General features: G+C 39.5%; 1 long non-coding RNA gene across 2 annotated transcripts; it reads right to left on the reverse strand.

The window, feature by feature from the left end:
- Positions 1-17270: 17270 nt before the first annotated feature.
- Positions 17271-55595, reverse strand: LOC122559393. 2 transcript variants are annotated; one of them, XR_006314420.1, is made up of 3 exons: positions 55513-55595; positions 55069-55203; positions 17271-19043 (listed from the first exon to the last, which is right to left on the reverse strand). It is a non-coding gene; the product is annotated as an uncharacterized LOC122559393 (long non-coding RNA). The 2 variants fall into 2 exon arrangements; XR_006314419.1 differs by lacking the exon at positions 17271-19043 and adding an exon at positions 51810-53081.
- Between the last annotated feature and the right edge of the window lie 4022 nt (positions 55596-59617).

Raw genomic sequence — 59617 nt, forward strand, 5'->3', positions numbered from 1 at the left:
CCCTCCACCTATCGCATTTCCAACGCCCCTCACCCAAGTCCCTCCTCCCTACCTTTTATCTTAGCCTGCTGGACACACTTTCCTCATTCCTGAAGAAGGGCTTATGCCCGAAACGTCGATTCTCCTGTTCTTTGGATGCTGCCTGACCTGCTGCACTTTTCCAGCAACACATTTTCAGCTCTGATCTCCAGCATCTGCAGCCCTCACTTTCTCTCTACAGAAGGTACTTGTCAATTTAGCAAAAAAAAATTAACATAGCCAGTTTTTAACTCTGGTTTTCAGTTCACTTCTAATGAAGGGGATCACTTCATGTGCCAGCTTAAATTACAGAAAGTATAGACCATTGAAATTTTCATGGCTTTAACGGCTTCTTCTTGCAATAATGGAAACAGGTAAACCTTTGATTCAATATGTTACATTTCCAAAAAGGTAGGTTGTTTTAATCATGAATGGTATGACCCTGAAGACCTTTGCAGTGATTTCTTTGCCTATTAAGAGAGTGGCCATCAGCCTTAAGCATCAAACAAATGAATGACACAAGTCCCACCATTGGCAATGAATGCCTCATCAAACAGGATTGATGAAATTCACGCCTTGACTATTCATCATCCTGCTATCTACAAAAAAGTGTTCCATAGCACTTTGCAAATAGGGACCACCTGCCCAGTTCTGAAACAGACGATGATGGACTGGGAAAAGGTAGTAGCAACTCAGTTTCTCTTCTTACCTGTTGTCCCCACACCACTCACATCCCACACAATGCTCAACATTGTTGGGATTGCAGGGAGTGGACATTGTTGAGGTTTCTGGGGTGAGCAAGCATTATCAAGGGTCCAGCAAGTGAACATTGTTGAGGGTTTTGGGTCAATATACAGTGAACTTTATCAGATGTCTTTGGGTGAGCACTGTCAGGGCATAGGGGAAGGGTACACATTGTTGAGTGGTCGGGCATGGAGGGTGTGCATTATTGTGGAGTGAGGGATGGTGACCATTTTCAGACATTGTGAGCATGAATAAGACAAAGCCAGAGGTTAGTGCCAGCAGTGGGGAGGAGTGCAGGTGAATAGTGTGTTGGTGAACATTGCTAGGAGGTGCAGGGGGATGACAATTGGGTGTCTGAGTGCTGTCAGGGGATACAACAAAGGTAAATATTGTCAGAAATGCAGCAGGATTAGCATTGTCAGATATTTGTGAGGTGCATGGACATTGTCAGGGGAGTATGGTGGAAATGAACATTATCAGGTCCACTACAGATCCGGTTAAAATCCTTGCAGTTCAATGAACAGAAAGCAGATTTTAAGAGGCATGTTTTAAGTTCACGATAAGAAAGGGAAAATTAGAGCTATTAACACATAGGTCAAAGACTGGTGTTGAAAAAATGGGTTGCAGTTCATGGGTTATTGGCAACAATAATGGAGAAAGTGGGGGTCTACATTTGAACTGTGCTGGGGCCAGTGTTCTTGCAAATCACATTACAAGGGAAGTTGAGAGCATTTTAATGTAAATAGAATCCCTATAATGCAGAAGAAGGTCAATTGGCTGATTGAGTTAAAAACAATGACTGCAGATGCTGGAAACCAGATTCTGGATAAGTGGTACTGGAAGAGCACAGCAGTTCAGGCAGCATCCAAGGAGCTTCGAAATCGAAGTTTCGGGCAAAAGCCCTTCATCAGGGCTTTTGCCCGAAACGTCGATTTCGAAGCTCCTTGGATGCTGCCTGAACTGCTGTGCTCTTCCAGCACCACTAATCCAGAATTTGGCTGATTGAGTCCACACCAACCCTCTGAACAGCATCTCACCTAGATCTAGCCCCCTACTGTATCCCTGGGCTTACCGGGACTAATCCACCTAGCCTACACATCCCTGAATACTACAGACAATTTTGTTCTCAAGGACAGCCAATCCACCTAACCTGTATATTTTTGGACTGTGGGAGGACACTGGAGCATCCAGTAGAAACCCGCACAAACACGGGAGAACTCCGCACAGTCACCTGAGGCTGGAATTGTACCCAGGTCCCTGGTACTCTGAGGCAGCAGTGCTAGCCACTGTGTCACTTCATAGTGAGGGAAAGGGAACAAATGTAGAGCTATGTACAATAAAGAATAAAGATGAGGTAAAAGATGAAAACATTATTTGGAAATGACAGTTAGACAATGGTAGGAAGGGGTACAGAGAAAAATGAATATACTGACAACCAAGACTAGATGTCACAAAGATAACTAAAAGACAAAACTAAAGACATTGTACCAGAATGTGTATAGCATTCTTAACATAGTTAACAATTTGATGAAGTACTTTGAAGTAAATAAATACTATTTGATAGCAATTATAGAGACATAGCTTCAGAATGAAAATAATTGAGTCCTGCATATTTAAGGTATATGACATTCAAGAAAAATAGAAAGCCAAGTAAAGGTGGTGGGGTAGCGGCGTTAATCAAGGATGGTATTTATACGATAGAGATTATGGTGGTTTGGGTGGACATAACGAACAGCAAAGGAACAAAGTAACTAATAGGAATGCTCTATAAGTGGTCTAACAGGAATTACATTGTGGGACAAAGTATTCAAGAAGAAATATTAGATTTTTGTGATAAAGTGACAGCAATAACTATGGGTGATTTCAATTGAATATAAACAAGAAAAATCAGATTGGCAGTAGTAGCCTGGATGAGAATTTGACTAAACCCTTTTAAGATAGTTTCTTAGAGCAGCATGTTTTGGAAATGACCTGAGAGAAAGTTTTATTGACCTTGGTATTGCATATTGTGACAGGATTAATTAATGACCTTAGAATTAAAGCACACCAAGGTAGCAGTGACCACAATATGATTAAATTTCATATCCCAATTGAAATGGAGAAGATCAGGTCTAAGGCATGTATTTTAAACTTAAATAAGGGCAACTGTGTGGGCATGAAAGCTGAGCTGAAATGTATTGGCACACTAGGGGATAAATGAAAAGTGACACAGTGGCAGACATTTGAAAAAAAATTCAGAATACTCTGAATAACTATATCCTTACTATAAAGATGAGATTATGAGAGGACCCACCATCCATAGCTATAGGGAGAGGTTGAGTAGGCTAGGGCTGTTTTTCCTGGAGCATTGGAGGTTTAGAGTGACCGTTATAGAGGTTTATGAAATCATGAGGGGCACAGATAGGGTAAATAGACAGTCTTTTCCCTGCCGTGTTGGAGTCCAGAATAGAGGACATAGATTTGGGGTGAGGGGGAAAGATATAAAAGAGGCCTCTGCATGAAAAAGCCTCTATTTAAGAAAGGTGGTAAGGAAACACCAGGGACCTGTGAGCCTGATATCGGTGGTAGACAAGTTGTTGGAGAGAACCCTGAGGGATAGGATTTATATGTATTTGGAAAGGCAAAGACTGATTAGGGATAGTCAGCATGGCTTTGTGTGCGGGAAATCATGTCTTACGAGCTTGACTGAGTTTTCTGAAGAAGTAACAAAGAGAATTGATGAGGGCAGAGCGGTAGACGTGATCTATATGAACTTCAGTAAGGCATTCAACAAGGTTTCTCATGGGGGACTGGATAGCAAGGTTAGATCTCAAAGAATACAAGGAGAACTAGCCATTTGGATACAGAACTAGCTATTGGTAGAAGACAGAGGGTGGTGATGGAGGGCTGTTTTTAAGACTGGAGGCCTGTGATCAGTGATGTGCCATAAGGATTGGTGCTGGGTCCACTGCTTTTCATCATTTATATAAATGATTTTGATGTGAACATAGGTGGTATGGTTAGTAAGTTTGCAAATGACACCAAAATTGGAGGTGTAGTGGATAGCAAAGAAGGTTACTTCAGAGTACAATGGGATCTTGATCAGATGCGCCAATGGGCTGAGGAGTGGCAGATGGAGTTTAATTTACATAAATGTGAAGTGCTGCATTTTGGAAAAGCAAATCAGAGCAGGACTTATGCTCTTTATAGTAATGTCATGGGGAGGTGTTGCTGAACAAAGAGACCTTGGAGTGGCTGACAGAGATAAACATGAGTGTCAGAGGTTCTGTTCACTCTGATAGCTGGCTCTGAAGGAACTGGATTCTCCATATGTAAATAAAGGGTGACTCTGTGACGGGATACTGTGGAGTTAGTTCAGATGGGTGCTGATAGGTACTTAACCTGCACATCTTTGGATTGTGGGTGAAATAATCAAGTATTTTGCTCTGCCTTCATTATAGAGTATACAAAATACATTCCAGTAGTAGCTGTGATGAGGAAGTGGAAGGGAGAGAGAAACTTATTGAAATTATACTCAAGAGTGACCTTGTACCTAGCATCCTCATGGAGCTGTAGGCTGACTAGTCTTTGGGTCCAGATGAGCTTCATTCTAAGATCTTAAAAAAGGTGGCAATGAGGTATCAATGAGTTGGTGTTAATTTTCCAAACTTCCTTTGATTCAGGAAAAGTTCAATTGTAATGGAAATAGTAAAGACAATCTCTCTATTCCAGAAGGGAGGGAGGCAGAAAACAGGCAACTAAGAGGCAGTTAGCTTGACATCTGTCATGGGTAAGGTATTAGAATTGTTCGTTAAAGAGGTTAAAAGCATGCACTCAGAAAAACTTATGGAAATCGGGAAGAGTCAGCATGGTTTTGTCAAATGGTTTAACCAATACAATGGAGTTCTTTGGATAAATAATAGGTGCTGTTGATGAAGACAAGACTGTAAACATACAAAACTTGGATTTCCAGAGGTATTTGATCAGGTGCTACATCAAAGGTTATTAGAAAGTAACAGCTTATGATCTTCACCTGACAAAGGCACTCTGAAAGCTTATGATTTCAAATAAGTCTGTTGAACTATAACCTGGTGTCATGTGACTTCTGACTTTGTCCACCACAATCCAACACTGGCACTTCCACATCATGGGGTAAGACATTCATGTGGACAGCAAGTTGTCTGGCTGACAGAAAATAGCAAGCATGCAAAAGTGGGTCTTGTTTGGATGTGACAAGTAGAGTTCCACAGGGTTCTGTGTTGGGGCCTCAGGTTTTTACAATTTATACACATTACTGAGATGTGGGGGAGTATTGTACCTAAGCATTGTACCTAAATTTATAGATAATACAACGTGAAGTAGACAAGTACATTGTGAAGAAGGCATAAGGAGGTTGCAAACAGAAATAGACAGGTTAAATAAGCAGCCAGACAATCTGGCATGTGGGAAAATGTGGAGTAGTTCACTTTGGTAGGAAGAATAAAAAAAGCACAGGATTACTTAAATGGAGAACAACTGCAGAAATCTGAGGTGAAGAGAGATTTAAGTGTTCTGGTACGTGAGTCACATTAAGTTAGTATACAGGTACATCATGTAACCAAGAAGGCTGTTATTTTTTATTACAAGAGGAATTGAATATAATAGTAGGGATGCTACGCTGCATTTATGCAGGATATTGGCGAGACCACATCTTGAATACTGTGAAAAAGGCTGCAAATGCAATGGAGGTGGTTCAGAGGAGGTTAATTAGAGAGATAATCTGAATGAGCCGGTTGTGTTATGAGAAATGGTTTGGACAGATTGGGCCTGTTTTCACTGGATTTCAAAAGAGTGAGGGGTGACTTGATTAAGTGTATAAGATGCTGAATGGTCTAGACAAGGTGGACATGGAAAGCATGCTTTTTGTATGGTTCAGTCCAGAAATTATTTTAAAATTTGGCGTTGCATTTTCAAGACGAGTTGAGAAGTTTTTTTTCTCTTATAGGATTGTATGTCTTTGGAAGTGTACCTTAGGAGGTGGTGGAGGTGGGTCCACTGAAAATTTGGATAGATACTTGTTAAGCAGGGGATTTAACAGCAGGAGTAGATAGAAAAGTGGAATTTGAATCTCCAACAGATCAGACATGATCTTATTGAATGGTGAAGTAGACTTAAGGAGTTGAATACTCTCCTTCTGATTTCACGTATTTGTATTTTTTAAGTGGGGAACCCCTTGCTTCCAAATAGCCAGCACTAGCTCTACTCAGAGGTGTGAAAGTTCAAGGAGGGTCTTTTGTGGGATGAAAGCAATGTAGCAGCTATGAGGAGATCCTATGTAAATTGCATAAATATCTTATGGTTCAAAGTTAAAAATCACATGCCAGGTTATAATCCAACAGGTTTAATTAGAAGCACTAGCTTTCAGACGCTGCTCCTTCATTAGGTGATTGTGGAGTACACAATTGTAAGACACAGAATTTATAGCAAAGGTTTACAATGTGATGTAACTGAAATTATACATTGAAAAATGCCTTGATTGTTTGTTAAATCTCTCATCTGTTAGAATGACCATTCTTTCATATGTAAATCACAAACTTTTTTTTAAAAGTTATATTCTCAGGTTAACTTTAACAGTTGGTGTCAGCCCAGATAACATCCAAATCATATCTTGTGGTTGTATGTTAGCTGTACAATAAGGGAGTGGACATTCTTGCAATCCTGGGTGATAATTGCCAAATGTGTGTAATTGATGTTGCCATTTATCTGTGAGAAGGGCTTATGCCTGAAACGTCGATTCTCCTGTTCCTTGTATGCTGCCTGACCTGCTGCGCTTTTCCAGCAACACATTTTCAGCATTTATCTGTGAGTAGCTAATCACAGCCAGACCCTTAAACCAATGCATTGTTCTGTCTGATGTTCTCTTGGTGACAAGGCATGTGTAATAGTGCATCAGTTCTTTGTGTAAGACATGTGTAGATGCCGCCTATGAACTGCTTCTGCTACTGATGGTGTTCCACCCATGCCTTTTGCATTGCTTCTTCTCCTCTTGGCTGGGATCTTCAGGACCAAGCTATGCAGCATAAGCAGCACCCATGCTGATCTGATCAACTGTAGCTACAAAGTAGGACTCAAAGAGACTCCACAGTGTTAAAAGTCACCTCCAAGGCAGTGAAAAGTAAAACAGAACAAGTCTGTGACTGAAAGGCTTTCACACAATTAGGAAAGGAATCAGCTGGAGGGTGTCAGCACTTACAGGAATTTTTTTCAGCTCCTTCAATTGCTGCTGTTTTATCACCTTGCTTTCAGTGACAAGCTCCAGGAAGTCTGGGAAATACATGCACCTACAATAAAATCACTCTAAATGAGCTACTGTATTAACATATTGAAATTAAGAGCCCATTTCTCCCAAGAGGGTTACTCACACGCAAGCTAACATGCTGCACATATAGTTACATACTGTATACATTAGTTCTATTATTAACTGAGCTAACAGCCCTATGGACATCCTTCCTGTATGTTCAATCCCTGTACTGGCTCTGGTAGATCCTGAAGGCCATCCTCTGAGCGTCCTCCGTGTGGATCGATGGTTCTCAAGCCATACTGTACAGTATTCCCTTTCTAAAAGTTGTAGCTGCTTCCCTGAAAAGTGTAACTTTAAATAAAACAGTTTTAAGCATGTCAGATTTTCCATTTCAACCAATGTGAAAGGTTTAGTTATGTTCTGTTGGATTGTTCCTGTCAGAAAAAAAATTAAAATATTATATCCTGTAATACTATATATGGTAAGTTATTATAATCATAAGCTAAATAACATATATAGTAAAATAAATTTAAAGCCATAAAATAAATATTCTAACTCTTTCCACTTCCCTCTCCCATTTACCATTGTTCCTGCCTGCTGCCTCTCTGACCCTCCTACTTACAGGCAAAAGTGAGGACTGCAGATGCTGGAGATCAGAGTCAAGATTAGTGTGGTTCTGGAAAAGCACAGCAGGTCAGGCAGCATCTGAGGAGCAGGAAAATCGATGTTTTTGGCAAAATCCCTTCATCAGGAATCTGACCTGCTGTGTTCCTCCTACTTACAGTCCTTCTGACTCTCCTGCTCACTGTTGATCCGGGCTGACTCTCCCATTTGGCACCTCCAGATAAACCGCAAGGTGGAGAGACATTGAGCAGGAGCAAGAGAGGTTACTCTAAAATGGTGCCTATCAGCTCATACAGCCACATGTCACACTCAGCATGAAATAATGTTAAAATGAAACATCCAATGCTAAAGATAAATCTTCATCCCAGTAACTGACAATGTTGAATTGAAATGACTTAAATTGAGGTGACTTAAACTGAGGGTGTGCTATGTAATCATTTGTCTCTGTCTAATGGAGAGTGGTGCTTATGGTTCTTCTTTTGCCGCTGTCTGATTATCTGTCTGCTTCAAGTGATGATCTTGTTATGACTTTCTTTTATTCACCATGTTGGAGTCTGGGACACCCAAGTGGTGGAGCGCAGTCACAAACCATGAATGTGAAAACATTGGAAGTGTAAGAAAAGGGTTTGCAAAGTCATTCTGGCTCTAGTTCCTCTAGGTACTCAGATGCCTCATTTGATTGTGGTCTGGAGATACTCGACAACAGGCAAAATAACTTCACCTTTTTTTCACAAGACTGCTGCCAATTGCCAAACTTCAATACTTGTTACCTGCAGACGGATCTCACTGCAGTTACCAGCTATGAAATTTGAAACAATTAACTGAATTATGTTGTAAAACAACAAGACTTAAGGATAAGCCAATGCTGTACGTTACCCATACGATAAGCATACTTTAATGACTGTTAAACTTTGAACCTTTTGAACTTTTTGCTCTGCTCTGTTCATTCTAACTTTTTTTCATATTTTATATTTTATTTGGAATGATTGATTGTAAAGGTTATCTCAAATCAGCCCCTGGCCATGACGGAAGTTGATTTTTAAATAAATAAACCTTCGAGAAGAAAAGTTGGTGAGTTGGAGCCAGCTTTCTGACATGGTGTCAATTTCAATGCTTTTAACTCCCTACCCACTCTCCAACCCACTCTCTCCTGGTCAAGTCATTCATCCTTTCATGCCAAACAAAGTGGAGAGACAATATTAATATTTAAAATAAATCCTAGTAGTACAAGTATTATTTATTCAGTAAGTGACTAGGTAATTATTCAAACAAATCTTGTTTAAGGGCAAATTATTTTACACAGCAATGTAAGTGAAAATATGGTGTCAAAAATTAGATCAGTAATGAAAGCAAATCTTAGTAGAGCCATTTAAAGCTCTAACTCTCTGACTCTCAAATATCCATTTCAGGCTACATGTTACATGTTAATGTGAAGAAAACAAAGTGAGTAGGAAAATAAGAAACATTCAAAATCATAGGCAATATTTATAAGGGGCTGAATGACATGGGCTATTGTGAGATGTGTTGCAGAATCGGACGAAGAATCCGGTGAGGTTCATCTCAATGTTGGGAAAATCTCATCCCATCTTTTATGCATTTACCAAGTGACAAGGCGAGTTTCTGTGGTGAGGCAGTGATAAGTTGATACTTAAGGAGATTGTAACTGGTTAAACGTCTTGTTGATAGCACAGCCCATTTATTAACATTCAGCTTTCCATCTTATAAAACTTAGACATTGAAACACGGGAGTCAGAACGGGCTTCTGGCAGATTCAGCTTGCCGCTTGCTGCAAAGGATCACTATGTTGAATACCAGGCACCAACATCTCAGGGCACACTCCAGGGCACTGGCCACATACACCTCACATCCAACCTCTAAGAACCCTTATGGCACTTCTGCACTTCAATGTTGCACCATGGCCTACTCTGGCAACTATCATTGTAATGCTGCTGCAAGGACTCTTCTAACTCAGTGACACACATCCAGTTCATGGACTGGACCAGGCTGCATCTCCAAGTTATTTGCTTGCTGTCAAAGTACACATCAACTCTGAGCCAACCTAGATACTTATAGCATTCCTGCCTTGCAATGCTTTCCCTTGCTTCTTTGCACTTTGCCCCCTAGTCAGAGATTTCATGCTCTTATTACTTGCCTTGCCAATTAGTGTAAACACAAAGGAAGGAAACTTGTCCTGGTTGTCAGCAAACCTCAGTCGATTCAAGGGGGATATCCTTCCCTCTGCGAGTCACAGCACAGGCTTATTCAGGGGTTTTGACATCGTAATTTAGCTGTGCAGTGTGGTCAAAGTCAGGATGCTGTCCACATAAAGGGGGAGGAGCTAAATATCAAGCAGCCCACCATCCCGTTTGGCTCTTTCTGCCCTATAGTGATGATTTGGAGGAGTTGGTGTTGGACTATCTGGGGTAGACAAAGTTAAAAATCACACAGCACCAGGTTACAGTCCAACAGGTTTATTTGAAAACACTAGCTTTCAAAGTGCTGCTACCTGAAGAAACAGAGCTCCAAAAGCTAGTGCTTCCAAATAAACCTGTTGGACTATAACCTGGTGTTGTGTGATTTTTAACTTTGTCCTATAGTGGGCTGTTTTTTTCTAAAATGAGAGACTGGCATGTATTAGCTGTAGTAGTTGTAATTTTCCCCAAAATTCCTTGGATTCTGGAGATGTATTGGAGGATTGGAAAACTACTAATTTAACACATCGTTTCAAAAATTATAATCTTTCATTCTTGGTGGCGGTTCTGATGACTCTCAATTGTATCGTTTCCTGCTGTTACAATGAAGTATGAGAACTGCATACAATACTCAAGGAAGATGAATTTCGGGGGGGCTTCTTCTTCTACTCCACCATAAATTTGTTAGAAAAGCCATGGAGTTAATAGAAAATGGTGTAAATTGTGTTTATAATCTAAATACAGGATTTCCATAACTTGTCCTCTGAAGTTATGTTGGCTGACATGGAGGACAGCTAGGAAATCTATCACTTGTCTGTGACCCTACCATAACCAATAATGTAACACGAATTTAACACTATTTCATTGTTTCTGTACACAGGACTCCTAAATAAGACCAGGAATTATCTTACACCGAGTGATTAAAACATTATATTGTTACTTAGTGATAACAAGGTTCCAGGAGCATGTGGGCATAAAGATGGAAGAGAGCAACATTACCCATGGTCACTTTTGTCTTGATGCCAATTTGGATCCTGTATATCACTGTGCATCTGCAGGTGTACAGTTCTGATACTTTCAACTGAACCCTTTCTCATGCCTCCTTTGGACAAACTCATCAGTAACCATCTCCGGAGATGTGCTGATGGTACAGCTCAAAGCCCAGCTAGCTAAAATTTGAAGTGTTCAGGGCCTTCTGATGGGTTCTGTACCATAGACAAGTTCAGTGGTTCTAGGTTCTGCAGGTCTACCTTCAATATCCAAATCATGCAAGTGCTGGACTTTTGAAATACACAGTGATTAGTGGTTGGGAAATTCTGGCAGATCAACTCAGCTACTTTCCTTACATAGAATTCATCCCTCTTAAAAGCTGGGTGATGGTAATCTGGCCCCTGACTTCAGTAGATGTTAGGAAAGGAATGTACTTATCCTCAGTCAATAGGTTCTTTGCTTTTCTTCATCTATCTTTTCCTGCACCCTGCCTACCCATGGCCAGTTCTTCACCACTTATTCTGCCTTCCCCTACTATCTGTCTAAATTCTCCTGGTTGATGTATCTGAGCTGGTGACTTCATAGTGTAAGTGCAATGACCAGGCACAATGTGCACTTCTGAAACAAACAAAATCAGAAATTGCAGGTGAAACTCAGCAGATCTGGCAACATCTATGGAGAGAAAACAGAATTAATCTTTCAAGTCCAGTTACTTTTCTTCATTTGTGCCACTATTTAGTTTTGTCAGCTATGTCCTAGGATGGTCCAGCACTGGAAGCCTGAGAAGAACTTTAAAATGTACAGAAAGAAAAGGGCACTGAAAACAAACTTAGAACAGTCATATGAGGTTTGTGAGGGCAAGCATTTCACTTAGATCCACTTCTCCTGGAGAGACTGTGTGAAAGTCTGTCTGATAGAATGTTGTAGTGCAGTTTCTGGAATGAGCTAAGGAATATAAACCCCTCGTGGGATTTCTCTTTCTTCTTGCCCACTTCCCACAACCTGCTGGATTTGTCTGGATTTTGCTATGCACGTGATCTGCCCATTGAAGTGGTTCCTAAATGGAGGCTTACACCCATCTCCTGTTGCATCCTCTGGTGGGTTGTTTACTTTTGTGAGGAATTATAGAAGGATGAGAAGTGACAGTTAAGAAGTTTCAAGTCGGAAGGCAAGCTGATCAGAGAGAAAATTGATTCCTTTGGATGAGGTAGCTTAGGTGCTTTGGAATTTTTAGTGGTGGATATGTCTCTGTTGTGAGGATGATTGGTAATGAAAGAACATTTTGGAGATTGCGACATTAGGTTTCAGAACTGTTGCAAATTTGTAATGATAGGCTTGCAATGAAATACATACAACAGTCAATCTTTCCTGAATGCGAAACTGAGCGATAAAATGCCTTACCTTGTTACTTCTGATATGGTCAGTGAACTCATTTTGTTGCTGTATCCTTGTGCATTGGATGGTATAGTCAGAGATCTATTGTTCTGCTATTTTCTACACTAAATCCAGTTATTTTGATTTCTTTTCTACATAATACAGAGTGTAATGCATCCCTCCACCTCTTCATAATTTGCTGCACCACCTTTTTACCTGTATTATCAAACAGAAGCTCCTTGCCTTTTCCTTGTTTCTGTAATTATACTTCACAAGAGAGGCATAAAAATACTATCATTTAAACTTGAAATAAAAAATGGATAATATTTTTAGAGCCTGATTCAATCACATTCTCAGAGCAGAAAGCAATCACAGATACATTGAAAATATTTTAGGCTAAATCAGTTTAACTAGTTTTAAATTTTTAAAATATTAGAAGCAGCTAAAAGGATAATTTCAACTCTTGCCCGAACCTAAACCTAGTCATGCTTCTGTGTAGTTATCTCCTTATTCCCTTTCAATTTATTAAACCCCAGTGTCATGCCAATTAGATGGTTTGTGCCAGTTTGTTTACCTCTGTGAGTGCACAAATATTTGTTCTCATTCTTTAAGTGAAGAACATTAGGAATATTGAGTCATTAGAAAATCCCAACAATGCTTCCTTCTGCATGATAAACTTCTTGTGACCTGAACAACATATGCCTAGGGAGAGGAGCATACACACCAGTGGTGAGAAATTTTTGGTTAATGCCGTACATTTAGATAGCACCTCAACTTTGAAAGTAGACCAGTGGCTGTAAAGCATCTTAAGATAATGAAAAGTAATGAAAGATAATGAAAGATGTTTGTCCTCATTCTATCATACGCATAACTTTGCTACATATTGAGAATCTTGAGTGAACACCCATTACTTTTTCTTCCCCTAGCCCAGAAGTGTTTTGGTCAGCTGTAATCCTTACTCCCCTGCAACTATCATTCTCGTCATGTATACGGTCCAGTATGGAAAGATTACTACAGCATCCACAAAGTGAATTTGAATCCTGACATGAAACTCTAAAAATAAACTTTTTCAATAAAGATAAAATCTGAACATGACAAAAGTATGCTGTGATCAGAATACGTTCCTTTCAAAAGCATAATGCAATTTTATAATTGAAAGTAAAATTACTGTGTTGGTTGGAAGGATCGGCAGGGAATACACCTGCATTAAAATAGTGTATGAATATTCAATGGGCAATTATTGTGAATGATAAACTATCCTGAAGGTTAGCACCCATTGATTAATTCAATGAAAACAACTTTTGGTAGTGTTTGCACTCAATCACAGAAGTGTAGGACAATTATGAACTTCTGTGGCACTGATCAGATTTAGAATCAGCTTCACATGTTACAAACTTAGAACTCTTCAGATGTTACTTCAGGTAACAGTTTGGAAATAATTGACACGTTTCTTTCAACATCTATTGCTTTGAGATAAGTTGAGATTAAGGTTACTTTCAAAACAATCCTGAGGCTAATAGTGCTTACTGTTACATATGTGCTAATTGTACATTAACTTGAGGTGAAGGGCAGTTAACGATGAATATCTGAGTTGGGCCATTCTGTTGTTAGCTTTCAAAATCCATCTTGCTGCCTTTTACATCATTGACACATCAAATGGCACAGAACTACTATATTTATGTGATTTGGAGATGCCAGTGTTGGACTGGGGTGTACAAAGTTAAAAATCACACAATACCAGGTTATAGCCCAACAGGTTTAATTGGAAGCACTAGCTTTCGGAGCACTGCTCCTTCATCAGGTGGTTGTCATCTTCATCACAGCACGGTGTAGGGCAGCACGGTGGCTCAGTGGTTGTTAAAAATCACACAATACCAGGTTATAGCCCAACAGGTTTAATTGGAAGCACTAGCTTTCGGAGCACTGCTCCTTCATCAGGTGGTTGTCATCTTCATCACAACCACCTGATGAAGGAGTAGTGCTCTGAAAGCTAGTTCTTCCAATTAAACTGTAGGGCAGCACGGTGGCTCAGTGGTTAGCACTGCTGCCTCACAGCACCAGGGACCCAGGTTCAATTCCAGCCTCGGGCGACTGTCTGTGTGGAGTTTGCACATTCTCCCCGTGTCTGCATGGGTTTCCTCTGGGTGCTCCAGTTTCCTCCCACAGTCCAAAGATGTGCAGGGTCAGGTGAATTGGCCATGCTAAATTGCCCAAAGTGCTAGGTGCATTAGTCAGAGGGTCGGTGTGGATTGGTTGGCTGAAGGGCCTGTTTCCACACTGTAGGGAATCTAAAAAAAACCCAGTGTTGTGTGATTTTTAACTGGTCGGTAAAAAAACTCACCACAGAATCTTAAGCCTTGTTGTTATGTGCACAAGTATTCTTTTAGCATGTAATAAATATTAATTCTTTCCCGAGGTATTCAGGAATGTGGATTTTAAGCCATGGTCAGTTCAGCCATGATCTTATTAGATGGTGGAGCAGACCAGAGGGTGACAGACCTACTCTTACTTGTAATTCATATGTTAATATGTAACCAACCTCTCTGGCACTGGAAATTACCTATTACAAGTGTGAAGTCTCATTCCTTCAAGAGTTAATTGCGGCCGGAGATTTCAAAAAGGTAAAACTTAAACAAAAAAAACACTTTCTTTGGTTTTCTTTTTATTTCTCTCTCATTCTTTTCAGTCATCTTTTTATTGGTGTTCCTGTACCTAATTCAACATTGAATTCTGTTACATTTCATTCTCAATCCTTGCACTGTTTATTTCCTCAAACCTTTAATCTGATTGGCTGATGAGATAAACAGCTACTTTCTCTGTTCACTCAGGTTCCGGATGCCCTGTCACCCTTGCTGTGTATTATCAGCTCACACTTTCAACAACTTGCCATGTTGAAAATGAATTAAAACTTAAACATGCAAGGACAAGTCTAAATAATGGCAGAGACTGTTGGATACCCTGCTACCGCAAGTTATAGCCTAGTAGTTGCAATGGCAAGCATAAAATGTTTTATATCTTGCCCTGCAGCCTACAATGATGAAAAAGGTAGTTTTACTAGAGATGCTTGACATTTCAGCGATTGAATTCCTAGCTTTAGAAGCACAGACATATAACTTACAAGGAAAACACTGGAACTTAATAACAGATGAAGAGGGGGTGGGGGATATGTGAAGATTTTTTAGAGTAACAATGCCCCTTAAATGTTGCACTTAAAAAAAAAACAACCTTTGAAACATTTTAACTGTTCACTTCTGGATTCCAAAGATAATATGGCGTTTTTCACCCATTTTTGAGTTACTTTGAAACTAAGTCAGTGTTGTGCCTAAGTTAGAGAATTCCTTATTATACGGCTACAATACTGTCTTTGTGAGAATAAATGACATCTGTAAGTTGGAAGGAAACACTTGCAATTGGATAAAGCAGTTCAATTTGTAGCGAAATGTTATATTGAAAAAGTCAAAGTCAGTATGGTGGTCACCGATTTGTGTTCAGGATTCATTGTACAGTGAGATTTTGATCTTGAGAGTTTTCTTCTTGAGAGCTCTAAGGAACTGCAGGATACAATGTGAGAACACAGCATTCTTAGCTACATACATGCATCTCTTAGCATGCAACTGAAGAATGGCTTTGGCAAAGGTCTCAGAGTACCAAGTCTCTCAGGTAACCAAGTCAGACGATGCTGCACGTTATGAGGTGCATAGAAGAGAAATTTGCCTTTTGGAAGCCTGAAGATAAAAGAACATCCCAGAACACCATTACCCAATACAAGCTGGGAAACCTCATCTAGGATTGTGGCTGCCGTTTCTATAATTGGCCTCAGTACCTATGCTAGGCAGGGAAATAAACCAGCCACAGTTCCTGTTCTTTCAGTGACCAGTGCTGGAAATTGTAGTGGAAAAAAGTTAGGTCAGAGGAGGAATAGGTTTGACTGTAATGCTCCACTTATCCCCCACTGTTAAATCCCAAAGAGGATTGGAAGAGGTTTGACTATGATACTTTCTGGGGTGGGATATGTTGCTGACGCTTTTGGATAAGTTTACTGAGGAATAATACTAATGCCCCAAACTGAGCCGATCTCTTCAGGAAACAAGTGGCAAAGTAGAAAAAACACTAGAAATACCTTTTTACACTGAGAAATTTAAGTAGTCCATGATTTTGCACCCAAGAAACTGATTTAAATTCCATCAGAAAATCTGAGTGCTTCATTTTGCTTTTCACATAATCCAAATGATAAGGCCAAGATTATCTACTTACCAACAAGTTTCATACATTGTAAGAATCTTGTTACAAATGAGTTCAATAAATCACTAACCTGAACACTAACTCCCTTTTTAAATTCATTTTGTATCTGTGCTGTGGCTAAAATTATTATGATAGATTGGAGAAACCCTTATCTATTGAGATATGGAGCTCAGTGTGGATTAAATTTATAGGTAACCATAAACTTAAGACCTAATTTACTATCCAATTACAGATTTGTGGGTGACAGGGTTTCCACACTAGTATCACTCTTATTAAGATCACAGGCACCATTCAAACAATTTTAACAGAGCTTCCTCTCAGTAGAATTGTGCTGTATAGTATATTTTAATAAACAAGGACATTTGCATTTATTAGAGGAACAGAAATTAAAACCAGCTCACTGTTTCTCTGAAAATCAAATAATTCAAGACCTTCAACTTAATACACTATATTTGCAGTTATTGCAGTGGACTCATTCATTAACATCTCTAGTGAAGCTTCATTTATATCACTGTGAAGTCCAATCCATTTCCTTTTACAATTGTGTGTTTTTATGTGGACATGTGAGACTATGGAATGACTGAAATCAAACCCATGTTGTTCAACAGACTCTGATATCCAAATTATCTCACAATAGATTTTTCTCAAGCTATTTAATTTCCTAAGAGAGTTAAATAACCATACGTAAAACACACAAGGTGAAACTGTGAAATTTCTTCAGACCCCCGAAGGGAAAGAAGCAAAAATTCCAAGTATCAGTCTAGCATTACAATCTAATTAATTCAAACTGGACACCAGGTTCATTTCACAGACGAATACCCAATGGCCCCAAAGCAGGGCTTTCATTCTGTCAGCAGGAATGGAAGGCTTTATTAAGGAAAGACTGGAGAAATTTTTCTCCCTTATCAAAGGAGATCTGACAGTGACATTTGAAATTGTTGAAAGTTTTGATTAAAAAAAAGGTAAAACTATTTTAGCTGTTTGTTCAATTGTTAAATAGGAGATAAGTTTGGTGCTCTAATTTCCTTGAAACAGTTCCCTGTCTACCATTGTAACTGCATAGGTAAAGTGATCAAATCACTGTGATACTCATACACAGAGTTTCTACTGCATTTCCAACGAAACTACAATTTCAGAATAATAGCAACTTTGAGGGAATTGTTAAATTTGTTGAAATAGTAAAGTGAGAGGTTGGTTTTATTTTTTCAAAAGAGAATGCTTAAGAATTTGAACATAAGCATTTAAATGGTACAGCTGATAGACAGGGAAGCTGACTGTGTCGCTCTTGCAGAGAGCTGGTATGGGTTTGATAGGCCGAGTGGCCCTTCTCTGTGCTCCAGAATTCTAACAGTTTACTAGTCTCACTGATGCAGGACAAGTTTACATTGTATCACAAATGAAATCTAACAGCAGCTGAGTGTGTAAAATTAACACAACAGATTAGGATCGCTATAAATGTTTTGGCTGAAGTTAACATATTGTATAGAAGAGTCCTTAACTCAGAATAATATTCACTCACTACAGACCTACAAATGGCCCAAACAAATTGGGCACTGTAACTTTAACTCTGAAACATGTTTTTCTCTTTGTTGTTGCTTAATGTCACTGGCTTCATCTTGAATTTTCTAATTTATGATCTACAGGGTCTGGGTAGTGCACTGAGATACAATGCCTTCCTTTTACTTCTGGGAGTGGAGATCAAGTTCAGCCCAAACAGATGGGACAAAAGGCTTCTCTCTGCGATGGTTGTTATGGGCTCGAAGCAAAATTAACTCGGCAGACTCAAACAGTTCCCAGTAGATATAAGTCAATAGCACAAAACTACCCATAATTTGGCACTAATTGGCACTAATTTGCCAATCTCATTCAGAGAGGCCATAAGCTAGATGGTGTGGGAAATGGAAATGCCTTGCTTGTGCAATAGCTCGGAGTCTAAGAATATTGTCAGGGTAATGTGGATGACATTGTATTTTACCTAGCAATAGATGGAAGTGATTGGTCATTAAATTACAAAGACGATATTAATTCCTAAACCCACAGTACAACCTCTAATAAGCAATATGCAGTTTCAATTTGCAACAAAATGAATATTTTCATAAATGTGATTTTAATTTAACTTGTTCTCAAGATATGATATATAATAAAGCTACAAAGATTGTTTATTGGGTGAACAAGAATGCCTTAATTAGCATAAGCATTGGGCTTGCTGGCAAAGAGAAAACAAGGAGAAATCAGCCTGGAGTTTTGCTCCTCATTGCTGATGGCTTCTGCTGAATAGATTAATATTGGTTAAAGACATGAGGAGGCTAATCACTGATTTTCCCTGTAGCTTAATAGTTTGCTGGGATTTTTGCAGGGAGTTTCTGTAAGATTTTCTCTGATTGGTTTGCTGTAATTAAAGCAAAAGATTTACTGAATTCCTGGAAGTAAGCAGAAATAGAGTATTTGCTGACATTCCACTGAAGATGCTGATTGGCAGAGTCCTGAAGGAATTTCCTGGTGTTCCTGTTGTGACTCACACATGAATAATGCATTTGGGGAGGCACTGAAGGATGCTGAAAATAGAAAGTTCTGGAGAATCCTTGCAGGTCTGGGAGCATCTGTGGAGAGAGAAAGAGAGTTAGCATACTGGACTTAAAATGTTAACTGTGTTTCTTTCTCTATAGATACTCTTAGACCTGCTGAGTTTCTCCAATACTTTCTGTTTTTATTTCAGATTTACTGTATCTGCGGTATTTTTCTATATCTGACACTGAGTGTCATCAATGGGTCTGAGAGGAGAGCAGGAAAAATATGGGTGAAGACAATCATTTTTCTTTACTTCCAATGAAACAGTTTTAAGACATCAAAACCAATAAATTGTGAAAAGAATTTAAACTGTAATTTACCTGTGGGATCATAATAGGCAGATGAGCTTAAAATTTATGAGGTTTCTGATTTTTTATGCATGATTAACAGTTTATTTGTTCATTAAACTTAAAGGGACATCACAAAAAAAGTTTCCATGGAAAATAAATGTATCAGTCTGCATTACATGTTTTGAGTCACTTGGGTGTTTATTCCTATTTTGCATGCTTGCACCTTTTCAATTCTACCTACTTTCTTTGTTCCACTATCTTAGCTGTTCACATTTCACTGTTTTAATATTGTGTGAACATTATGGGATAAGGAGCACAGAATTCAGTTTGGTTGTTCTCCTGAACCCAATCATTTCCCTGCAAGTGCTGTGCTGCCAGTCACTTTTGGTTTGGCTTGCACCTAACACCCCTCACCCTGAGGATATGCTCACATGCATCACCAGAAGTAACTGAATGCATTCTATCCTGATGCCACACGACTGACCAGCCACCATTTGATATTTTTGGACTCCGCAGGTGCATTCTATGAATTTAGAAATCTCCCACAAAAGATCAACTGCTCAGCTGCAAAGTGGGCCCTGCAATAGCATTGTGTAAAAGATCAGGCAACTAACATGCAGTTTTATAAAAAATACTTCTGCCGTTGTAAAGTGAAGGTACTCGAGAGTGATTTGGAAGGTGTGGTGAGTTCTTGGATTTGCCTGAGTGTTGCTGAATCCTCGGATAGGGGAGAGGCGTAAATGACTGTTTCAGTCAAATGTTGCAACTGGTATGGGGTGGGGTGTAGCAATGGGAGAGCCCCTGGTTTTGCAGCATGATCAGGAAGTTCTGTTATGGCTTCCACAGACCAGTCTCTGCACAGTGGACACTGACAAGTTGAAGCCAGCCACCTCTGTTTTTCTTAACAGTGACAAGAGGCTATAAACAGGCCAGCCAATGTGGATATACATGTCCAATGGTGCTTTCCTGCATGCCACTTCAAGTGAAAGTGAAATCCCTGTATCCAAGTTCATCAGCCATCTTGCTCTCCATTGAGTTGAGTCATGAACCATACATTGGGCCACTTCAAACTGATGCAGGAAGCCTGGTGATGGGAGAGAAGGAAATAGCAGGAGAACTTAACAAGTACTTTGCGTCAGTTTTCACAGTGGAAGACATGAGTAATATCCCAAAAATTAAAGGGTGTCACGGGGCTGAGTTGAGTATGGTTGCCATTACGAAAGAGATAGTGCTAGAAAAGTTAAAAAGTCTTAAAATTGATAAATCTCCTAGCCCCGATGGGATACACCCTAGAGTTCTGAGAGAGGTGGCTGAGGAAATAGCAGAGGCATTGGTTGAGATCTTTCAAGAGTCACTGGAGTCAGGAAAGGTCCCGGATGATTGGAAGATGGCTGTTGTAACCCCCTTGTTCAAGAAAGGATCAAGGCAAAAGATGGAAAATTATAGGCCAATCAGCTTAACCTCGGTTGTTGGTAAAATTCTAGAATCCATCATTAAGGATGAGGTTTCTAAATTCTTGGAAGAGCAGAGTCTGATTAGAACAAATCAACATGGATTTAGTAAAGGGAGGTCATGCCTGACAAACCTGTTGGAATTCTTTGAAGAGGTAACAAGTAGGTTAGACCAGGGAAACCCAGTGGATGTGGTCTATCTAGACTTTCAAAAGGCCTTTGATAAGGTGCCACACGGGAGGCTGCTGAGCAAGGTGAGGGCCCATGGTGTTCGAGGTGAGCTGCTGGGATGGACTGAGGATTGGAATGAGGTGTAGCTGGGAGTGGAATACGTGGATGGAGGTGGGGGTGAAGGTGATAGGTTGGAATGGATAGGTGGAAATGAAGATTGACAAAGGGACAGTCCTGAGGATGGTGCTGAGCTGGAGGTTAGGAAGTGTGGTAAGGTGGGGGAGGGGAAATGAGGAATAATTGTTGAGGTCCACATTGATGCCCTGAGGTTGAAGGGTTCAAAGGCAGAAGATGAGGCAATCTTCCTCCAGGTGTCAGGTGGTGAGGGCATGGCAAAGGAGGAGGCCCAGGACCTGCATGTCCTCTGCACAGTGGGAGGGGGAGTTGAAATGTTCAGCCAAGGGGCGGTGGGATTGATTGGTGCGGGTGTCCTGGAGATGTTCCCTAAAGCGCTCTACGAACATAAGACCATAAGACATAGGTGTGGAAGTAAGGCCATTCGGCCCATTGAGTCCACTCCGCCATTCAATCATGGCTGATGCTAGGAAATTGTTTCAGTTAAACGAGGAGACTAGGACCTGTGGACACAGCCTTAGAATTAGAGGGGGTCATTTCAGAACAGACATGCGGAGACATTTCTTCAGCCAGAGAGTGTTGGGCCTGTGGAATTCATTGCCACGGAGTGCAGTGGAAGCCGGGATGCTAAATGTCTTCAAGGCCGAGATTGATAGATTCTTGTTGTCTCGAGGAATTAAGGGCTACGGGGAGAACGCTGGTAAGTGAAGCTGAAATGCGCATCAGCCATGATTGAATGGCGGAGTGGACCCGATGGGCCGAATGGCCTTACTTCCACTCCTATGTCTTATGGTCTTATGGTCTTATTAATTCTGCCGTGGTTGCCACATGCTAGCCCCCACTCTATACCATCCTCCAAGATACATACAGTATCTGAGCTAGTGGCTTGACAGATCAAGTAACAGTGTTCCTGCATTAGTGCTGTCCAGTTGCATCCTCTCTTCCTCATCTTGGCCTGCTGAGGCTGGGTAGTCAGCAGCTTTTCAATGTCTGAAAGTAGCTAAGTTAGACAGGAAAGAATGGGCTGAAGGATGTGTGTGGAAAGCAAGTAATAGTAAGAGGAAACAAAACAGAAGTTGCTGGAAAAGCTCAGCAGATGACCCTTCCTCAGAATTGGGATTTACAAATCCTCAGTTCTTTTGGATTTTAATAGCAGGATGAAGGTGAACTGGAATGCAAAGCACAAGAGTTTCACATATGAATATTGTGCATGAGCCCTGAGTACCAGGCACTGTTGATGGGTGTGTTTGTTGAGGGGTGGGAGCGCAGTGTTGTAGATTGAGCAGCATATGAATCTAGTGGCAGATCTGGTAGGAGGTAAAGTTGCACTACTTGTGGCAAGTCATTAGGTTTCTTGTGACACTGATACCAGGTTCTAAGGACCTGATTGTGAGAATTAGTCTTTCCTATCCCTGACTTCCAATCCCTTCTGGGTTGTCCTTGAGGGCCATGATTCCCAACCCTGCTCCCCACATCCTCCCAACTCCTCCCTCCCCCATCACCACCGCCAGTCCCGCACTCCTGTTGCTGTCATGACATCTTTCCATCCACCCCCCTCTATCATAAAGACCTTCAGTAATGCATCCTTGATCCTGATCACACAGCCCTCCTCCCCCCTCACCCTCATGACTCCAATCCTCTCTGCCCTGGTGTTCCATCTTCCTTCTTTAGAATTGCAACAGTAGTATTCAGCAGCAGCTAACTGTCAGTCATTGTGTCTTCTCTTTACATGTGTTATTAAGAACAGAAAGCTGTATGCCCTACATCCTACAAGTGAAAACTGTTCGCCTCCCAACTCAGAGCAGGGGCAGTCAGCAGCAAGGCCCAAACTCTGCACTAATGCAACAATCAGGTAAATGGGGTGGCACTGGCAGAACCAATTTGCAAGCTGCCCTCCTTCCCCAAAACTAGTGCCGGCAGCTTGTGAATCATGGTTCTTGTACCTGAATAACTGCTCAATTCAATTTTTTAGTAAAGAGGTTTCGGGGGCAGGAATGGACATTGGTGAAATATGTTTTTATAGGTGTGAGCAGTCTTCAACTGCAGCACCATACCCAAAATACAATAGTCCCCCCATACCCCCTGGAGATACATTCCAAGACCTACTGCGGAAGCATGAAACCGCAGATAGATGCAAACCCATTCATTTAAATAGGAAATTTACCTTCCCAGCAGCCCTCTGGTCCATGGTTCCTTGTAATATGTTCGGGCCACAGTAAACTGGGGGTAACTGATGGATTCGGGGGTCACCCTGTATCTGTATTTCACAACTTCAATTTGCATACTAAAAAGAACAAGTTCCTGAAACAAGCTTCAACCTTCAACTGTGTAGGAATTGCTATCTTTTATGGTGAAAGTTCCATTAAAACCAGGGCATATTCCTTCTGGGGACTTAGACAGGTCAGTTTAATTCTTCATTAACATTATTGACCAATAATCTGTTGGGTACACAAATGTTTGAAGGTGTCAGGAAAAGTTGTTAAAAATATTACATAAATCCAATGTGCACAAGTCGGTGTTTTCTGTTCTACTGCATTTATCTACCAAACTGCAATATCCATGTTGACTTTTCTGCAATATCACAATATAGCTCAGACATGCCACAGGCAATCATGGGAGGTTGATCATCAGCATAATGTCGAACTGTCCATCAGTTTTCAATTAATTTTGGATTATTTCTGCTTGTAAAGATTTTTGGAATTGAGATCCAGAAATGAGATGAATAACTAAATAAACTGATGTTTTTTGGTACTCTTCCTCAGAGGAAGACTGTGGGCCAGGAGAGTTCCATTGTTTTTCAAGTAGGTGCTGAAGGATCTTTAACATCTGCTTGAACAGATAGGCCTAAGTTTAGCTTCTTATCCCAGGGCAGTGCAGCAGTGTCTTGGTCCTGAGCTGAAATATAAGTCTATACTCCACATTTGAGTCCTAGAAAGTGCTCACTCCTTTTCCTTTTGATTTAATTTGCTACAATATTGAGCTCGTGTGATCATGACCATAACTGTCTGACAAAGAAGCACATCACTTTATCCTGCTAGAAAGGTCTGCTGTGAGAGGTCATTGATTTTTCCAATCAACATTTTAGCAGTTCATTGAATAGATAGCCAATCTGGACATCCCATTCTCTGTTATAGTAAAATAGCAATTGTTGAAACATTTACCAGTAGAGATGGATTTGGAGCTCTGAACCATGGTTGTCCAATTTGTTTACTAAACTTATTTAAACCAACCACCTGACGAGGAGTAGCGCTCCAAAAGCTTGTGATTTCAAATAAACCTGTTGGATTATAATCTGGTGTCATGTGACTTCTGACAAGGAGGATAAAGGCATGCAATTCACATGTTAAAGTTCTGCTTTGATTACACTGAGAAAGCTAAATAAGCATCAGAGCAGGGAAGAAATAGAAGGATATTAAGAGGGTTACTCATGTGAAGCTTCAACACCAGCAGGGACTATGTGGGCAAATGGCCTGTTACTGTACTATAATTACATGTAGGAATTTTTGTGCAAAATTGGTCAGGAGTTTTCATGCAGCTATTGTCTCACTTAATTAGGTGTCCCAAAACAAAATCTTAACTACTGGATAAATACATTTCCAGTACATGTCACTGGATAATGAAAAAATATTGGTAAATACTGGATCAGTTTTCCCTTTCCTAGTCTAGAGATAATGAGGCTTATTGTGCTATCTGTACTGCTGTGTTGCCTGAAACCAGCTAACCAACAAAGAACATGGATCAAACCTGAGATTTGGTCATATCTTAATAATAAGTTACAGTTTGTTCAAAATCCCATGTAATTTACTTATAAATTCTACTTAGACTTTTCATCCAATGTGCAAAAGTCTGTTTTATTGCTTTCAACCACCATAACAGCAATCTACAATATTTACTTAAAATACTTGAACATTACAATATACCTCAAATATGCCACAGACAATTTTGTGCAGGTTTGATCTCAGGAATGTTGTTAAAGCTGGCCACCGACTTTCAATTAATCATGGATTCTCTTTACCTCAGCTTGTAAAGATTCTTGTAATCGGAGGCCATCACTCTTATTACAATTCTCATTTCTGAAACATTTTTGAAAAGCATTATTTCACATCAAAATGAGGCAAATGTACATTGAATCTTCGTGAATGGTGCTGGACTTTCACAAGACACGTTTGACAGACTTAACTGAAGCACAACTTCAAGACACAACTTGTGTCCCTCAGGATGTAAGAAACTCTGCACGCATTGCCAAGAGAATAATTTTTCTAGAAAAATGATAACCATTCAGAAAGCCAAACCACATTAAAGAAACAATGTACCTATTTGGCACAGTGCCAAGAATGTCATTCAAACCTCGCAAAAATCAAAACTAGACATTGCAAAGTATGCCTTCAGCATACTTTTGACTTCCAGCTCAGGATCAAAATCAGTTGTCACATTACAAAGTAATTTTAAGGCATGTTTAAATAAATAGTGGGACTGCAGTTCAACAGTCTTCATGTTTGCCAACATTCACAATGAATTTTAAGGACCATGCAAATGTTTGAGCTAGGGTGGCAGCCAAGGTTGTATTGACAACTTTGTGATTTACAGATGTTTGTATCAAATGTAATATTTAATTATTTGAGAGCTGACATTATGCATATCTTCTCAGAAAAAATATTTCTTTTTAATTTTTCAAATGGCAGTGACTCATACTATGGTGTAATTCTGTCCCTCGGAGAGTGACTCAACTAACCATTCTTTATCCATCTTTTGGACTTATGAAGTTTTACATAGCTGCTAGAGTTCAAAATATCTTCAAATAGATGCTAATTAAATATACAATTGGATTTGAACACATTCTCTGATAAAGTATTGAGATTATGATTTTGTGAAGCAGGGAAAGAAACCAAATAGTTTTTTTAAAAAAGCTACTGAGAATGTTAGCAATGGCCCATACATTCATAGAATGCTTACAGCCCAGGAGGAGGACATTCAGCCCATTGTGTCCATGCTGGAACAACTATACATTACACTGTCATTTTTCTCTGTTGGTTCTGAAAATATTTCCTCTTCATATAATGTGAATGTTGAAGAAAAAGCCAGTTGGGCATATAAAACAACCCCTCTTATTTGGCAGCAAACACACATATGGCAAAAACCCATAACCCATAAAAACCCAAGATCTCATTTTGCAGTGAATAAATGCATATTTTGGGCTACTTTCACCTTAAGAACCAGCTCAGTTTTTCAGCTCAGAAATGCAGCTGAAGGTTACACTTACTTTAAAATCTGCACTTGGAATCAAGCAGATGTTATGAGCCACATTGCCAAATAGCTTATCACACACCAACACAGAACACAGTGATAGACATTTGTTAACTTGTCAAATAGCTATTGGTGTTAGTGAATAGAAGATGAATCAATCTGTCCTGTAGACGATTCTCAGAGCAAATGCAACCTGAGAACAGGAACCAGCCACTAGTTTGGACTTGAGAAACATATATTGGGAATGGGTCCTTGAAAATCAGAATGGCTACACTGTTACCAGAAATACAATGCATGTATACACACTTCAATGGGCCAAATCAGATGCTGAGTGCAGCAAAGACTTCAGACAGCAGCTGACTGATGTACACTCACATTGGGTTCAGAATGGTGAGTGCTGTGATGAAGATCAAAATCGCTTCGTGACCACCAGTAGGGCTTATCCAGTGATTCGTCATCATATACTGGCAAAAAGGCAAGTTTCCATTTTCTTATATTGGCAACATGGATGAAATGCTCTTGAATTTCAATATTCTGAACAGCCAAACTATGGAATGGAAATGTTCAAATCTAATTCTACTGGAAATCACAGGACATGAGAAGGCAAGGTTTACAGTGGTACTATTTGGCATGGCCAACAGATTAAGATATAAACATATGGTATTTTTCAAAGGTAAAACACGTAGAAAAAAGCAAAACTTCCCTAAAGGAATTTCATAGAATCACACAGCACAGAAGAGTTCCTTCAGCCCATCGAGTCCATACTGCCAAAAATAATCTACCACCTACATAAGCTCCACCTGCCCACACTCGGCCCATAACCTTGAATGTTACACTATTTCAGGTGATTATTCAGGTAATTCTTAAAGGTTGTGAAGTTTCTTGCCTCATCTACCCTTCTAGACAGTGCATTCCAAACCCACACCACTCTCTGGGTGAAAAAGCTTTTCCTCAAAGCCCCACAAAACATTCTACCTTTCACTTTAAAGTTTTGCCCCCGTGTGATTGATCCTTTGACTAAAGGGAACAGCTGCTTTCTATTCACCCTGTCCATCCCACTCATAATCTTATACACCAACACCACCACACCCCCAACAACCGTCTCTGCTCCAAAGAAAACAACTGAGTTTACCCAGTTTCTTTTTATTGTTGAAATGCTCCATTGAGTGTACATGTCCATGACAACAGTTGGATGGAATGAAGATGTTGGTCAATGTGTAGAATAGGTGTTCCAGTGGTCAGCACAAAGAACACAGCTCATTACTGTGGGACATATTCAGATTCTGTGCCCGCAAAGAAATAACACTCAAATTGTAATTGTACCTGTGGTTTAATATTCACAGTTCATCGTTTAGATGTGTGCGTCAACAAGTCATTTGAGGATCATATTCATTCTGAATGAAACTAATAATAGTTGACAGAGAAAAACTCTTTACAAATATGTGTGCTGTCCTGCTTGACATTTGATTGGTTTTGTCATCAAATCATGGGACTCTATCAAATCCTGAACTGTCATTAGATTGTTCAAAAAGTGCAGAACATCTAATTCAATGGATGGAGAGGAAGATCATTTATGAGGGAGAAATGATTCTGAAATTGATAGCATCATCCAGAATGGGCTCCTTATGATGATACCATAGCCAAGAAGACTCAAGTTTAATTCGATATACTCTTTTCATTGAATTTGACAGATTTTAAAACATTGCATTATTGTTCAAGCCATCCTTGTAAAATTGTTTAGTGAAACAGTTTACGTTAATTTAATCTGAATTAGGGACATAGGAAAGGAAAAGGTTGAGATTCTGAAGGAAGATTACAGAGTGGCAGAAATTTAAAAAGGAGGTCCTCGAGAGTAGTAATGTCTGGATTACTCCCGGTGCTACGAGCTAGTGAGGGCAGGAATAGAAGGATAGAGCAGATGAATGCATGACTGAGGAGCTGGTGTATGGGAAAAGGATTCACAGTTTTGGATCATTGGAATCTCTTTTGGGGTAGAAGTGACCTGTACAAGAAGGATGGATTGCACCTAAATTGGAAGGGGACTAATATACTGGCAGGGAGGTTTGCTAGAGCTGCTTGGGAGAATTTAAACTAGTAAAGTTGGGGGCAGAGGGGGTGGGGGAGAGGGGGTGGTGGGACTCAGGGAGATAGTGAGGAAAGAGATCAATCTGAGACTGGTACAGTTGAAAACAGAAGCAAGTCAAACAGTCAGGGCAGGCAGGGACAAGGTAGGACTAATAAATTAAACTGCATTTATTTCAATGCAAGGGGCATTTTTGATAAGGGATAGCATTACAGCTGTGCTGAGGGAGGATATTCCTGGAAATACATCCAGGGAAGTTATTTGGATGGAATTGAGAAATAAGAAAGGGATGATCACCTTATTGGGATTGTATTATAGAACCCCCAATAGTCAGAGGGAAATTGAGAAACAAACTTGTAAGGAGATCTCAGCTATTTGTAAGAATAGGGTGGTTATGGTAGGGGACTTTAACTTTCCAAACATAGACTGGGACTGCCATAGTGTTAAGGGTTTAGATGGAGAGGAATTTATTAAGTGTGTACAAGAAAATCTTCTGAATCAGTATGTGGATATACCTACTAGAGAAGGTGCAAAACTTGACCTACTCTGGGAAATAAGGCAGGGCAGGTGACTGAGGTGTCAGTGGGGGTGCACTTTGGGCCAGCGACCATAATTCCATTAGATTTAAAATAGTGATGGAAAGGGATAGATCAGATCTAAAAGTTGAAGTTCTAAATTGGAGAAAGGCCAATTTTGACGGTATTAGGCAAGAACTTTTGAAAATTGATTGGGTGCAGATGTTCGCAGGTAAAGGGACGGCTGGAAAATGGGAAGCCTTCAGAAATGAGATAATGAGAATCCAGAGAAAGTATATTCCTGTTAGGGTGAAAGGAAAGTCTGGTAGGTATAGGGAATGCTGGATGACTAAAGAAATTGAGGTTTTGGTTAAGAAAAAGAAGGAAGCATATGTCAGGTATAGACAGGATAGATAGATTGAATCCTTAAAAGAGGAGAAAGGAAGTAGGAGTATACTTAAGTGGGAAATCAGTGGGGCAAAAAGGGGACATGAGATAACTTTGGCAAATAAAATTAAGGAGAATCCAAAGAGATTTTACAAATACATTAAGGAGAAAAGGGTAACTAGGGAGAGAACAGAGTCCCTCAAAGATCAGCAAGGTGGCCTTTGTGTGGAGCTGCAGAAAATGGGGGAGATACTAAATTAGCATTTTGCATCAGTATTTACTGTGGAAAAGGATATGGAAAATATAGACTTTACGGAAATAGATGGTGACATCTTGCAAAATGTCCATATTACAGAGGAGGAAGTGCTGGATGTCTAGAAATGGGTAAAGGTGGATAAATCCCCAGGACCTGATCAGGTGTACCCTAGAACTCTGTGGGAAGCTAGAAAAATGATTGCTGGGCCTCTTGCTGAGATATTTGTATCATTGATAGTCACAGGTGAGGTGCCGGAAGACTGGAGGTTGGCAAACGTGGTGCCACTATTTAAGAAGGCTGGTAAGGACAAGCCAGAGAATTATAGACCAGTGAGCCTGACTTCAGTGTTGGGCAAGTTGTTGGAGGGAATCCTGAGGGACAGGGTGTACATGTATTTGGAAAGGCAAGAACTGATTAGGAATAGTTAACATGGCTTTGTGCGTGGGAAATCATGTCTCACAAACTTGATTGAGTTTTTTGAGGAAGTAACAAAAAGGATTGATGAGCGCAGAGCGGTAGATGTGATCTATATAGACTTCAGTAAGGCGTTTGACAAGGTTCCCCATGGGACACTGATTGGCAATGTTAGATCTCACGCAATACAGGGAGAACTAGCCATTTGGATACAAAACTGGCTCAAAGGTAGAAGACACAGGGTGGTGTTGGAGGGTTGTTTTTCAGACTGGAGGCCTGTGACCAGTGGAGTGCCACAATGATCGGTACTGTGTCCCCTACTTTTTTCATTTACAGAAATGATTTGGATGCGAGCATAAGAGGTACAGTTAATAAGTTTGCAGATGACACCAAATTGGAGGTGTAGTGGACAGCGAAGAGGGTTACCTCAGATTACAACAGGATCTGGACTAGATGGGCCAATGGGCTGAGAAGTGGCAGATGGAGTTTAATTCGGATAAATGTGAGGTGGTGCATTTTGGGAAAGCAAATCTTAGCAGGACTTATACACTTCATGGTAAGGTCCTAGGGCGTGTTGCTGAACAAAGAGACCTTGGAGTGCAGGTTCAAAGCTCTTTGAAAGTGGAGTTGCAGGTAGATAGTATAGTGAGGAAGGCATTTGGTATGCTTTCCTTTATTGGGCGGAGTATTGAGTATAGGAGTTGGGAGGTCATGTTGCAGCTGTACAGGACATTGGTTAGGTCACTGTTGGAATATTGCGTGCAATTCTGATTTCCTTCCTATTGGAAAGGTGTTGTGAAACTTGAAAGGGTTCAGAAAAGATTTACAAAGATGTTGCCAGGGTTGGAGGACTTGCGCTATAGGAAGAGGCTGAACAGGCTGGGGCTGTTTTCTCTGGATTGTCAGAGGCTGAGGGGTGAACCTATAGAGGTTTACAAAATTATGAGAGGCATGGATAGGGTAAATAGACAAAGTCTTTTCTCTGTGGTCGGGTAAGTCCAGAACTAGAGGGCGTAGGTTTAGGGTGATAGGGGAAAGATATAAAAGAGACCTTTCGGGCAACAATTTCATGCAGAGGATGGTACGTGTATGGAATGAGCTGCCAGAGGAAGTGATGGAGGCTGGGACAATTGCCACATTTAAGAGGCATTTGGATGGGTATACGAATAGGAAGAGTTTGGCAGGATATGGGCCATGTGCTGGCCAGGTGGGACTAGATTGGGTTGGGATATCTGGTTGGCATGGATAGTTTGGAACGAAGGGTCTGTTTCCATGCAGTACATCTCTATGACTCTATGACTGTATTGGTTTTTTTAAATCACATTTCAAATGCAGACCATCTATATACAACAACACCGGTGATTCACATTTTTATACATGACATGGAAGTTGATTCCTGTTTCAGAATGATCAAAATATTATAAGTTGACTTATATGCTGTGTTCTGCAGTAATTAATCAATTCCTTCTTGAAAGCCTCCACATACTTACCTGCAATGATTCCAAATCCTACCCACTTGCTGCATGATAAATGCTTTTCCACATGTTGTTGCTGCTTCCTTTTTGCAATCACCTTAAATCAATGTCTTCTAGTTCTTGATCCTTCCACCAATAGGAACAATTTATCTCTATCTGCTCTGTATACTTCCTTATGATTTTTGACATCTTTAACAAATCTGCTCAGTCTCCTCCAAGGAGAACAATTCCAGTGCCTCAAATCTGTCCATATGCTTGTAGCCACTTTTGTAAATCTTTTCTGTATCTCTTTTTTGAACTTACAAAGATACAAATCAGGAGCAGGAGGAAGCCATTCGACCCATCGAGCCTAGACAACCAATCAGTAATAGCTGATCTGACTGTGGCCTCAACTCCACATTCTCACCTAAAACTAAAAATGTTGTGACAGTCAACTAACTTTAGATAACAGAAGCTAGAATTTAAATATTACAGTTGTTCCTTTATTTGTTAATATAAATGACATAGTTGCTGTAATATTTCTGAGGAAAACAGATTTAGTAATATGGCTTTAGTTACATTGAAGGTCTCACACAGGTTTATCTAACAACTTATGGTTACAGATAGCAATGCATACTCCCTAACCCTAGCCTGCTCTGTATCCATGAGCAGGAATCCCAAAGGCTGTCAGGGTTAAGGACATCTCCTCTAGGTGGAAAATAACTTGAAGAGGGAGAGGAGAGTTCTAGTAGTTATCATCCATGTTGGTAACAATGGCATTGGCAGGACCTGAAAGAAGGTTTTGCTGAAAGATTTTGAACAGTTCGGAGTTAACATACAAAGCAGGATCTACAAGGTAATAAACTCTGGATTCTTACCTGAGCTATGAACAAACTGGCATAGGGTAAATAATGTTCAGTAGTTAAGTGCGTGACTTAAAGGTTAGTATGGATGGAATGTGTTTCAGTCTGTGGGGCAGTGGCACCAGTACTGGGGTATGGGAGCTCTTCTGGTGGGATGGGCTTCACTTAACCCGTGCTGGGACCAGTGTCCTGATGAATTAAATAATAGATCTGAAGAGAGGGCTATAAACAAATTCAAGAGTGAGTGGAGAGTTTGGGAAAGGAAATGTAGGTTAATAAAGCAAGAAATTATGGCAGCATTGGAGGGCAGATATTTGAATAACGACCCAGAGTGGGACAGGAAAGGTTAGAAAAGTATTAGTAAATACTTAAATAGAATCAAATTGGAAAAATAGTAACATAAAAAGGCAAACTTAATAGCTTTTTACTTGCATGCACATTATATTCAGAACAAAATGAATGAATTAACAGCAGAAGTGCAGGATGGCTGGTCTAATCTCAGAGTCATTACGGAAACGTGATTACAAGATAATCAAAGCTGAGAACTAAATATTCCACGTTATGTGACTTTTCAAAAGGACAGGAAAGGGTGATGGGTTTGCATTGTTGGTAGAGAATGGACTAAGTATGATAGCAAGAAATTATCTTGGATCGCAAGAATCCTTATGTGTGGAGATAAGAAATAAAAATGGGGAAAAAAGAAAGCCCCTTAATAGTAAATATATGGTGGGACAGATAATATATCAAGAGATAATGAGGGTGTTTAACAAAGACAGCACATTAATGATGCGTTAGATAAATCAAAATGGAGATTGAGATAGGTTGGCAGAGGTAGAATTTATAGATTGTATTTGCAACAGTTTCCTAGAACAATATGTTGTAGATCTAACATGAATCAGACTATTTTGGATATGGTAGTATGTAATGAGGTAGATTTAATAAATGATTCCAGAATAAAAGATCTTCTTGGAAACAGTGGTGAAATTTAGCATTTGGTTTGAGTGGTACAAACTTGAGTAAGTCAGAGGATTGAGAGAGTTTCAAAAAACAAAGGACAACCAAAACAAAGGAGGGAGAAGATAAACTTTAAAGGTAAACTTGTAAGCAATAACAAGATGGACAGCAAAAGCTTATTTAAATTCATAAAGAAGAGAGAAGCCAAAGTGAACATAGGCCCCTCAGAGAATGAAGCTGGGAAATAATAATAGGGAACTAGGAAATGGCAGAGGAGTTGAATAAACACTTTGCAAAACAAAGGAGGGAGAAGATAAACTTTAAAGGTAAACTTGTAAGCAATAACAAGATGGACAGCAAAAGCTTATTTAAATTCATAAAGAAGAGAGAACCAAAGTGAACATAGGCCCCTCAGAGAATGAAGCTGGGAAATAATAATAGGGAACCAGGAAATGGCAGAGGAGTTGAATAAACACTTTGCATAAATCTTCACAGTAAAGACACTAATAGCATTCCAAAATTAGTAAATAATCAAGGGACAAAAGGTGGAGAGGAAATAAATAAAATAACTATCATTAGTGAAAAAGTGCTAGGGAAAGTACTACTGGGGTTAAAGACCAATAAGTCCTCCGGACCTGCTGAGATGCATCCTAGGATATTAAAGGAAGTAGCTACGGAGGTAGTGGATGCTCTTAGTGTTATAATGTCTCTCCATTTAGATAATATACTTTTTATTCTTGATGCTAAAGTAGACTATTTCACATTTTCTCACATTATACTCAATTTTTCAAATATTTGCTCACTCTTTTCATCTATCTGTACCCCAATGTAGCTTTCTCATTACCTATTCACAACTTATTTTCCTACCTACCTTTGTGTCATCAACAAATTTAGCAATCTATCTTTGATCCCTTAATCCAAGGCATTTATATAAATTGGAAAATAGTTGACACCCCTACATTGATTGCTGTAGAACATTACTCATTACATGCTACCAACCAGAAAATTACCTATTCATGCTGACCTTTTTTACCTGTTAACTAGACATCTTCTACCCAGGCCAGTATGTTAACACCTCACTATTACTTTTTATTTTCTACAAAACCCTTCAATACGACTTCTTAACAATTTCCTTCTAGAAATCGAAGCACAGTTCATCGACTGTCTCCCCTTTAACCACAGTGCATGCTACTTGTTCAAAGAACTCCGATAAATTGGTTAAACGCAAATGCCATTCCACAAAACAAACATGCTGCCTCTCCCTGATTAACTGAAACATTTTTATATGCCATGCCATTTCATTTGACATTTTCCTCATGACAGATGTTAAGCTAGCTGTAGATTTCTATCTTCTTTTCTTTTAAATGAAAGAGTTGCAGTTGCTAGTTTCCTATCTTTTTTATTTTGCAATATTCCCTGAATCAAGAGAATTTTGGAATACTAAAACCAATGCATCAAACTATCTCAGTAGCAACATTCTTTAAGACCATAGGATGAAATCTATTAGGATTCGAGCTGCTCCAACAATTTCCTCAGTGACATTCTTCGGTGGAGCATAAGCTGCTCCATCCTCTCCATTTCCTAATTTTCCAGCATGCTACTTGTATTGTCTACAGAGAGGATTGAAACAAAATATTTATTGCATTCATCTATTCTTTCTTTACTTTCCTTTATTAACTCCTCAGACTCATTTTCTATGAGACTATCGTTCATTCTGTGAATGGTTTATTTTCTAAATAACCACAGAAGTGCTTACCATCTTTTTTGTATATTTTAGCCAGTCTTCTCTTATACTTTAATTATTCACTTTTTATTAATCTTTGAGTCATGCTTTTTTAAAATCTCTCTTCTGACTTGCCACACATCTTTGTGCGATTATATGCTTTTTCTTCAAGTCTGATACAATCTTTAACTTTTGAATTAACTGGGGATAGTAGCTCCTCCCCTTGGAATTTTTCTTTCTCATTTCTTTTGTGTATTCTTAAATATTTGTCACTATAATCTTATTGATTTATCCCTTAATCTAATTAGTTCTTGATTAGTAAGGGGATAAATGATTAAGGGCAGAAGGCAGTAAAATGGAGTTGAAAAATGTCAGCTATGTTTGAATAGTGGAGCACACTTGATGGGCCGAATGGCCTAATTCCACTCATATATCATATCATACAGTCATTAAGTCATAGAGAAACAGACCTTTTGGTTCAACCCATCCATGCCGACCAGATGTCCTAAATAAATCTTGTCCTATTTGTTAGCATTTAGCCCACATCCATTTAAACCCTTCCTATTCATGTACCCATCCAAATGCCTTTTAAGTATTGTAATTGTATCAGCCTCCACCATTTCCTCTGGCAGCTCATTACATACACATATCACCCTCTGCATGAAAAAGTTGTCCTTTGATCCCTTTTAAATCTTTCCCCTCTCACCTTAAATTTATGCCCTCTAGTTTTGGACCCCCTCACCCTGAGGAAAAGACCTTGTCTATTTATCCAATCCATGCCCCTCATCATTTTATAAACCTGTATAAGGTCAACCCTCAGTCTCTGATGCTCCAGGGAAAATTGCCCCAGCCTATTCAACCTCTCCCTGTCGCTCAAAGCCTCCAACCCTAGCAATATCCTTGTAAATCTTTTCTGAACCCTTTTCAAGTTCCACAACGTCCTTCCTATAACAGGTGGACCAGAATTGCATGCAGTATTCCATAGTGGCCTAACCAATGTCCTGTACAGCTGCAACATGACCTCCCAATTCTATGGTACAGTCTGGTGTGCCAGGGAGTGTTCGGTTCTGAGGGTAGAGGAGGTTTTTGGGTCCTGAGAGCCATGGTAAGTCCTGGGGGAGGGGGTTATGGTAATTGGGTCAGAGTCCGGGGAATGTAAGGTGTCTGGTAAGGTGTATCTATGCTGGACTATGTTTGTTAACAGTCGATCTTTTCTTGAGTAACAATTTGCTTAGCAGCACCAGAGTCCTCTGAATTGTCTAATTTTAATGGATAGCTTTGGAAAGTTCCATTTCACCATCTTTTCACAATTTCCTCTCCTTTCTAAATGTCACATTCTTTCAAAATTCAAACCCAATTTATCTCATGATAGAGAAAACAATAATGATCTGAATGACATTCACCTGGTGTGTCTTATTGTTGAAGATGAGTCTTTCTGGTGAACTGGTGCAGTTCGTGAATGTAGACTTGGTTTTGCCCAGTACCATAAGATAATCGGCAAGACAGAAATCCAGGAACTTTCCAAAACTCTGTCCATATGCTGCTTGAACAGATCCTGACTGACAGCTAGACTGAAAGGTAGTGTCTCGAAGCAATATCTTCATAATGTTGTTCTGTAAATAGTGATATCTTGAGATTTGTTTCCCATGTGAACTCACCAACTTTGCAGAAGAACTTCATTCCTATGAGTTTGGGATTGAACTCTTCTAAAGTAGGATTTTTTAATAGCTATCTCTTTACAGAAATAATTTGACATCCTGGATGTACACATACTCTGACCGTGTCATCTTTCCTTTTTAAGCATGGAATAAAACTTCACTAGTTGTGCTGACATACACAACAGATCATACTGTTATGTTTCATATGATCCAGCTCACCTTCTCTTATTTGTGACCGTTGCACTTTCTGGGAGGATCAATTGGTGGAATTGCACCTTCTTTGAAGTGCAATACTGCACCACCTTTTCAAGTTTCCTGTGGTGTCATATCTGTCCAGGTACAATTGTTGCTCGTTCTAGACTGACTCAATACAAGTTTTCTTGGTCTCTTCTTCAGCGATTAGTATCTTGTTGACAATATTAACATCTGTACAAGACAGTAATCCTACTATTCCTGCTATATATATCCTTCTCATATCTACCAGATTGAATATTTGATGCAGAATTGCCATAGTAGTGTTTCACTGTCAATGCACAAATGCAGGTGATGGGGTTCCATTATATGTGGTTAATTTTGCTGCTGTATGTTGTTGATTGATTTTCAATGATCCAGGCACATATGCTTCAGGATTCTGACTGTTAGGATGTTTTCACTGGATACCCTGTCAACTCTGGTCTTGAGTGTGAGTTTGCCAATTATTTTCAGGCAAATTCTGTTAATAGTGGCAGAAGCTTCTAATTGTGTTTTTTTTTAATCAAAGGTAGTTCTACTCTGAGACCATAACATCATAAGAAATAGATAGGAGTAGACCATTTGGCTCCTTCAGCCTGTTCCACCATTCAATAGGATTGTGGCTTATCTTGCATCGCTCATGTCCATCTTCCACCATATTCTCTGTAACCCTTGATTCCTCTACTGATGATGAATCTATCTATCTATCTAGCCTTAAATATATACAAGAACTCTGCCCCATAGCTATCTGTGGCAAGGAGTTACAGAGACTCACAAACCTCTGAGAAGAAATTCTTCTTCACCTCAGTCTTAAGTTGGGGCCCCTTAATTCTGAAACCATGCCCTCTGGTCCTAGACTCTTCCATGAGGCAAGACGTCCTCTCAGCATTTACCTTGTCAAGCCCCCTAAGAATCCTATATGTTTTAATGAGATCACCTCTTATTCTGTTTAATGAGTAGAGTCCCAATCTGTTTAACATTTGATCTATACCAAGAATCATCCTTGATATTGTTCTCTGAACTACCTCTAATGAAATTATATCCATCCTTAAATAAGGGAACCAAAATTTCTCACAGTATTCCAGATGTGATCTAACAAGCACCTTTTACAGTTGCAGTCAGACTCGTAACTCTTATACTTCAAACCACTAGGGAAAACAACTAATGTATCCGCTATCAGTGTTGTTGAGTATTCCACATTTGTTGCCCATAATCATGGCATCTATTGACAAACTGATAAATTGATTCCTGCAGTCACTACCTGTAAGACATCAGCTCTAGATAGCGAATTCTAAATTTTAACTTTACACAAAATTGATCTTCCAGCACTTCCCATAGCTTAGCAGGATCTCCCTGGTCCTCCTGAGATAGGCCTGAGTTGCTGACTCTATGCAATCCCTCATTATCTTTATCTTTGTTACCTTTATAGCTACCTTTATTTCATTGCTTGCTTCTCTGGCTTTGCAACAAGCATAGATTTGATTTAAGGAGTTTTATAAGTGGATAGGACATTTCTGGCCTTCTAATTCATGTTCAAGAATTTGACAGTCATCTTGCTGATATTTCCTGCCTTTGCAAATGCTATTGCTGCCCAAGGGATTATAATGGTCTTGCTTCTGGTAAGGGCCACTCTGTGTGAAGAGTCATCAGTTCGGTTGCTGTGTTTCTTAACTAAATTTTAATTTCTGCATTGCTGTTCAAAATTTCTTTGTGTCTCACACTGGTTTTGTCTTTTTGTGCAGTAGTCATTCTTGAGAGTTGTCTCAAAAGCCTTTTGATGTCTACCAATTCAAACCAACTCCTTAAATGTGAATAAAGTACCCACTATTTCTGTTTTTTTTTCTGGAGTGCCATCATAAATGTAAGGTCCACACTTCAAGTCTTGTCAAAAGCTTCCACCTGCGTTTTTCAAATTTGTTTTTCTATTTATGTCTTTAAAAAAAAAGTCCCCAGCATTGACTGCATGTTGCATATCTTGTGTTATTTGTAAGCAACACAGTTTGAATATCATTATTTCCATTTAAGTGAAATTATCATCTAGGTTTATTTAATAGTTCAGACTACAACTTGCAAGATAACTGTGTATGGTTCCTAAATCTAGCATGTTTCTGTTGGACTGCACATAGCAGTTGAGACTATCATTTCACCATGGTTCTTATCTTATTAGCATATCCAGCTGTGAAAGCAACACAGCTCCTTTAGCAAGAACACAAAACTGAGCAGAGTCCTACCCATTACTAATGCTTGTCCCAGTTAAATACCCTCAACTCAAATTCACCACAGGGGAGGGTATTCAATTTCACCTCTCTGAGTCAGAATCTTGTGGGTTCAGGTCAGAATCTTGTGGGTTCTGACCTCAGATCAGAGATCTGAGGTCAGAAATCTTGGCTGACAGTCAATACTGAGGGAACAATTCACTATCAGAAATTACATCTTCTGCATGACCTGCCATTCCAAGGTTTGTATGTACTCCCAGGCTGACTGAAAGGATTGCATTAGAGGAAGAGCAGAAAGTTACTCATGCACTCTGGACAAAATTTATCCTTTGGCAAACCTCAGTTTAAAAAACAGATTGATGGTCAGATTTGAATTCCATAAAAGAATGCTGAAATTAAAAGTTTTGTAAAACTATAAAAATGCATCTGGCTCATTATTGTCCTCTAGGACCTTATGCACTCAGACCAGTGGCAATGTGGTTACGTTTAACTGCCCTCTGAAATGTCCATGCCATTCAGTTGTAATAATCACTGGAAAGTTCTCAAAAATAGGAACGAAACTGAACGGACCACCTGGCACTAACATGGGCACTGGAAACAACAACAGAAAAGGCAGCCCTGTCACTGCAAAATCCTCTTCACTCACATCTGGGGACTAGTGCCAAAGTCTCACAGACTAGTCAAGCAACAATAGACATACTTGTGGGATCATACCTTACTGGCAATGTCATCGCCACCACTATTCCTGTCCTGTCCCATTACAGGATAAGTTCAGCAGAGGTATACAGTCAAGATAGATTTGCCCTGAGTGTCCTCAACATTAACTCCAGACACCATGAAGTCTCATATTAAAAGAGAATTTCTACAGTGTGGAAGCAAGCCACTTGGTGCACTGACTGACTCTCCAAACAGCATCCCATCCAGAACCACCCTCCTACCCAATCCCTATAACCCTGCATTTCCCATGGCTAATCCATCTAACCTATACATCACTAGACACAATAGGCAATTTAGCATGGTCAATCCACCTAACCTGAACATCTCTGGACTGTGGAAGGAAAGCAGAACACCAAGAGGAAACCCACGCAGGTACAGGGAGAACGTGCAAACTCCACACAGACAGTCACCCAAGGCTGGAATCGAGCCTAGGTCCCTGGCATTGTGAGGCAGCAATGCTGACCATTGAGCCACTGGACAAATATGGACAACTTTGCCTTTTTCTGTGGCTGGAAGGGGTCCTGGAATTCCTTCCCTAGTGGAATTGTGTGTCTACCTACAGCACATAGACTGTAACAGTCTGAAGAAAGCTTCTTGTGGTTCTGTTCGCCGAGTTGGAAGTTTTTGTTGCAAACGTTTCGTCCCCTGGCTAGGTGACATCATCAGTGCTTGGGAGCCTCCTGCGAAGCGCTTCTTTGATGTTTCCTCCGGTGTTTATAGTGGTCTGTCCCTGCCGCTTCCGGTTGTCAGTTTCAGCTGTCCGCTGTAGTAGTTGGTACATTGGGTCCAGGTCGATGTGTTTGTTGATGGAGTTTGTGGATGAATGCCATGCCTCTAGGAATTCCCTGGCTGTTCTCTGTCTGGCTTGCCCTATGATAGTAGTGTTGTCCCAGTCGAATTCATGTTGCTTGTTGTCTGCATGTGTGGCTACCAAGGATAGCTGGTCGTGTCGTTTCGTGGCGAGTTGATGTTCATGTATGCAGATTGTTAGCTGTCTTCCTGTTTGTCCTATATAGTGTTTAGTGCAGTTCTCACCAGCCTGACCCTGAGATCTCCAACATAGTTGTGAGCAGCTTTTGGTTGTGCAAAAACATTTTATCATCTGTTTCTTCTGCCTATTTCCTTTTCACTGAGCCACGAGAAAACGTTTTCTCTAACATTACTGCTGCCCTGACCTAGAACTCCTAACAGAACAACTTTTGACCCCACCATGCTTGTAAACTACTGTTTCATTTCCAAACTCCTTTTCCTCTCGAGCTCTTGAATGTGTTGTCATGTCCCAAATGCATGTAAATCTCTCCTGAGACTCCACATTTTAATGCCTCCAATCAGATTTGCAACTCCTCCACTTAGGAGATTAGATTCCCTACAGTGTGAAGACAGGCCCTTTGGGTAACATGTCCGCACCAACCCTCTGAAGAGTAATCCACCCAGACTCATTTCCCTACATTTACTCCTGCCTAATAACACCTAACACTATGGGAAATTTAACATGGCCAATTCACCTGACCTGCACATTTTTGGATTGTGGGAAGAAACCCAAGCAGACACGGGGAGAATGTGCAAACTACACACAGGCAGTCGTCCAAGGCTGGAATCGATAGAGTGTCTGGATCCGCTGATCAGGTGTTTCAGTTTCTGCTGTAGTTCTTTAGCCAGTTTGTGTGATGGTGTCCCTGGTGGTGATACTATGGGTCTGAGTGGGATGTCTGGTTTGTGTACTTTAGGTAATCCATAGAATTTGGGGTTGTTGTTGCTTTCCGGTTTCATTCTTTGTAGGTCGGCTCTGGTTATCTGTCCGTTTTTTTGTAGATTCCTTAGTGTGTTATTTATCCTATTGGTGGGCTGTGGGGTGGGGTCAAACTCCCTCTTTTGGTAGGTGTTGGTATCTTCAAGTAGTTGTTGTGCTTTTTGGATGTAATCAGATTTTTCTAGGATGACCGTCATTCTGCCTTTATCTGCTGGTAGTATGATTATGTTCTTATCGTTTCTTAGTGATTTCAGTGCTACCCTCTCCTTGGTGTTGAGGTTATGTGTTTGTCTTTTCCTTATTATCATAGGTACGACAGTTTGTCTCACTGTTTGTTATGTCTCTTCTGTCAGTCCATTGTTCCTGAGTGTGCATTCTAGTGCTGCTAGGAAGTCTGCTGTCTTGGCGTCCCTGTGGTTGTAGTTAAGTCCCCTGGCCAGTATTGTTCTTTCCGTGTTTGTTGAAGAAAGCAGCTCACTGCCACCTTATCAAAGGCTTCTAGGAACAAGCAGTAAATGCTGGCCTAGCTAATGGTCTTCACATCCCATGAATGATTAAAAAAAAATGCTGTTTGTGAGAACTTGTGGTATACTGCTGCATATTTTATATCACAACAGTGACTAGGTGGATTGGCCATGCTAAATTGCCCTGTAGTATCAATAGGCACTTTCTGCACTATGGGAATGGTATGATTATCTTGAGTTCACTGATGTATCATCGAGTTTGAATACATGAATTTAACAAATGAATACTATTTGACAAATAGCAACTGTTACTCAGATGGATGTGGGTATTCTTCTAAGCCTATTTCAGAAATTAATTTGCAGGTACAGCAAGCAACTGGGAAAGCAAATGGGTCTTTACTGCAAAGGGATTAGAATATGACAGTGAACAAGTATCATAATAGGGTCACAGTGACAAAGACCTGGTGTACTGTATAGTTTTGGTCTGTTTACCTAAGAAGACACTGAATAATGAACATAGACAGCATTCCCTCTGATGTGCCTTCTGGCCTCTAAGCCTTGTGCTGGTGCCGATTGGCCTGTGTGGAATGTCAGAGGGGCTGCAGCAGCCACACAGCTTAGAGAGTACATTGAACACAGGTGGGAAGATTTGTGACTTTCTTTATCCTTCGCAGCACAGAGTTGCAAGACCAATTGTACCATCTGTATCACTGACATAATTTAACAAATTCCAGAGCAGGGATTAAAGCTAGGATCGTTATTGACTCTGTCTCTTGGCTCCACACTGCTCATTGTATTTACTCACCAATTCATGGGAAGAACCACAGCAAGGTGACTTAGCTGAAAGAAAACAGGAGGGCTAAGAAGAAAAGAAAGTTAGTCAATTGTTATATTAGGACTGTATCTACTGAAGTTTAGAAGAATGAATGGTATCTCATAGAAATCTATAAGATTCTAATAGGACTGGACAAGGTAAGCACAGGAAAGGTGTTCCTGATGACCAGGGAATCAGAACCAGGGGTCATTGTCTAAGGAAATGGGGCAGGTCATTTAGGGCTGAGATGAGGAGAGAGTGTGAACCTGTGGAATTCTGTGGAGATCAAAATATTGAATGTTTTCAAGAAGGATTTATATATAGAATTTAGAGCTAAAGGGACTAATGGTTATGGGAAGAAAACAGGAAAAGATAACCAAGTTAAACGATCAGCCATGATCTTATTGAATGACCGAGCAGGCCTGAAGGACTGAATGCCAATTCCTGCTCCTGTTTTCTGAGGTTAATTGTACATATATTGCAGGTAAAATTCCTGCATATGGTGATTTTGGTCCTTTGATCAGTACTTTCTTTAGGAAATACTGTTTTCATAATTTGCCATAATAGCGTTCAGGCCATTAGACTCGATGGATGGAATTTCATCAGCGATTCTCCTTTACCTCCACCCATCCTTCACCACATCTACTGACCATGGGGTTACCATCGAGCTTCTGCTGACGATATGGTGCCCGAGGTGGAGAAGCCCCTAAAGAAATTTTAAAGTGTTATTCAGCCACTGCTGTGTTTAGGGTCATGCAAAATGGAAGATTCAAGAAAAAAACTTGGAAGGAGTTGAATGTGTTTTTGAAAGGTCAAGACTGCCGATAAAGAATAGTAGTAAAGTGTAATGAACCCAATGAGAAAATATTAAATTTGAATGGTGCAACATCTGGTTGCTGCTGTGGAACCTACACCAGCAATCTCATAATTCAGGAGTAGCTTTGATTCAGAGGAACTTGATTCATTTAGAGTTGCAAAGGTTTTAAATGATGGAACCTCAAAACAAATATTTCAAATTCTCACTTAAAAACATCTTATTTTTATTGTTGTTTCTGATTTGTTAGAGATTATTTTCGTATTATGATTACAGTATAACTCATTGTGCACGGTCATTTGATTAACTCACCTTGTGAGGAAAACTGTTTATTTTTGTACTTCAATTGCTTTACGTCCACAAATAATAATTAAATGACAAAGCCCTTATTTAATGGAAGTAAGTTAAGAAGTGTTTTGTTAAAGGCAATGAATAAAAATCATTCATTTAACAAGTCTGTTAATCAATAAAATTCCATGCAAATTAAAATGCTTTACTGTTTCAAAGCAATTCCTAAAGCATGTCACCCTGCTCAGATATGATAAAAGATACTGAGCTGAACAACTTACTAAAATAATGTTCGAGCAGCGCTTTTAAAACCAATGTCTTTGCAATTAAAATAAATGAACTTAACTGCCATGCTATTATTTAAGAAGTACAAAAATTTCTGAATACTTTCGTTTCATTTTCGCTTCATTTTTCACTCCAGTTTTGATTACAAAGAGGGCTGTTCTATGAATAGGCTGGATGCCTCAAGGCAAGATGGCATTAACTGTGACCTCTGCTCCTCTGCTGAATTCCTACCCAGCTGGAAAGCAATGCCTCAGGAAAGGGTTAGTGCACTGATGGCCAGACCTGCTGGGTCTGGGCCTGTTAACCTGCCAAGGAAGTAAGCAGCTTGAAGGCCCTTTCGCCTTCTGAATTATCTTGGATTAGCTGGCAGACCTGGTAAGTTTTACCATCACTTGTGAAGACATGGATTTAATTAATTTTATGTAGCCTTTGTATAATAATGTTTCAGATAAAATTTTTAAAACAAAATGTGTTTACTGTGTGACTTTTGGAGGGATAAGAAGAAAATTAATGAGATAAACCTTCTAAAAAATGCCGTGTTCTGCAAGATCAAGAAGGTTATAATTATTTTTTGTAGTTGCTTGGAATTTGTTGTTCAGAAATAATCAAACAGATCCTGGTTACAACAGAAACTGTATGCAAAGACGGACACTTATCTTCCTTCTTAGCATTACAGAATTTCAACAAGGCTTGTTAGGCTTTCATTGAGAAGAATCAAGATTCCTGATAGCTGTGATTAGTGACTATTATCGGATGTGGAGTTGTGGGCACCATGCTGTTTGTTTAGTTACGAACAATACTAGTGTGTAAGAAGGCTTACTTCCCAAAAGTCTAATGATTGATACCCACAACAATGGTGAGAGAAATGTAGGAAGTGATATTTTATATGGTTAATTGCAAGCCTGCATAAGAGGTAAGATGGTATTAATCATTTTTTTCCTAAAGATTGAGCAGAAAGAGCAGCTTTCCTTGCATGGTATTTTATTTTCAAGATAAGGCTTGTTATAAGGTCCGACTTAACTGAGTTGCGATAGCTGCTTGAAATAGTACAATTTTACTAAATGCTGTATAAGGGCAATAGACACTATAGTGCTCTGTGACGGTGTCTGATATTGGTCATAAGGTGCCTATATTGTAGGGTGCCATAATTTCCCATTCTGTAATCTGAAATTTTTGCCACATTGCTAAATTTTATACAATTCAATTAGTTTGAGATATCAGATCTTTTGTGAAGATGATTCTGCTGTTAAAGTTAGCTGAACATATTTGGATACCTGCATTTTCAAAGGAACCGGATGGAATTCCAAACCCCAGTTGATAGTTCAATAGATGCTGGTTTATTATATTTGGAAGGGCTATGTGTCATACATAGTATTTTGTATCACTAAAAGTGCATGACCACAGCCAGAAATGGATGGGGAGCTTAAAGTTACAGCTACGATTTACAAATCTTTGTACAATGAGTTGAAGGTGAATTAGAGATAATAGATTTTACAAGAGACAGTTTTCTATAAATGTCAAGAGTTGTATATCCCCATTCTATGCTGAATTATATGCATTATTCAGATGCCATTGAGAAAATGAGATGACATCTTAAGCCAGTTTAATCTACTGCTCTAAAGGACATATGCCAGATTTATGTCATCATCATTTTCAGGCATATTTAGTTGTCAGGGAGATTTTGGATTTTTTCAGCTAAATATAAGATACAATGTGAGAAAAATAGCACAGGGTTATCCTTCGATTAGCTCATGGAATTGATTTCTCATACAAGGTATTTGTCATGCAAACAAAGTTTATCAAGTTCCATTATACGTTTGTTCTTGCACAGAGAGCTGGATCTGTGTGGAGTTCCTCTCTGAAGAAAAAACAAGCTTCATCAGTCGGAACTAGTATGCACAGACAGACTGCACAGTAAGTCACCACTTCTTTAGACCTTTCGTGAGGTTAATAAAATATCCCAAGTTCTTAAATGAAGAGCTTATTTTGCCAACTTCTGGTTGTAGAATATGAACCAGGAAGCAGTGCATGTTAGAGAACCAATGGGAATAACTTAGCTGAAGTGAATATATTCCTTAAGGAACACAGGAAGTCCTTGCACTCTTAGAGATGCTGGATGTCAAAGTCTGTGTTTACAGACTGTGTGGTCGCTTACTTCACATATTCTATTTCTAATTTTATTTTAGATTCCAGACAGCTTTCTTACTGGCTTCCTTAAAATAATTTGCATAGCTTTAGCTTTATGAGCTTGGATGCCTGAAAACTTGCCAAAAATAACAGCTCATTTGTTGTGTTTTTTAAAATACAGTAATAAGGATTTTGTTGATTTAAAGATGTCCTGGCTTACATGCACAGAAAGACTTGTGACATTTGTCTGTAACTAAACCTGTTTCTCAATTACAGGGCAATGGTACTTCTCTTGAAGTGATATCTGGATAGGGAATTAACCTTGAGTAATTGTAATATTTGATCCTTTGCAGAGTAGTGATTCCTCATTTCTTGAATGAGCTCATTGGCTTTGGCAAGAACCACAGGATAAAAACAATTATTGTATGCAATCCCTCTGGAGATGAAAAATAATGGAATCTGAAAATTAAAAGCCCCAGTCGTGTTTTGTTACATTATGGTCTCTCAAGTGTGGTGTAATTTTCAGACAATTTAATGAAAAATCAAAATATTTTGTCAATACTAAAAATATTGCTGTAGTATAAAGTATCAATATGTATTGCCTCAGTGTCAATTGTGTGGGTACAAGAATTCGATTGAGCTTTTACTTTGAGGGGGCATTGCGTACTTGACCATGGAAAGGAGGTGCTTCAGGCAACTTCAAACATGTTAAGGAAATAGCAAATAAATAACCTGAATATCTGGGTGTGAGGGTCAATTTTATTTTATTCATTCACGGGTACCAGTGCTGCTGACAAAATCAGCATTTTGTCCTTCTCTAAATGCTCATGAGAAGATAGTGAGACCTTTCCTGAACTACTGCAATTCTGTGGTCTAGGCATATACACAGTGCTATTAGGAAGGAAATTCTGAATTATTGACCTCGTGACAATGAAGGATATGCAAAATAGTTCCAAATTAGAAAAACGTGTGGCTCTGAAGGAAACTTGCAGTTAGGGGTGATATCATAAATCTTCTGCCCTTATCCTTTTAGATGGTGAAAATTGTGGGTTTGGAAGGTGCTGTTAAAGGAGATTTATCTCGTACTACTTGTAGATATTACGTACTACTGCCACTCTATGCTAGTGGTGGAGGGAATGAGTATTTCAGCTAATATGAGAGGTTCTGATCAAGCAGCCTAGGAATAGTTTCAAACTCTTGAGTGTTGCTGGAGCTGGATTCATCCAGATAAGTGAAGAATATTCCATCTTGACATGTACTTTATAGATGGAGAACATGCTTTTAGGAAATCAGGCTGTGAGTTACTCATTGCAGAATTCCCAGTCTCTGATCTGTTTTCCTAGCCATACAGATGGACTAGTGATGTTTATGATTATGATAACCCTCAGGAAATTGATGGTAGAGGATTCAGTGTTGGTAATGCTATTGGAGGGCTAGGGGAGATAATTAGATTCTCTCTTGTGTAAGATGGTCATTGCCTGTCACTACAAGACATGACTATTACTTGTCATTTATCGTACCAAGCAGAAGAATCATTTGTCCAAGGAGAAAGTGAGGACTGCAGATGCTGGAGATCAGAGTCGAAAAGTGTGGCGCTGGAAAAGCAGATCAGGCAGCATTCGATGAGCATGAAAATTGATGTTTTGGGCATAAGCCCTTCATCAATGTTGTCTGAGTCTTTCTGCATGCAGGCATAGATTTCTTCAGTACCTGGGGAGCAGTAAATCATGCAAACATTGTGCAAACATCAATGAAGATCACTAATGGAGCAGCTGAAAGTTGGGCCTAGGACACTGTCCTGTCAAACTCCTGCTGTGATATCTTGGGATCTAAGATGATTGATCTTCTACAACCATAACCATCTTCACTTGTGCTAGGCATGACTCCCTCCAGTGAAGGGATTTCCCCAAATTCCCATTGAATTACTAGAATCATTTGATGTCGTACTCAATCAGATACTGACAAGGACAATCGCTTTCACACTGCCTCTTGACTTCAGCTCTTTCTTCCATGTTTGAACAAATGTTGCAAATATGTCTGGAGCTGAAAGGTTCTGGCATAAAACCAAAGTGAAAGTTGATGATCATTTTGTTGCTGAGCAAGTGCTGTTTGATAATACTTTCTTTTTCTGACAACTGAATAATAGTATGACTTGTCTGGATAAGACTTTGCCTATCTTTTGTGGACAGGGCATACTTGGGAAATCTTCTACATTGCTGGGTAAATGCCAGTGTTGTAGCTATATTTGAAAGGCTTGGTAGAGATGTGGCTAGTTCTGGGCATAATTCTTTCAGCAGAATGCTGTCAGGGTCCATATAGCCTTTATTGTTTCCAGCCTGGACTGTCCTTATAGGGACAAAGTTCCATCTTTATATTGAGGATACCCTTCATCATGTTGTTTGGTACTACATCTATGGTAAATGAGAAAGATTCAGTCCAGGTTTTGCAGCTCAAAACTGTGGGCCATCATTACCAGAAGAATTGCATTCCACCAAAATCTGTAATCTCATGGCCTATCATATTCCTCAAACCACCACTACCATTAAAAGAGAGGTCAACCTTGATTCAACAGGAAGTGTGGGAGAGCATGCTACAGGCAGCGCTAAGCATATCTAAAAATGAAGTAGCAACGTGATAAGGTTGTGTTACAGGACTACAGACATGCTAAAACAAGAAAGCAACATGTGGTAGACAGAACTAAAGGTAAAACGATCAGTGAATCAGATCAAACTCCTTCTACCAGTTAGTGTGGTTCTGGTCAATTAAACAATCTGCAGGGGGAGGTGGCTCCACAAGTATTTGCATCTTCTATGATGATGGAGTCCAGTATGTTAGTGCAAAAGTCAAGGCTAAAACATTTGCAACCACCGTCAGCCATATGTTAAGTGGATGCAAAAGTCTCCTTCCCATCATTAGAAATGGCCAGTCTTCAATCCGTTTGATACACTCTACGTGATATCAAGAATTGGCTGTAACAGAGCTTATGAAGAGGAGAAGTAACATTAACTTACTCAGGTGGGGGTCTTTGGCAATTTTCATCTGTGTTGAACATAAAAAAAATGCTGAGTATTTTTGGCACACAATTCAGATTTTGAATATAGTTTGTCCTTATTAATTCAGTCACTTGCACTAAAAATTCCAATTATAATAATTCAAATGATGCAACATACTTTACATAGCCACAGGCTGAATATCTTAAATAATTCAAATTAACAGACTTCTGATTACTAAGTAGATATCATTTCCAGAAATTCAGTCACTGACAGGTATTGTATCATTACATATTTATTTGCCATTATGTAGCATCAGCAAAAATTTCCTTCTAAAGTTTGTTTCTAGTGTGCACTTTATATATTTTTAACTGTAAATAGTGAGTTCACTGGAATGGACGAGCATCTTTGCCCATGTAAATATTCTTGTAAAAGGTTCAGCAACCCTAATATTGGTACAAGTTTCAATGTAACATTTAAGAGATTTCGTAATAAATTTGTTATAGCAATGGGATTCATCTAATTCATAAAGGACTGTTGTTCAAGTGCAAGGGGAATTCATATTCAGTCTAGTGCTTTAAGAATACCTTATGAAGGAGTAAACTATGTGATGGACCTCATTGACATCAGGAATGCTGTAGCCTTGGTCTCTGTGAGAACAGCAGCTGATAGCCACTTGCTTTGGAGATGTGTTTATGTACAGGGGAGATGTTTGGTGTCAGGCAGAGAGCAAAGAGATAAAGGCTGCAAGTAACAGGCTGTTATAGCAGTTCTATCCACTTCTTGGTTATGACTGAGTATTGAACTTTAAATAAATATTGATGGAAAATATGGCATTCCCCTTGCATAGCTGATTGTTTGGAATGTGGTGGTATACAAAGAAGGAATTTTAACGCCTCTGATTCGGGCTGGTAGTAGTGACGCTTGATAGCCCGCTGCTGAAGCCCTATGTTAATTTGAGCCACCCACAGTGAGTGCATTCAAATCCACAGAAAAAGCTGCAGTCTACTTGTCACTAAATACCTTTGTTAATTGTAAAAGCAGCCTGGTTATGACGGTGCCCTTTCAGAAACATTCCATGGTACTCTTCATGGCAACGAGAACATGACAGATTTCTTTTGCTATAAAAACTGGCTCTTAATGCTCATTAGTTTCTCCATATATCTTTTATTATTTAATTGTCATCACATTTATTACTCTTCAAAAGTTTTAAACCAACAAATTTAGGCAAACATCAAATGATAAGGCAACTTTTTGATTTACAGTAACAATGATTATTTGTATGCATCAACTTATAGGGCATCTTTAATGTATTAAAATATTGCAAGGTATTTTACTAACTCTAAGCCACATAAAATAAGGACAGACAAACAAAAGTTTGGCCAAAGAGGTAGGTTTTAAGAAGTGTCTAAAAGGCGGAAGGAAAGGTAGAAACGTAGATGAATGCAGATATCTCAGAAGGTTGTGGGGTTGGATTTTACAGTGATGAGAAGGTAAGGTCTGAAGAGGGATTCAAAGTCAAGAATGAGAATTTTAAATTTTGTGTGTTGCTTGGGATACCAAAGTGCATAGCTGATGGGTCAAAGCACCTGGAGTGGGTTAAGACTGGGGGCAGCAAAGTTTTGAGTGACCTCAAGTTTAGGGAGGATAGAATGGGTGAGGTTGGCCAGCAGTTCATTGGAATATTCACGATTCAAAGCAATAAAGTCATGGACAAGGTCTTAACCGTTGCATGAGTAGGTCTGATCTAATTATCGGATCTGATTAGAAACATTATTGATGCAACGCCAGTGAGTAAAATCTGGTCAGGTTCATACTTTGAACAGATACTTCCTAAGAGCGTTGCTAATCAGAGGAGGTTTAACCCCTATGTTAAGCTCAGAACTACCTGTCTTTTTGTTATGATTGTCTTGAATATATGTTCATTTTCTCAGCACCACTCCTTTCCCCATGAGGGATATGAGGTTGTGCAGTCTTGTCTTGAGTGTATCTCTGCTGTATTTCAGAATTTCAGTATGGATTCCATCTGCCCAAGAAACTTGCTTTTCAGCCTTTGAATAGCCTTTTCAACTTTGTTTTGATCTGGAATGATTCCAAGGCTGATCCAGATGGGGTTTTAAGGAGTGGAGTTGAGTGCATCCAAGACAAAGACAGATCCTGGATGAGGAAGTCTTCAAATATTCTCTCCAGTGAGCAGTATTTGGTTCCCTACTGTTGATAGACCTTTGTCCTTGCTTGTCTTGAGTGCTTGGCCCTTAGATTGTCTTGATACTGAAAATGAAATTGTGTTTGCATGGTGGCTCAGTGGTTAGCACTGCTGCTTCACAGCACCAGGGACCTGGGTTTGATTCCAGGTGACTGTGTGGAGTTTGCGCATTCTTCCTGTGTCTGCATGGGTTTGCTCCCACAGTCCAAAGATGTGCAGGTTAGGTGAATTGGCCATGCTAAATTGCCCATAGTGTTCAGGGATGTGTAAATTAGGTGCATTATTTATGGGAGTGGGTCTGGGTGGTTAACTCTTCGGAGGGTTGGTGTGGACTTGTTGGGCCAAATGGCTTGTTTCCACACTGTATGTAAGGATTTTGAAAAAACAGTTGGTGTCCACAAGTTGTGGATCTCCCTACTCTTTCTAACTAACATTTGATCTTTATGATGTGAGTTTATGCTATTCACAGCTTTCAGCCATCTGTAGGTGCTGCTTTTCTATTGAGGTGTGTGAAGTTTGATAACATACCTTAGAAGCAGTGAAAGAGTTAACAGTGAAATAATATAAGTGCAGTATCCATTGTATGTCAAACAAAACAGTGTCAATCAATAAGAGAGTTATCAATGAAAGGTGGAGGTGCAAGTACTGATCTAGAAACTTTAACAGGAGGTTGGACTTTTAATGATTGCTATCTCTGACCTTCAGACTGTGTACCACAAATGTAGCCATATGTGTCTAGCTGTTGTATATTACAAATGTTAAGGTTCAGACCTTCACAACCATCAAAGCTCTGACCTCCATTTATTGTGTGAAGCACTATGACTAAAAGATAATTGATTTAGTTTGTAAATTCAAGGATAAACAGCGTATAGAAAGATCCCTTGAATATAAGACAAAAAGTAAATAATGTGAATACTTTGCACTTGTGACAAACTCCAGATTTATTTATTACTCCCTTCTCAAGGACACATGGGGCCCTACTGCCATACTTTTACTACCACAAATTACAGCTTCAATGGCTTTCACAGCATCAGTCAAAAGGTAATAATTTTTTTAGCTTTTTTTTGGTTTACTTTTAAGTGGGCCATGCAAAAGCATTGCTCAAAAGTGATATTGCAGACATAATGTTCTCATTTGATGCAGTTGGCATATTTTGTAGGGATACTTATAGAAGACCTACAGATAAAAAGTGGTTTATTGTATTTTTGTCCCCCGTGGAGATGTTGCCATTATTTTAATGTGCTGTATAATTTGATGCAAATTAAGACTCAAATATGGTTGGAGGGTTTACTGTTAATTGCAAATAGCTGTAAATAGGTATGTAAGCTTAGAAACAGATCCCATCAGTGCAAATCTTAAAATGATAATTGAATAGCTTGTTCTCTGGCTTTTAAATGATAGAATCAATGATCCTTTAGCAACAGAAAAGGTAGTCCAATGATCCTGATGTTGGGCAAGAATTGGACTTGTCCATACTTTAAAACAGACTTGTTAGATGGTTGAACTTGAATGGTTTTGATGTTTTGACTACCACGTGACAGAATCTCCAAGCAGTAGTTGAGTATTACACCTCAGAAAGAAGGAGAAAAAGTAGATTCAGTATTTTGCTGCACATAACTGAACAACTTGGCTGCTAGCTACAGGGTGGGATTGGTTGCATCTACAATGAAATCTGCAATCTTGTCCACCAGAGGGAGAGGAGTTTGTTTAATGGCAATTGGGACCTGGGATATAAAATGATACTAAAGAGAGCACAAGTATTTATTACCTGTGTTTAAAATTGTCTTGTATAATGACTGGCTAAACTTTACTTTGCAGACATTTTGAAAACTGTACTTCTAAAAGGCTCTAGTCACATTTAAAACAGAAATACAACAAAATTAAATTTTGCTTTTTACCGGAGGAAATGTTCAGCTGACTCTGATAATATTCACATTCAGTCATAAATGCAAACTGAAGTTGCACTTTGAGTGGACGATGAAAGTCCCCCAATGAGTAAATTTGCTCATAACACACACAGAGCTTTGCTATTTTTGCAATCCATAGTGCTAATGCTATGCTTCAGTGAAGCCTAATACAGAGCATTGAGGAACTGTGGTTTACTGAGAGACAAAGCACTGAATGATGTCAGAAAGAACACAGGCCACAGTGTGAAAGATTTGTAGGTTACTTAGCTCTGCATGTCACAAGTTAGTTTATTTTTTTTTGGAGAAAACCACAGCTCATGAGCAATATATCTGGTTTGTATCACAGGTTAATGTGGTTGAGAAACAAAAGTACTGAAAATTAATAAGCTTAAAGTGGTGGTGCTGCTTGTAACCCCAAATGACCTGAGGTCATGTGATGTCACAAAAATCATTTCCAGGTGGAAAACAAACAACCACAAATAAACCATTGGTACACAGACCACACATGCCGTATCACATTTAATTTGTTAGTAGGGTTGCTTTCTCTTAAATGGTTAAACAACCTAAATCTTCAAAGGGACAAAGATACTGATTACTAGAGAATGAATCACTTACTAAAAGGTACAGGAAATGTTAACCTCTTGAGGCTTGGGCTAGCACTTTTGCTACAACTTAACAAACAAGGCAATGTCAAACATTTTAATTTAATAAAAATGCTAAACATTCCACATATCTGTAAACGAATCTGTTAGAAAAATAAAAGTTTCCTTTGGTAATGTAAAGAAATTAACCCCTGGGAGTGTTATGGGAATTCAGCACAGAAAGAGTTAATTATTCTTGTCTACACTATCATTCTGAGTGGCAGAGCCATTTATTTAGATCCAGCCAAACTCTGGGCATTTTTTGACATTAAACAAGCATTCTTATTCTCTGGTTTTTGAATAGACTGTTTGTTTATGCAGCATTTTCATGTAGAAATTGAGTGGTGTTCACTGCCATGCTTTTGGAATCCACTTAATCAGATCAGAATACAGGTCACACTCTACACACCAATTACAAGAACAGATCAACAGAGTACCATGGTGGCTCAGTGGTTAGCACTGCTGCCTCACAGTGCCAGGGACCTGGGTTCAATCCCAACCTCGGGCAACTGTCTGTGTGAAGTTTACACATTCTCCCTCTGTCTGTGTGGGTTTACTCCCACAGTCACAAAGATGTCCAGGTTAGGTGGATTGGCCATGCTAAATTGCCAATTGTGTTGGGTGCATTAGCCAGGGGGAAATGAGTCTGGGTGGGTTACTCTTTGGAGGGTTGGTGTGGATTTGTTAGGCCAAAGGGCCTGTTTCCACATTGTAGGGAATCTAACCACCCTCACTCTTGCAGACAAGCCTTAGCACTTAATATTGTGCATAATTTTACAAAGTGCCACATGGTCATATTAGGATGCAAGTACATTACTGATATGGTCCAACATTTGATATGATGTACACATAGTCCATGTTTATATACATACATGTGTAGTACATTCCTGTTAAATCTAAGAAGAATTGCCAGAGTTCCACATAATATATAACCAGGACGTAGAGTTAAAGGTAGGACATAAATAGTGCGCTTAAAAATCAAGAAATAAATTGGAAGCCTTTGCATTACCTTTTGCTTGTGAAGACGACATCACTTCTGTGGTTCTGTTCTTTATTCTGCTCACAAAATCCAAATGCTGAAATACAGACATTTTAAGCTTCTGTTGTCTTGTAGGAGCTGCCTGAAGAAAGCTGTGAGCACAATCTTAAACAACAGATACAAAGCAAATATATTGACAGTTTTATCCTCTGATATCAGCTTCCCTTTCACATTTCTACAAAGGAAAATACTTTGTGTTGATAGCAAAACTCTTAATGGCAATCCCCTTTCCTTCATGTTCTGCCAAAATGATTTCAGTCATCATTTGTACTGAATCTTAATATAGTGTGTTTCAAAATTCAATTTTTAAAATTTTATTTGCAGCATTAATAAAATGAATAAACTGCTTCAAGATGTTTTAGCCCCTTATTTTCAGATTTTACTCACAATAAAATTTGTCTCAACTATCCTTACCATTGAAGCACACACTGAAAGGAGGCAACAACAGTTAGCTCTTTGAAATGCTGAGATTTGGATAATGTGGGCATGACCAGTTTAGTCAGCTAATTCCAAATTCACAATGTAGAGAGTATAAGTACATACTTGGTGGATCTCATGGAAGATTGGTAATTGGCACAAGCCTTGATCAATCTCAGCTGAGATAATGGCAAACATATTAGAATTGACCTTAGTATCCTGCAGATTTTCACTCCTGTCTAATTTGGTGTCATTTCTGTTGGAAATACCTAAGCATGGACTCAACATAGTGATAGGCTTATACTCAGCACTGACATTTGTTGCAGTAGAATGTTCTGCTGAGACACGATCAACACATAAATGTAAAGAACAACAAGGAATCAGATGATAGGAATGAATGAATGCTTTCAAGACAGGAGGAGGTAGTAATAACTTCCAAAAGGCAGATGTGTTCATTCTCCTCATGCCTCATTGTCTTGCACTTTCATCAGTTGCTTATAGGATTATCCCATCTTCAATTTCTAGGAGCAATGCAACTAGGGAATAGGATATTTAAGGTAGTTTCCCTTTGCCTTTCTCATGTGCACTTAAAAGAAATACAAGTCTTCTACATGAAGAATCATCCACTGAAGTTCTAGCTCTTCTACCATTGACAGCAAGGAATTGCTAGTTCCATTGTTGGACATAGCTTGTAACTCTGAGCATGGAATGAAGGGGATGACTTGACTACAACAATCCACTAAAGTATTAAATTATTCTAAGTGTAGGACAAGGGAGAAGGGTAAATAAACATACATACATAAATTCACCAGACTTCATTACTTGGGTGCCTCGATGGTTAACCTGGTAAATGTGAGAGACATTGTGTTGTATGGTACTTTTTTAAATTCAGGAGATATTCATTGCTGGCAGGCTGGTATTTATTGCCCCTTCCTATTTGTTCTTGAGAAGGGCAGGGTGAACAACCTATTTACATGTAACTGGTTTGTTAGGGCACTTCAGAGAGCATGAAACATCAAACACATTGTTGCAGGTCAACCTAGACCAGACTGGGTAAGCACAAATTATTTCCTTTCCTGAAGGACACTTGTGAACGACCCAATAGTTTTATAGTTGCTAATACTAGTTTTAATTCCAGATTTATTTAATGAATCAAATTTTTAAAATTTTCCAACTTCCGAGGTGGAATTTGAACTCACATCACTGATCATTTGTTCAGGCCTTCAGATCACCAACCTAGTTAAGTAACCACTGTACTAAAACACTCCCAATTAGAGTTCACAAAGATAGAGACTGAACCCTCAAGCCTTACTGGCAGCTCTGCGAGGCACTAGCAGTTTAGTAGACTATTAGAATTGACCTCAATCCACAACCTACTTCCAAAAAAAGGACCTAAGGGGCAACTTTTTTCATGCAGAGAGTGGTGCGTGTATGGAATGAGCTGCCAGAGGAAGTGGTGGAGGCTGGTACAATTACAGCATTTAAAAAGCATCTGGATGGGTATATAAATAGGGATATGGGCCAAGTGCTAGCAAATGGGACTAGATTAGGTTAGGATATTTGGGCAGCATGGATGAGTTGGACCGAAGGGTGTGTTTCTGTGCTGTATATCTCTATATCTCTATGACTCTATGACTCATATTCCAAACTCTGATCAGTGAGCTCCTGATCACTTTTCATTGAACTCAGTTGGAAAAAAATGAACAAGTTGGACCACCAATTAAGGGCAATATACAGGTAAAGCTCTGATGTGTTTAATGATTAAGCAGCTTATTGATACTCAATATTAGGGCAGAAAACACGATGTTTACAAGATTGCTATTCTATTGTAAACTCGATCAAGTTCTCTTCCTTACCTTCCTTTTTAACTAATTATCCTTCCTCCAATCTTTTCTGGAAGTAGTTTCCCCTCAGCATTTGTCTGGTGTTTTATTGAGGTTGCTGTTCTTTGTGTAGGAAGTTTTGTAAATTATCCTCTGCTTGAAGCTTCACATTGGAGAACAATCGTGCCATAGGTTCGGGCAAGATGCCATAAGGACTGGCACTTTTAGAGCTTTACCTCCACATGAATCAGCACTTCTAATTGAAAAAAGGCAACATTTTAAAACTTAATATTTTTTATGTATGAAGAAATAGTTTCACTGTTTGCTACCAATTCTGGAGGCAGCAAAGAATATTTATTGTCCTGTTAACCAATAGAAGGAGGTAAGATATCTTGTGAGCATCTATAAAACAATTCCAAAAAATAACAAATTTCTTGAAAAAGCTGCGGGAAATGAGTTCACAAGCTGTGACTTAAGCTTAGCTTTTTTTTTTAAATTCTGGGATCAAAATTCAAAAGGTAAAATTCCAACACTATCACCAAAATTTGCACGAGAATGGAACTTGCTTGTTGAGATTTTTACATGATCACAGTGATGCAACTTTGTTTCTTTTCTTCAGGCTGAATCTTGACTTGATTTGACCTAAGCGCAGTGAAACGTTCTGTTTTGTGTGCAGTACAGGCAGATCATAACATACAAAGATCATTGGGTGATTGAATAGAGTGAGGAATACAAAATTACGGCTGCAAAGAAGGTTCATGAAAAGCAAGATCAACATTAGATTTGAATTTTGAGAGGTCTCTGATAACAGCAGAGATGAAGCTGTTCTTGAATCTGTTGGTACATGTGTTTAAGATTTTGTATCTTCTGCTTGACAGAAGAGATTGGAAGAGGCTACTCCAGGGTGCAAAAGGTCTTTGATGATGTTGGCTGCCTTTCCGAGGCATTGAGAAGTGTAGATAGAGTCAATGGATGGAAGATTGACTTGCCTGATGATCTGGGCTGTACTAAGCTGTGATGCATCCAGATAGAATGCTTTCGATGGTGCTTCTATAAAAGTTGGTGAGAGTCCTTATGGAGATGCTGAATTTCATTAGCCTCCTTAGGAAGAAGAGGCATTGTTATACCTTCTTGACTGTCCCATCAATGAATCTTATATTTTCAGGCTAAATGTCAGTTGTGCCAAGTTTCATGGAGGGTTTTTCTCCATGAGATATAATGAGTTTTCTTGCTTCATTTTAACAAATTTCCCACATTAGCTACCTAACCCACCCCGAAAGTGCCCCTCTCAACTAAGTCTAGCCCTATTCTACCACCCATCATATCTGGAACAAGTTGCAACTCACTATACATTCCTTGAAAGACTAGCATCCCGGTGCTCATGCCATCTTTAAAACGTTGCTCCTCACTGGCAATGTAAAGGCATAGCAGCCACAAAGCCACGCTGCTCACATCAAATGGACAGCATGGTTGACACTCCCTTGCCTATACAGCCCCATTCTCTCACTCTAGTTGCTGTTTACCCAGCAGGTCACACAGTTTACCTGAAGCTACATCCTCTCTAAGTCCTCTCTCTGGGTCACTTCTCTTCTGTTGCCATTTTCCACAGAAGACCTGCAGCTTGTCACTGCAGGGGAACTTATCGTACAAGCGAACAATCGGACAATTAGAAGTGTATAAATCCTCAGGACCTGATCAGATGTATACCTAGAACTCTGTGGGAAGCTAGGGAAATGATTGCTGAGCCTCTTGCTGAGATATTTGTATCATCAATAGTCACGGGTGAGGTGACAGAAGATTGGAGGTTGGCTAACATAGTGCCACTATTTAAGCAAGGTGGTAAGGACAAGCCAGGGAACTATAGAGCAGGGAACCTGATGTCGGTGGTAGGCAAGCTGTTGGAGGGAATCCTGAGGGACAGGATGTACATGTATTTGGAAACTGATTAGGAACAGTCAACATGACATTATGCATGGGAAAACATTTCTCACCAACTTGATTGAGTTTTTTGAAAAAGTAACAAAGAGGATTGATGAGGGCAGAGCGGTAGACCATTGGAGTGCCACAAGGACCAGTGCTGGGTCCACTAACTCTGAAGTTGGACGAGGGAGATCCAGTAGATGTAGTGTACCTGGACTTTCAGAAAGCTTTTGATAAAGTCCCACACAGGAGGTTAGTGAGTAAAATTAGGGCGCATGGTATTGGGGGCAAAGTACTAGATTGGATTGAAAATTGGTTGGCTAATAGGAAACAAAGGGTAGTGATAAACGGCTCCATTT

The sequence above is a fragment of the Chiloscyllium plagiosum genome, chromosome 19, assembly GCF_004010195.1.
Source record: "Chiloscyllium plagiosum isolate BGI_BamShark_2017 chromosome 19, ASM401019v2, whole genome shotgun sequence".
Classification (NCBI taxonomy): domain Eukaryota; kingdom Metazoa; phylum Chordata; class Chondrichthyes; order Orectolobiformes; family Hemiscylliidae; genus Chiloscyllium; species Chiloscyllium plagiosum.